The following is a 59,483-nucleotide window of genomic DNA, read 5'->3' as shown; positions in this document are numbered from 1 at the left end:
CACACACATACACACTTCAATGCAAGGCAATGTTACCATAAACGTGTGCACTGCATGGTAAGCATATGGTGCACGAAACACACACTGATAACACACACACACAGCGGGAACCCCATTGGCTATGCATACATTCTGGGAGCAAGGGCGAACACTTATTGGAGGTTGGTGATATTATGCAGAATGCCAGGCTGATAAAATATTACAGACAGCTCCAACCGTAATAACCTGTCTCTTCTTGTGAATCTGCGCGGCAAAGGGAGTGGCATTCTACACAGTAGTGGTGTGTGGTGGCTCGATTCTGCCCTGAATATAAGCTACATCTGGGCCCCTGTCCTATTCTCCTCTTCTTTTCTGTACCTCGTGTAACCATAGACATTCCATCTCACATTCGGCAGGTAGGTTTTGTTGAAACATGTTTCATATTTGTATTATACTTTATGTTTCACTTCCAAATGAAGAGATGATATGCTCTTTGTGTGTTATGACATTGAATATTTGAGGATGGAGTATTTTCATTCAGGCTGGAAATATGAGCTTTTCATAGATGTATATTTATGAATCTCTGGTCATGCAGTCTGTTGATGATATTGTGTAAAATTGTTCTTATGTGCTGTTGCATTTTTATGCCTCAACCATTAAGTGTCGCCGGAGGCATTAGTGAAGTTTATGATAGAAATGGTTTCTCCGTGTCTGCTTCTCGGATTGGTATCTAAGATGACAACAGTGTTGCCGCCATTTTACACTTCACTGTTGGTTTTATTTACTAGTAAGCAGCATTGGCTTGATGTGTCTCCCTCTTAGCCGTTTAATATCCTAGCACTTTATGTACTGTAGATGAATACAACTTCTGCGTACATAAGACACTCTTAGCTTAAAATGCTCACAGTTATAACATTAACAAAAGAATTATTGCCTGAAATATTAGTATTCCTCCCTTTGAACGCTGTAGACTAGTGGATGCACATTTTTCTTGTTTTTTTTTTTAGTCTCTTATATAATTTTTAAAGGCTATGCAACTTGGCTTTACATCTTGTAAAAGCCAAATTGCATATTCTATACTCCTACAGTGGAGTGTACAGTAGTGTCCTGTTGAATGATTCAGCCAAATGTGATGCTAACTGCGGCTGAAATGATTAGAAAGGAAAAGTGGATATGGAAGTTAGAATTCATGCCAGAAAGAGTGCTTTGTCCTGATGAGACCAAGGAGCTTATGAGACCTATGTACACTTCATACTCCACTCATCTGTTTCCTTGATATGTTGAGGAAGAATGTAATCAGTATTGGAGAGAGGCAAGAGATTTAAATGGGATGGCTAGTAACTGATCAGTGGGAATCAGTGGAAATGCTGGGAGATGATTGTTCCAATCCTTATGGGATTCATTCAAGAGTTCATTGTATATCTATTGTTGTGTGAAAATGATTTGCTTCAGAATGGTCTCATATTCAAGTAATGTGCAGTTTAATGCTTCCAGGTTAGTGTCCCTGGTCAGTGACGGAGCATTAATCTGCACATTACTTGAATATGAGACCGTTCTGAAGCAAATCATTTTCACACGACAATAGATATACAATGAACTCTTGAATGAATCCCATAAGGATTGGAACAATCATCTCCCAGCATTTCCACTGATTCCCACTGATCAGTTACTAGCCTTCCCCTTTAAGAAAGTAATATGAGTATTCAATCCCTTTGGTGATATGTGCCTAGCATTTGGTGAAATATAGTATGAGACGGTTAAAGGAGACGCTATTTTTGTACGTCCCTTTGAGAAGACCATGAACTTTACTGAGCTCATGCAGATGACTCTTGAGATAAGAAATATTTTGAGGACTGCAATGTGAATTACCTTCCTTAGTTTGTGTCCACATCCCTCCTAGAATCTACTGTCAATAGGCCTACAGGATGCTTCAGATTAGGATGTAACCCACTGCCGAGTCTACTTTCTTGCTATGTGTGCCTGTAGTGGTGTAAGCATAATTTAGGAGAATATGAATTAAGGGAATGCAACAATATTAGAAGACGGCATTGTCAGCGAAGTATGAGGTAAAATGGGCCGTCTGTCAAAAGTTATGGTATGAAGTTTTACAGCTTTAGTGCACCCTTCACTTGATGAGAAGACTACAACACTTTGTGATGTCACGCATGGAAAACAATATACAGAAAATGTAAATAAAATTCAACATATTATATTAACTTCACAATTTATTCTGCTAGTACTGCATTTATGTTTGCTTGGGTTTCATTCCCCTTTTGTAAAAGCTGCATTGAAAACTAGATTGACTTGTGTTGTATAAATGTAACATGCTGGTCTAAGTCTTTGCTACATCCGTAGCTATTAGAGCTGAAGACATGATGTTTTCTGGTAATCCATGCATTCATTTGCATTAATTTCTTGATACATTGCACCTTGAAAAATTGAGAATGACTGGAGGTATTGTACACTGTAAATAAAAACCTCAATCAAAGTGTATCTCAATGTCATACATTTGTATAGCAACCTAGACCTTCAATCTGAAACATTTACAAAGTTATTTCCTACCTTGCCCTTTCTTTCATTCTCTCCCTTTCTCCTGAAGAAATTCACTTTATATTTTATTCTCTCATTCTGCAGAATAGGCATTGGTTAAACCTGTAGCCAAGATTCCACTTCATCACAGGAAATCGTGGTATGATTATTAAATGCAAGATAGGTCATGTAGGGCAAGTGTGAACAAACACAATTGCAGAATTTTCAGAGATTTGTATTACCAAAGAGCAAAGACCAAGGGGTACAATATGTACATGAACTGAAGTGTTTTATTGCCCTTTGTAAAAGGGATAAAAGAATTTAAAGGGATCGTATAGTTTTGGTTGAGACCTAATTTCAGGTTTCTAAAATTTTTTGGTGAGATATCGAGAAACCTCATATGAAATGTGGAAGAGCATGTAATTCCATGAGGAATTTAATGTTTATTTGACAAAGATTGGTTTTGAAATGGCTGAGATATCCAAAACAGAGCAATTCTAATAAAGTGTGGGACCCATCTTTTATTATGATCACTTTGTTTTACTTTGTTTTTGGATGTTTCAGTCATTCCAAACCCGATTTTCATCAAATAAACTTTGAATTCCACTTAAAATGGTATGCTCTGTACTATTTGTATGCTCTGTACCATCTGTACCGATGTGTTGGCTCAGTGAGTAGAGCGGCTGCCCTCACAATCGGGAGGTCGTGGGTTCAAACCCCGGCCGCGTCATACCAAAAGACGTTAAAAGATGGGAGTTGCTGCTACCTTGTTTGCCGTTCAACAGTTGAAAGGTTAGAGCAACGTCGATCTGGCGCTGCTCAGTGGCTGCCGGGCCCACGATCAATTGGGCAAAAAGAATTTCCATTCTTGGACAATAACATTTGGAGTTTATATCCAAAACAATTATTATTATTATTATGATGATGATTATTATTATTATTATTATTATTATTATTGTTATTATTATTATTATTATTATTATTATTATTATTATTTTAAAAGTGTTTTCCTGGTATCTCGAAAAAAAATTTAAAAACCCAATTCTCATCTCCACCAATACTGTACTATCCCTTTAAGAGTGGTGAACCAAAGGTGTACAGCTGTACATGTACAAGTGTATATGCTAGCCTTTCAATCTGTACCAACACAACGTCAAGAATGAGTAGGTGTGACTATAGAGGTTGAATAGTGTCTTGAAAATCTGTAAAGATTCTGATTCTGTGGCTGTTTCCTATGATCATATTTTGCATTATTAATTTTTGTGGTATCAAAGAGGAATGCAAATACTATTTTTAATTTTACAGAGGCTGCATCAGCAAAATATTCCTACTCCTGTAGATGGAGTTATGTTTGTTCTTCATTCAGTGTCACAAAATGTGATATGGATGCGATAATTTGTTGACTTGATATTGTCTACCATGAGTCATTAGAGAAGACATACCCAACAGTACTTGCTAACGTGTAGGATTTCATGATTCTTGTTCTTATATGAACAGCTATATGGTTATCAATAAAGAAAGGAAAACAAACCCCAGCACTGTGTACATATGTACTAGGGAAAGATGCATAGAAGTCAAGTGATTCTCATTGAATGAACAAAAACAACAACCCTCCCCTTCAAAAAAAAAAAAAAAAACTGCAGGAAGTACATTGTATACATGTATTGTGTAAATGTGTGTTCCTTCTTTTTGAAGGCAGTTTCTGAGGATTTTGTTTATTGGGTTTTAAAAATCTCATCTAATTGTTCCTTCCTCATAGAGTTCAGAGATCCTTTGGCATCATTTGAATTGAAATCCTCTGAATAGGTCACTTCCTCTGGATAGGTCTAGAGGACAACTGGGATGTTGCTAGGCTACAATGTATTGTTTACATAGTGATATGATAGCTGTGTTCCTTTGACTTGTTCTCTGCCAGTTTGTCTTTGCCTCTGATTTAGTAACCCGTACATCAGATACAAACTATGTAGCGCAATGTAAATGCTCTATGATTCATATTAGTATTATGATTATGATATGCTGAACCCAAATCTTTCATAGCTTTTTGCAGAGTTGAAAGGATTTATAGTCATGATAAAACAAAAAGAATGTACAAACATTGTGTAGAAAAGGATGTTGAATAAGCCATACTGGCAGCTGTAATTATAATTTATTATTAATACCATGTCTCTTCTTTATTTTGCATTACCAGTAGTTAAAATGATGAGTATCCAAAGTGTATGTAAAATTGCAATTAAGTTCTTAAAATGTACAACAGAAAATACTAGGGATCCAGTATGAAAGTGCTCCTTGCAGAACTTGAACTATACTTGTATAGTGTATGTGAAAAAAAAAAAAATAATGTCAACACCACTGTACTTAGACTCTTTATCCAGTCCCTTACACTAATATTGCAAATGTATTCAAAACCAAGGCAGTTTGTACTGTATAGATTGTCTTGTGTGTTATGAATGTCTGCATCACTTTGGAGGACAGGTGGATTATCAAACATTTACTTCTAGCATGAGTCAACCTGATAGACAGGAAGTTCCATGTCTATTGTAACGTTGCACAGACATGTTTACCAGAAGCATCTGAACAATGGATCCGTGTATATGTTACTGTCACTAAATGAAGAGTGATTATTCAATTTACTTTTGCTTCAGTAATAATTGTAATGTAATTATAATAATAATTATAAAACCATTTTATATACAGTGCATGCATCACAAAAGTTAGCATCTCTATGCATGTTGAAGGAGGAAAATACAGAAATAAAGGAAAATAGACATTATATAAGAGAGTGTAGAGTTTGACTACAAGACGAAACGAGTTAATGAAAAGTACCTGCAAAGAGTTCAAATGAAAATCATTTCTTGTAAGTCTATAAACCCCAGAAATGCCCCAGAACAGTAACAAACACAGAATTACTCCTGTAATGAGTGTTTGAGGCTAAAGGGATTCCACTTCGTCCTGCAGATCCCTGCTCCCCTGATGTTGATGAGATTGAGCATTGGTTCATTACTTTCCATTGCAGTGGGGAAACTGTTATTGCCTTACACTATCGCTACCTAACTCCCGTGAGCATGGTAGCAGCTAAATGAAATGTCAATTTCACACGCCTGTCTTTCACTTGCGCCTGTACAACAAGGGTATAAACAGGTTGGTTCCCCTGCATGATTAACTACATTTTCATCGTCCGCTTTCCATTACCTGCCGTTGTTAGGCAGAATGTAATTTGTTTCACGATTGCAAGTTTGTCACTGTACTGTCAGCCATTCTTAGCGCCAGTATATGCTGAGCTCTCAGAAAAAAATCAATGCTTTATTTAAAAATTTGGCGAATTTTTTTTCTAGAAGCATCAAATTATTTTCATTTAAACCCCCCCCCCCCAAAAAAAAAAGATATTAGAAAGAATTAAATGAACGCGGTTTCAGGAAATAATATAAAGTATACTTTCAACAAATTATATAGACCCTAAAGTATACAATTTGCTATATATACTCTATGATCCACACTGCATTAATGTATCTCTTACAAATTGATAAAACAGTATGTTTTGCTTATTGTATGCTTTTTATTTTTATTTTTTTTTTATTTTTTTTTTTAACCCTGTTGTTGTTTGAAAATGAAACTTTGAATTGAATGGAATTGTAGTAGTAAATGAAATTTTTTTAAAATGCATTAGGAACCCTTAAATTACCATTTTTCCCCGAAATAAATTCAAGAAAAATGTCTGATTCAAATGAGTTAGAATGCAGGTTTCTTTTAGATATAGTGCTGTCATAAATATCAAGCCACTGTAACCTCACCACAGTTATTGCCTACACACTAGAGGCAATGCTATGCCATTAATTACAGGACATTCCAGACTTGTTCTAAATATACCGTGTAGTTCATTGCTTATCTGCAGGCCAACCTTAAATCCCATAAAAAGGATTTTGTAAATATGAAGTGGAGATGCCAAGAATGACTCCAAAATTAGGTCTGACCTATTACATTGTAAGTTTAAGTTTTTGAACAACTAGGATGTGCTCATATTTTTTTCTATTTTTCTCTTTCTGTGTGTATAGCCCTACAATGTACAAATGTCAGTGATCATGGGATATACAGTGTAGATGAAATAAAGATGAACTTCAGAAATGCATGACAAGATTTTTTTCAGATTTCATAACACTAGAATCATGCAAAATCTCCTAACATACTTATTGGATATCTACAGTAGCCTCAAAGTGATATATCAGGAACTCATCAAGACTATGGAACGCAATGCCTATTTTGTTACCTTGAGTAGGTGAAGCTGAGAAGGGTTTGTGAATTTCAATAAACTTGGCTTTCTTCATGCAAGGAGGCTTCAGCCCAAGGAGTGGAGCCCAGAATAGTTTTCCAATATCAGCCTGTAAATTCCATTTCCAATTACTTCAGGCCTCATCGATGACGATGTCGATGATGGATGAGGGCAACTTACAACAGAGACAGAGAGAGAGATAGAGAAGGGATGTGGGGTATCTTGACATCTGCCGTAGCCAAAATAGTATTAAACTGTAGTGTATGGTGGTCACTGGTGCTCTGTGCGTTGGATAGCTACAGTATCATAATTGTGAAATACTGTACATTCATACTATCTTCCAGACTTGTTGGTAAGTTAAATCATACTCCATGTTGTACATCTTGATGAGGTACATGTGCATCTACTGATTTTCAGGTTCTTTTATATATCTTTGTTGATATAACTTTGCAAAAGATTGAAAACGTTTTCAATCTTTGAATCCTTCTTTGACAGTCCTGTTGGACCTTTCATGAGAAAGAGTTATTCATTCAGAGGCACATACAATGTATATTTGTAGCTTTGTCTCAGTCAGACATCCAACCATACCTTGTAACTGGCAGGGCTGTCAAGTACTTATTACTAAACACATTTACATTTGTAGCCACACCATGACATGCTAAAAACACTTTTTTTGTTGTCTCAGTAGGACCTATGGAGTATACGAGTTTCTTAATTCAAATTTTCTCAGCATTTCCTTTGGAAAACAATTTAATAAGTGTTAAAATTATGTTCCAAAAAATATGTATGAAACTGTTCTGTTTAATTTCTGTGTATTAGCAACTGTTTTGCCAATTGCTATCTGCACTTCAAAAACTTACTAGACATTATAATATCCTTGAAATTGAAAGTCATCAAATTGATGTTTTTATCAAACTGATTCATACATTGCTAGGCATCCTACATCAGTGCACTAGTCACCACACAATTTTGCTCACGAGTAATTTGATTTTTCTTTTGTACTCTTATTTCATCATGTTAGTGAAAAAGTTGCTTGTAGGCTTAGAAGTACAATGCATTCTCTGGTGATTGTCTGCATCTATATGCGGACTTTAACCTTGTTCATAGAGTATGTATTCTACAAAGGCATACCTGTATGTTTACTGTCTATGACTCTTTGATGAGGTCAAGATAGAATAAAGATAAAAGTTAATAAGTAATTCCGTAGTGAGATGATAGGACAGATGTTTGGTTCCATGTGCATTTCACTCTTGAATTATCACATGGCAATATGAGTTCCATTTACTCCTTATATGATGAAAACCTATGGGTCGCTATAAATGAATATTCAAACCAAGTTATGACTATATTCGTAGAAACTAGTATCATTTTTTTGTGACAAAGAAAAATAAACATACAGTGTAATAGTATCAAATGTGGACTAGTTGCAAAATGCAGCTGCTTGTCCATTACAACATGAGTGTGTGCTGTGCATGTGTACATTGTATGCTCATCAATGCTCTTTAACACAATCTGTTCTCAGAACAGATACATGTATCTCATGCCAATATATACCTGTCTATACTGGCATGGGTGGGGCAGTTGAGCAGAAATTCTTATAGGTCCTATGATAAACAATTTAAAAGGCAATATTATTTACAATTTTCAACCAGTTAATATATAAGCAAAGCTGTAGGTTTGAAATAAGAATTTAAAAAAATATATTTGATAAGTCATCCTACTAGGTTATGAGTAAGATCAGTGTCATATTAGAAGGAACAGTCTTGTGGGTGTACTAAGAAGACTGTCGGTGTTCAACTGCCGACTGTATTTATAATTATCTCTGTCTTTTTTTTTTAGATCAATTGTCTGTTTTGTTTTGGGGTATTGCAATAATGCTTGTAAATACTAAGAAATGATGCAGCCAACCAGTGTCAGAAAAATATTGAATATTTATCAAACATGAATGCAGTCATACATGCAGATAGTTTACTGTGGTGCTATACAATAATAAGGCCCTATAACAAATCCATGGCCTTGATTTCAAGGATTTTGTGTGTGTGAGTTCTTTTGTAGGAAAAAAAAAAATCAATACAGAGTGGGAGTGTGCACAATTAATATCCCAGTCTGTGTGATACTCCATTGTTTCTTGTCTTGGATGCAGAAGATGATTTTTAACTCCTCCATTGCCAATGACAATCTTCTTGGCAGAATTTTTAAGTAGGGTCTGCAAAGCCAAGACTAGATCTTACTCCCCTGCATTCATGGAGTGTTGAGTCACACCCAAGCATATTTAATCAGGCGCTGAGCGCGGCATTCACTCATGGGCTAAACGTCCCTAGGTTGGCCGCTCAGATGTGTGTGTGTGTAGTGGCATCAGGGCAAGGTGTGCTGCTGCAGTGTCAGGCGATATTGGATTATTCCATCTGTGCGAAGATTACCACCATACTGTCATTTAAGTCATAATTGGGATTTACTTGCAGTTGTGAGTATAATTTCTTACACATGCAGATTCAGAAGAATTACAAGAAGATTGGCTCAAGTTTGTCAATCGTAGTCATTGCCAAGTTGGGATTTAATACACCATTATTCCTAATGCAGAGCCTGCTTATTGCATCTGAAAGTATATTTCAGTTTTTGACAACCAGGAGAATGATGTAAACGATGACTGAACATCATCAGAGTGTTGTCCGCATCATCATGTTGCAGTGATGCAAGACACTTGTGAAGCCTGTGATTGTGGATGATGTACACGTAGTCAAGAGTGGTAGGAGGTTGATGATATTCATCACTGCATTGTACATAAATGGTATGTTTCTTTTTGATCTTGCAGAGAAGTCCAAAGTAAAGCGGCAAGATGACGGAGCGGGGGGAGATCAAGATTCTGGAGACAGCCGATGACATCCAGGAGCGAAGAGAACAGGTCCTGAACCGGTACCAGACCTTCAAGGACCTAGCCCGGCAGCGCAGGCAGAAACTCGAGGAGGCACGACAGTTCCAGTTCTTCAAGCGAGATGCCGACGAACTGGAGACATGGATTTTGGAGAAGCTGCAGACCGCCTCCGACGAGAGCTACAAGGATCCTGTCAACCTGCAGGTGAAACATCATGTTTTTGTCTTCCTTTTTTTTAATCCTCGTGAAATTATAGATTTTGGGTTCTCTTTGATCATTTCATTAACTAGTAACAGATGCCATATTTTGTTTCCATAGACTGTTAACCACATAATTTGAAAAAAAAGTAGGCTAATGTTGCATCCAGTTTATGCAAATTTGATATTGGATTTGAACATTTATTGGACTTCCTGTGCCCAAGAGCTTTTATTTCAAGAAGTATAAATGATCTTTAAAAAGGATCTTAATTTATGTGAGGTTGAATGTCTATCATGTTATAGAAAAAAAAAAATGATATTCAGTGTTTAGAAATAATCTCAAATTGGACAGCTGATGTAAAATCATGTCCAACAAATTTTGCCCAAAGGAGAATGAAATGTATGACATGAAACAAACAAACTGTGTTTACTAGAGTCTAGATGATGATTTACAAGCAAATACAAAAAGACACAAGAAGAAACAAAGCAGTAGAATGACAGCATATGAGATGTCGATATGTCAGGAAGGTTTTACTATGAGTATCATTTTCTCAGCCAGTATTTGCCTTTTCCTGACAAATATTAGAGCTGACAAGCAAAATTCATTGCTACATTTCTTCCCTTTTTTAGCCTTCTGGAAGAAATTCTCTTCTTCTGTCTACCGATCATCATAAATGAATCTAATTTTCTTGTCCTATTTGCCCCTGAAAAATGCCGTCCCTTACCAGGATTATACCCAAATTAGAAATTTGAAGGTAGGAGAGTGACGGGAGGTACCCCCACCACATCCTTTCTGTTCCCCCCTTCCTCGTCTCGCTGAAAACCTCCATTTATCCAAATGTGATGCCAAGTTTGCTTGCTTGACGGTCGTTCCTTTGACATGCGACATGAGAGTTCCAGACAACATGTTACATGTCCACGTGTCTTGATTTCATGGTTTTATGTGTCATCTGTCTGTTCTGCAAATCAAGCCTGTTGTCATTGATCTCTTCTTTTTTTCTTTGTAAATGTATGATATGTTTTTTTTATGTGCATACAATAGATTTGTTTTTGAACTATGCAGGTGTATGAAGCCATTGTTTGGTTCATATGTCAGTCCCCTCAGAGGTTAAAGAGAGAGAGAGATAGAGAGTTGTTCAAGTCAATCAAAATTATACTCCGAAAAGACTCCTGATTTTTTGTTTTTAAATTCTTCTCTTTTTGAAATGATTTCCCTTCAATCTTAGTTTTGTTGCTTGCATGCTGTGACTGCATGTCTCAAAACATGAAAATCAACTTTTTTTTTTTCAATTAAGTTAGATTTGCCATGATGTGCACTTGTCAAAGCAATGCCCATATAATTTATTCAGTTTTTTTGATGAACCTACACACACACAAACTAAAATTTCATTTTTTTTTTATAGGACACGACTGCAACCACCAGCATGAATCATTGGTAATGGAAGTCATGCATGTTTATGTTGCAACTTCATTTGAAGTGTCAAAAAAGTATTCCTTCTAAAATTTGATACTCCAGGCTAAGAGTAAAAGTCATCGTATAGATTGTTGTAAAATGACAGCTTGAAAACTTGTTTTCACGTAAGCCTTAAAAAAAGAGCAAATATTTGCAATTTCCTGAATAATACAAGCTGTTTGAACTGTTTGTTTTTCACTGATGCTGTAATGATTAAACATTTGTGGAGGAATGAAATAGATGTACAACTGTACATGTGTAATGTCATTTAATGCCACATTATAGAGTTGGACCTCTCAGATGATGGTGGGCTGAACCAACTTTCCGTTACCAGGATGCTAAGGAATTTTTCCACATACACATTGTTCAAGTGGGCTTTTCATAGATTTAAAGCTGATTGTCAATGCATCATACAGTAGTAAAATATGTCCATCCTAAAAGTCTGTGAGATGGTATTTTGCGTGTTTAAGTCATAGTTAATTCTAGCCTTGCAAACTTAGTAGTAATGAAAGGTTTCACAAATGTTGCATTGCTGTGTTCACAGAGGGATTTCAATGTTCATCGAACAAGCAGTATGCATTTAGATTTGCGTAATACTTCTAGTGTTGATCAAAAATGCCAGTCACATTAAACATCAATATCATGAGCATCTACTTTAAGAAATATATTCTTTTTATGCGAAATACATGCTCATATGGGGAAAAAGCTTTCCCTAGAGGGAAATATATTCTTAATGAAAGAAATTATGGTAAACTGATGTGTCAGCTCAATATGAATTTGTGAGAAGATAAATGTATAAGAATGTTGTGACGGTGACAACAGTGACATCTACAATACAGGGACACTGTACATTATATCTCCGAATAAGTAATTCAACTTTTTATCCGTGCACAAAGATGTAGTGTTCGCACTACAGTATTAAAGCGATGAAGAGCCGATTACCAAAATATTTATTGTTTTCAATATTTTCCAAATCTATAGAGAAAGTCAATCCCTCTAAACTTTAAAAGGAAAATTGAATTTCGTTGACTGATCTAATATCAAATCAGGAATACACCTGCATGAAGATATTCTAAAGCATAGGTATGATGTGTCTTTAGCTGATTTTTAGAGTACAATGTACAAGTAGGAAGCCATCCGCATTGTTGACAAACAAGTGTACATAGACTAGTCATATTAGAACAGCGGGATTTAAATGATGTCCATAGTGGAAACAGCTCTCACATTAATGGATTAATCCATCGTAATTCAGGATCATAATATACCACAAACTAGTGGCCGCATATAACATTTCCATGCCAAGAAGCCTGTAAAACCACTTTTATTCAGAAGATAGATGAACATCGGCTCAAAGTTCTCTCAAGCACTAAGGACAATAAATATATTTGATTTTTTTTTTTTGTTTATGGATGTCATTTTTCTTATTTTGTACACGTTGAGAAAGTTGATGTACATTTAGTTTTGTGAAAATTTGTGATATGATAATGAAAAAGACTGAAGCTGGATCTCTACTGAAATAATTGGCATTGCAAAATACAGACAACTACTGTAAGTCTTTTCTTGAGAGAGTGAACAAATGAACACATGACTTCTCTCTGGTACTGTACTTGCTTATGTGCATGTACTGTAAGTTGCGGGGTCGGGTGAGTTAATCGTGGTAGCACGTGTCTTGTAAAACCTGTGATGATGAGATCACCACAGAGCTAGTGACTCCTCAGAGTTTCCAAAGTCAAACTGTTCCTCCGCAAGAAGGCCTGCTTAGATGTCATCCTGGGGACAGGAATGATTAGCCTGCCTGAAAATAGTTTCAAGTGGCATCTGCATGACCCCACACATGGACTTCCCGCTAGCCTTACTGGATGGATGATGAAGAATGTAGATGACGTTTCATACAGTGTCAAGCATTATAGTGATAGAGTAGTCTCTTTTACAAAGATCCATGTGTGTGATGTAGAGTGTGTAGTGTCTGTAGAATGCATTCAATATGTTGTGTTAATGGTAAAGTGTGTAATGTACAAGTAGTGTGGTAATTTTAGGAAGACGATTTTAGCAGTGTACGGTAGTCATCAGACCCCCGTGAGTACATACAGTTATGAAATGTGGAATGTTATTTATTATGTGCACGCATCCGTACTATTAGAGGAAACCAGAATGCTCATGTCAAGTTACCTTTTTATGAAAAGATTAGTACAGAGATCTTTGAAAATTGTTATCAGATTGGGGCAAGGAAAGTTGTGGCTCTTAAAATATAGCCATCATTAGAAGACTGTGGTCAAATGTGATTTGCTCCATGGCCCATTTACGAACTCTGCAACTGTATGTTTATATGTGGTTATAAACTGGTGCTATATGTATTTACCTTTATTTTTCAACATGTATATGACAAGTTGGGCTTGAGAAAGTTAAATTTCAAGTGGGAGAAAATACGTCTTTTCTTTTAGAAGCAGTGAGACACACAGCCCTGAAGGGAGACAATCAAATTCAAGCAGGAGAGTGGGAGGTTTTGAGAAAATGGCCTCAAAGTATTAAAAAGAGTTGGAGACTCTGCAGATGAAGCAATTTATTGTTTTTTCTTGGCTTCTCTCCATGTGGTGGTTTTCTGATATAAAATTTAAACTGGCTTTGATGGCACTCAGAGAGTGACCCTGTTCAATGCATTTTTAGTAACAATAGATCTCTGACCTTTTTTCATTCATTTTCCTGCCACAGACAAGGGTTGTTTCTGTGTGTGATAGAATTGTAATCTCTTTCAATTCATGAATTGAATATAAATCCATTACATCTTGGAGATACAGTGTAATGTTGAAAAGAGTCTAGATGATGATAAACCTGATAAAACACGAACAAACTGTAAATGGTATGCAGTACAGAGAGTGCTGAGCAGGGCCCCTTTTCATAAAAGATGTTTAAAGGATAGCAACTCTTGCTGGAATGGCAACTTCCAATAGCAACAGCCAATCAGGAAGCTCGATTCTTGTTGTTACCATAACAATTGAGATTCCAGCAAGAGTTGCTATCATATCAACTTTTTGTGAAACAGAGCCTAGATGTGTTTTGCCTTGTGTTGCTTTAATATGAAAAACCTGTGCCCACTAAGAAAACTGTGTATAATGATAATTTTTGTATCATATTAGCAGTGATGTTAGCTGTGGTTGGTGAATGGTTGTGAGTGTACAAGTTCTCTGAATATATGTTGCTGTTGAATAATGAATGTTTTCTCTTTATTTGTTGCTGAAGGGATTTTATGTGGCTAAAAGCTATTTGTGTGTGTTTTACTCTGTATGCTATGTGCGTGCTCATGACTATGCTGAATAGCAATAATGCAATTTGATTTCATAATATGTTGCTATTTTAAGCCAAAGTTTTCATAATTATCATTTTTACTGTGAAAGTTTTGTTGGTAATGGTGAATCAAAGTTTACTTTAGTTGAATTAAAAGTAATTCAGAATTAATTGCCTCAAATACAGCATGCTGTTTTTCTTGGTTGAGTTGTTTGCCATAAGTGATGCTGCACACAAATAAGATTTCTAGATGCAAAGCTCGGGGTAAAGATTGACTTTGAAGTGGCCCCATGATTTGTTAGAAACAAGAATTCTTCTTGACTTTGGTTTATGTCTTCATTTGGAGTACAGTTGTCCGTGATTTTTGTTTCCTTCAAACCTGTTTAAAGTGATAAAACATGATAGCTGAAAGGTTATAAATTTTGATATGAAATATTACTTCTCATGGCATAGATAAATTTGACAAGAAGTAAGCTATTACCAAAGTGATGCAGAGATTGAGGACTGCTTCTTGTAGTCGCAATATCTTGCTGGTGATTACAATCACTTTTAGTGACATATTAAACTGACAGTAAATGTTCTTTTCTTTTATCCCTCACCCCATCAACATGCAATTACTGATGACATGGCTTTTTCTGTTTGTAAATTGTACTGGTACTTTGTGAAATATTTAATCTCAATTGGACTTCTTCACTCCGGTGTCACATGGTATATAACTGAAATCATCCTTATGAATATTCTGTCATTCAACGGTTCATTTGGGGAATATATAATGTACATTCTGATTCATGTGATTTTCATTGTTATGGTTAATGTTATGTCCAACAACTGCTGTCTTTATTGACACATTGCGTCAAAAATGTTACGTCTGAAACATCTCATGTTATATACTACATGCTATTTCCATGTCAAATTATATCCTGCAAATTCACAGAAAACTATCCATGTGAGGGCACCTCACTTTGTATATCCATAGCTATCACCAGAACATTAAGAGATAATCCTTGCTAGATGTGTGAATTGACTTGAATCATCACAGTGTTGTAGACGTGACTGCCTGAGTTCCATGCATGAATATTTGGGATGACTACATGCATCAATGTTTCTAGAGAGTTTAATACCACATCCAGCTAGATTTCCAGCCGTGATTTTCAAAATGAGAAATTGTGGAATTCATTCTTCAGAATCGACGGTGGTGAACGACTTGGAATATTAGTAGTGTATTAACTTATCCATGCATTATGTTCTGCAGCACACTTTGTGATGGTAAAAGGGTCTTTCAATGAAGTCGCATATATTTAAGTTTGGGATTTTGTGTTGTAATAGTGTGTCTGGTATTGACATGTTGCATACATATATATATTGTGTGTATGTTTTCTCTCATTGTCCCTTGAAATATGTATGTAAGTGATGCTCAATGTATTTGTTGCTTCGCTGAGAGCATTCCAGTCCATCGTCACCCCACCATTCACACCTTCACACCCTCCATATAACAGGCCAAGCTCCAGAAGCACCAGGCCTTTGAGGCCGAGGTCATCGCCCACAGCTATGTCATCGAGCAGCTGGACGAGCAAGGTAAGGTCATGGTGGACAACCAGCACTTCGCCTCGGACGTCATCAACGCCCGACTGGAAGAGCTCCACAGGCTCTGGGAGCTGCTGCTGTCCAAGCTTAGAGAAAAGGGCATCAAACTCCTGCAGGCCCAGAAACTGGTCCACTACTTGAGGGAGTGTGAGGAGGTCATGTACTGGATCCAGGACAAGGTGAGGTCAAAGGTCAAGTCACAAAGCCTCCCGAAGTAAATGAAGTCTATATGATAGGAATGCAATTGTTTCGAAAATTGTGAAAGTTGTAACTCTTCATTGCAGAAGTTATTCAGGAGAGTGTTGTGCTGTTTAAGAACAAAGTAAATGTGCAATTACTCATGGGTCAAGTTCATAACAAAAGGGCTTGAACATGTCATGTATCTGAAACCTCTTTCTACATTATGATACATTGATGGTCACTTCTCAACCTTATTAAACCTGAGGCCCATTTTGGCTCCTATAAGTTTTTTCCAAGTCCCAATTAGATAGAATATAATCATTTTATTATTCATTTTTTGGCCAACATCTTGGCCCATCTGAGAGAGCTCCATGGCCCACCTGAGAGAGCTTCGCAGTACATCAGTGAGCCGCTGCCCATCAATTAAGAAACAGGACACTATGGCTTGTTACTCACCATTTGTGCCTGTGAGATGGTTTGAAAAGTTTTCTTGTCATTCGTTGTGTCATCCAGGAACCATTTGCTGCATCAGTGGAGACTGGTGTTGATTTGGAGCATGTGGAGGTTCTGCAGAAGAAGTTTGATGAATTCCAGAAGGTGAGATACTTGGTCAAAAAATCACATAAAGTTGATTAATGTAGTAGTAACTTGAAAGCAGCATGGAAGAATGTCTCGAAGTAAACATTGAATATGAATAAACTTTTTTTTCTCCCTGAATTAAATACAAAAAGACAAGGATTGGTTAGAAATATAAGTCATGCTTTCAGTTTTATGTCTAACAAGATGTGTTTTTATCCATATAGATGGCACTTTTATGATACAGCGAGAACAGTCTTTCCTTTCACTGCAACCTGGCAGGACTGTTCTTTCAGTCGGGAATTATCTAACCCATACCATATTCTCAGTCAAAAGGGAAATTGATCAAAAGAAGAGTTTCACATTGTAGAGGAGATGAAAGAAAAAAATACTGTAAATGTGGACATATTTGCACAAGTATTTTTTTCATACCCAGTCAGGTAAGATGAATTTCACATTTTTAATTTGATGCAATCAAAATATCATGTAGTATTACATACAAGGAAAAAAACATGCATGTTTTCATTTTCACACCAGCTTCATGTTGTGCAAAATGCGCAAAAATTTCCAAGTTTGCAAGTGATTAAAGATTGCTCTTAGAGGGTGTATGTGAGAAGTCATTCCCATTTCCCTGATGTCTCTCTCTACCAGGACCTGAATGCCCATGAGGACAGGGTGGCCGAGGTAAACTCAGAGGCCAACACCTTGGTGGAGGAGGGACACCCAGAGACTGACACCATCAAGGCCAAACAACAGGTATCATCTCATCTCATTTCATATTTGGATTCTGCAACTTTTTTATTGACAAAATTTTACAAAGAAAATACATATACAAAATATTATGAAATTAGTGTAAGAGTACATGTACATTTTGATTTCATGATACAAATTAGTATGATATAATTTTATTTTATAATCATAATTACCTGATACAAATTGTATATTCTGTTGCCGAATGTATGATGGGGTTGCACAGGTTAACATAAAGCGCAATTTACAGACCATATTGCAGCTCTGTTATAAAATGCTCTTTTTTTTTCTACTGGACGTAAAGTAAAAGATGTTTTCGTTTTTCCTCTGGCTTGTAGGATCTGAACGATGCCTGGGAAAGACTCAAGCAACTTGCCATCATCCGACAGGAGAAACTCTTTGGAGCCATGGAGATCCAGAGATTCAACAGGTTAGACAATTTTTGTTCAAATTTTGTTGTTGTTGCTGTTTATAAAATTCAAACTTCATCATTAATACCAAGCTGCATATAACAATACATATAGACAACCAGACTCTGCTTACTCTTGTTATTCCAGTTTTCCAGTTTTGTTATCTTCATTCCTGTGGTCAAAACCATGTAAGCTTTGTATGCTTTGAAGAAAAGCAGTGTGGAAGTTATGAATAGTCACAGATAAGAAAAACAGTCTTGCCCAGTGTCTACATGGTCCTTCTTGTTGTTGTTGTTGTTGTTGTTTTTGTTGTTGTTGTTGTTGTTGTTTTTACACCATTTTTTTTTTTAAACTAGAGCTGGGGTGGCATACATGTGAAAATGTGCAAGAAAACTTTATTGCCTAGTCCCATCATGATCTCAATTTCAGATTGATTGTAGGGTTTGTAGTCAATTTTTTTTTTTCTTTCTAATGTAATAATTGATGGTGGGTTTTCACTCTACATTTGTTTGTTTGTTTGTTTTCAGAGATGCTGATGAGACAATTGGATGGATCAATGAGAAGGATTCTATCCTGTCCATCGATGACTACGGCCGCGACCTGGCCAGTGTCCAGGCTCTACAGAGGAAGCATGAGGGGACGGAGCGTGACCTCCAAGCCCTGAAAGTCAAGGTCAGAGATCATCAAAATTAATGTTTTATTTCATAGTTATGCAATAGTTGGACTTGGCAGCACTGTGTGTAAGCTCAAAGAGAGTTTATGAACCACAAAGATCAAGCATTGAGGAAAAATTTTATGCATACAACTATCATATCACTCATTGGTTTTTATATTTGTTTGTATTGGAAGGCATCTGCAGTGAAAGATATGTCTTTCCGATCATTTACACATTTGTAATTAAAAAATACAGCTCTACATGACCATCTATTTGCTTAAATGTGATTTGAATGTGTTATGCAGGAAATTTGTCTTGAAGAAGTAAAAACAATTCATTTAAAAGCACTAATAACAGATGCCAAGATAGAGACCTTCTTTCATGGATGCGGTCACCATGGCAACTAACCACCACCTTTTCATCACCCCAACAGGTGGATGCTCTGTGCGAGGAGGCAGACCGCCTAGAGCAGATCCATACAGACCACGCCCCTGAGATCCAGTGCAAGAAGGAGGAGATTGCTAACAACTGGGAGAACCTCCGCACAAAGGTCAGTTTGGGTCAAGGTCTTATGCAAATCTGAATGGAGGATAACATGCAGCCATTATGCACAAATTTGCCCCTGTCATGAGAGCATTCAGTATATCGTGTTATTTATCCACAATGTCTAATGTCATCTCATCACAAAATGTATCAAAAAGTATTGATCACAAGGTATATTTAAAGTGTTGTAACTTGATGTGCGACATGAATGTGAACTGATGAATTTGTAACATGACATTAAAATGTGCACATTAATGAATTGACAGAAAAATTAACATGGTTGTTTTTGTCGTCTTGTAGGCTGAGGAACGTAAAGTGCGACTGGAGGAGTCCTACAAGATGCACAGATTCTTGGCTGACTACCGTGACACCATCGCCTGGATCAGTGACATGAAGAACCTGATCAACGCTGATGAACTTGCCAAGGATGTTCCTGGTGCTGAGGCCCTGATGGAGCGCCACCAAGAGCACAAGGTAGGAAAGGTTTTGTTTTGCTTGTTTTCTTTTGATTTGATATCATATTGTTTTGTCTGTTCCAGTTGATAGGGGTCATTTTTTCTTGCCTATATTTTATTTGTACTTATATCTTCCCTAACCTGTCAAACTCTTGGGAAGAAGATTCTGTTCATGATGCAGCCATGCTTAACCTGCAAGTGAAATATCAGAAAGTTCTATGTGTCAGTTAGTGTTAGGCAAAAGCAGCTTCATTTTTCTCTGTTGGAAAGATGCACTGAATAACTTGAGTCCCCCTTTTAAGTTTTGATGATGGAATGTCATTCTGTCTTTGATGTACAAATATATTTAAATGGAATGTGTCCTTGTGTCAGTCTGAAGATAGTGTGGAATGGTAGAATGCTGAGTTGAGGTACATGTATTAGATTTATGGACAATGAATGAAAGATGACATTATCTCATTTCCATGGCAACAGGGTGAGATTGATGCCCACCAGGACAGCTTCAAGCAGTGTGCCGAGGAAGGACAGGAATTACTGGACGAGAACCATCCACAGTCTGAGGAGGTCAAAGAAAAGGTAAGTAGAGTGGCTTTCAATGGATGAACAATGTGAGCCTTTGAAGAGTAGTGATGTACCAAACCACGACAGTATTATACAAGCAGAACTGCCTTAAGACCTCAAGGCATTCACGCCTTCCTGTGGTGTAAGAATCGTGCAATCTGTTGAACTATTGGAGAGAAGCAGATCATGATGTAACTGTACTGAAAGAAATTAGAAAAGGAGTAATGTTACGTAGCATGCTGCTTAATTTGCATGATAAAGAATTTTATGACTGACGTGATATCACCTAATGAGTGATAGACATTATGATAATGTGGATGTTGTTGTAAAAATTTGGTATCTTGATGTACAACTGTATTATATATACATGTATATGTGTTTCTGTCTACAAATTTCAGCATGCATTTCTTCAGTTGTAGGTAAAAACATGTTATGAATTCAGCTCTGTGGCTTTGCTAAATTGATGTCTGTCAGTATTCACTCTGCTGAATGACCCCAATCTGCCTTGCCTCCTGCAGCTTGTGACCCTTGCTGATGAGAAGAAGGCCCTGGAAGACCTGTGGGAGGAGCGTCGGGTCACGTATGAGCAGTGCATGGACCTCCAACTCTTCTACCGTGACACCAAGCAAGCAAACACATGGATGTCCAAACAAGAGGTAGGTTGCTCGTTTGGTATGTGCAGAGTGTCAAAAGTCATAGTCAAGTATTATTTCCATCTTTTCTTTTCTTTTTTCTTTTTTTTTTCCATCTTTGAGTGTCATAAATATTGTCAATATCAAATACACTGTTGTAGTTTATTTTTCAGGCAAATAACAATATGTATATAGTAGATTGCAAAATTTTACACGATAAGGAATAATATACATACCAGCTGATATTTCCTGTAGATGAACTTATGGCATTCATGTCTGACCAGTTGAATCCTCTGCTGATAGAAACTGTTCCTAGAAATTCATAATTTCTAAACTTTCAGAAAAAGAAGTCTTTCCTCCATGTTTGATATCAGCATTTAGACAGTGACAAAACAACTTTTGTTTGGCCTTTTTACTTTGGTCTGCGACATCACAAAATGAAATGATGCTATAGAATCTATGAGTCATGTATTTTCTCTATACCAACCATATATCTATGACTACAAAAGTCCTAGATGCAGGACTGTTGAATTCCACTGCAGTAATTACTGAATAATCTTCACTACAGTTCTGTTCATTTCAGCTGGTATTTGGAAATGTAAGCTTGAGAGTTTTCTGTATTTTGTTGAATTTGGACCTGGATATTGCCACATTTATCATTTTAAATAGTTTTAGCAATAAGTATATGTTTTAACTGCATATTATTAAAAAGATTCACTCGTGAGCTAATCTGTGTAAGCATAGCAACTTGTCCAAGGTGGAAATCAATCATGTTATTGCATTTACTGTGATATTCTTCTCATGTGTGTCTCTTCATGGCAGGCATTCCTGGCCAACGAGGACCTTGGAGACTCCATTGATGAAGTGGAAGCTTTGATCAAGAAACATGATGACTTTGAGAAGTCTCTCAATGCCCAGGAAGAGAAGATCAAGGTGAGTTATGAAACAAGGAGATGACGGTTATTTCAAGCTTGGCCTTATATGTCTTTCTCCCGCTTCATCCTACAGTCTGACCTCTGTTTAATATTCGGCCATGTCGGGACCAGCATCTGTCTGGATAAGCGAATCCAGATAAGCATTTTGGCAGATATGGGAGAAACAATGGTTATATACTATCATCTCGTAATGATAGACTGAAACATTGCGCAATTGCATCTTTTTTTTCTTTTTTTTTGACATGATGATATCTATGAAATAATGGTGAACAGCAAAATGTTGATTTGAAGTAGAGTATGAGAAAGAGATGGAAAATATGAGTATAATCAATATAAATATTGATCTGCATAAGGTTATATGCATTACACTATTTCTTGTATTCATTTTTTTGTCACAATGCAGGCTTTGGATGACTTTGCCACTAAGTTAATTGAGAGTGAACACTATGCAGCACCTGATGTAGACCAGCACAGGAATGAGGTGAGTCAATGCTATACATTGTAGTGCAACCCTGTCTATGTGATGGTCTAAAGGACCAACAAATCTGATTTGATGGTTTAAAGACTCAACAAATCTCTCAGTTGTTTGACATGTTTGATTCAATAGATTGCAAACTAGCTGATTACTTCACTCTCATGAACACAAGATTTGTAGGAAGATGATTAATATCTTATCCAGCAGTGGGTTTGCAAATTATACAGGGTGGATGTAGGGGAAAGAAATGCACATTGTAATTGACACATGAACGCCCTGTAAGTTAACTTGTAGTCATGTGCCTATTGTTTAATTTGCTAGGGGTATTCATATTGAGTACATTTTTTTCATTTCCCATGATCTGAGCACTTGTCACGATCAGTAAAATCTCTCGAGGTAAAACAATTTGTGTGAAAACTTGAAGCCCTCAGTCACCTGATTCGTTGACATCTCCCAGTTGCTTGCATTCAGCAAAACCAGGGCTGATTTGTAATTTTATGTCCATTTTATTTGATACAAGAAAATGTCAGGAAATCAGCTAGTATACTAAAAAATCTTGTATTATCTCTTTTCTCCCTGGTCTTTTCAGCTTCTGGAGCGTCGTGCTGCCCTCATTGACAAGACGAGCCGTCGTCGCCGACTGCTGGAGGACTCCTACCGCTACCAGCAGTTTGACCGGGATGCAGACGAGGTGGAGGCCTGGATCCGAGAGAAGGTCAAGGGAACCTCTGATGAGTCGTACAAGGTAAACCAACTTTGGTCTCAGTCTCCTCTATATCACAGAGGAGAGAAAGGACACAGTCTTTGTGCACTCAGGAGAGTGGTATGGTGGTATGAAATAGCTTAGAATAGACATGACCTAGATGTCAGTTTACTTTTAAATGTGCATCAAAAGAAAGCCCTGAATGGTTCGAGTAGAAGCAACAAAATTATTTGTGTGATCGTATTGCTTGTAAAAACATGATATCAATCATCGCACCATTTCTGTTCAAGAAATTTTCACACATGAGAAAAATGTATGATCTCATGGTATTGAAGACATACATGTGTGTCATTCAGATATTTTGTGATCATTTATGCAATCCTTCACAGTTTTAAGATGATGCAAATCTGGGGTTTTCACAAAGTGAAAAGTGAACTTGTTCATTCAGGCAAAGCCACCAACCAATACCGTGCATACCGTGAATTTCATATATACTCCAACATCATGTAATTATCCTTAGAGCTAGTTTGAGTTTCCTCTTGTTCAGTGCAAAGAAATTAAATTCTAAGACAAATGGCGGTGATATGGCGCTTTTATAGCACATACCACTGCCATTGATTACACGTCATTGTGCTGGTTGAAGCTCATCATCAAAGTTACTTGTGATTGCGCCAATCTCTTTTGAAGTTTCTGGGTTCTGGCGTGAGCTTGAAATAGTTCTTCTGAATCAAGCTTTAAAATGACAGCCTTTGATTGATGCTATCTCCCTCACTATCTTGTAATACTGTACTTTTGTTCACCATCTTGTGGTATAGGACCCCACCAACCTGCAGCGCAAAGCCCAGAAGCATGCTGTCTTCGAATCAGAGCTCCAGGCCAACCAGCAGCGCATCAGTAAGGTTCGGGACGAGGGTAACGCCATGATCGCCGAGGATCACTACAACTCGGACGAGATTCGGCGTCGCCTGGAGAGCCTCAATGAGCTTTGGATGACCCTCCTGAACCAGTCTGAGGAGAAGAGTGAGTTCCTTGTGCACTGATCCTGGTCTTTCCTTGTCTTCACTTATTGTTTGTTTGTTTGTTTGTTTCTGCAAGGATTTTGTATTCAGAGATTAGATAACTTTCAGACAGTTATAAATGCCATTGTGTCATTCTGGACTGATCGTGCCAAAAAGCCATTGTGAATGGATGTGTCATATGTATACCATGTTATATCACATGCTGTCAGATCCTTTCTTCCTAATGGTGGTTAGAAAGGCAATAGATTAAACATGTTAGAGTATTAAAAGATTACACATGTCATTAGAACACAATGTAACATTTTAACATCCATCTAGCAGCATCTTGTGTGTGCGTTGCTGAAGTCATGCACCTTAATTGTGATCGAGATTTTTATTACTGTGATGTATTTACATATGATAACCCTTTCAAGCAATCTCATTATGGTATCATGGAATTGATGTGTTGAAAGAAACACAGAAATGTGATTTCTGTTAGAGCTCATCAACAATAGTAGAAGCATTCAGACTAACTAATTGTCAATTATATTAACTGAAATTTATTTTTGGGCAGCAGAACTTACATGTATTGCACTTTGTATTGTTTCAAAAACTAAGAAGCAAAATGTCAACCTTCCGATATTTTTTGTGTGAAATGACCCTACAGCCCAGAAACTCTCCCAGGCCACAGAAGCTGCTGTAGTGACTCGTAACATTGATGAGATTGCCACCTCCCTGACTGACTTTGATGCCATCCTTGGCTCAGATGACATTGGAAAGGTGAGTGCTGTACTTCGATTCATGTTCCCTTGTCTGTTAGCCTTATGGATGTTACGTCGATAAGATTATGGATAGGGATTAGACAGGCCTTGACATTAGCAGTAACACGGTGGCCTAGGGCTGATAAAAATTGATGGCGGGCCAGAAAAAACTTATCTTTTGGTAGCTCAGTTGGGCACTCAAGATTCAAAATAGATTGTCATGTTTTCCTTTATGTTGGGCCACTACATTTCTTTTTGGGGCCACCAAAATTTAAGAGTTAAAAATTTAAGTGGCCTGAATGAGCCACCAGAGAAAAAAGTTGGTGTCGAGCCCTGGATTAGATGTTCGTTATAAAGTAATGATGGAACAGATTCTGAGATCCAATCATGGATGATGATTCTTTTGTGTTTGATTTTCTTATCTCTATATCGTTTGTTGGTTATCATGGCTCTGGCAATCTGTTTATGAATTCTGTTCAGAAATGGTAATTGATATGCAAACTTTAAAAGTTTATTTTAGAAATCCATGGATGTCTTGTTTTGGAGACTTCAGACTTTTGTTGTACAATATTCTGCAACAACTTTATGAAAGCGAGAAATAACGCTACAATTACCATGAGTGGAAGAAATAACTAAGCTGATCAATGGAACATTGTATTTTGGGTCGATAGGAAATGTGTCTGCTCACAATCATTCATAATGATTGATACTGTCTTTGCCCCTCCAGGATCTTGTGTCTGTGCAGAAGCTCCGGGCCAAGCTGGACCTCCTGGAGAATGACATCGGAGCCAAGGAGACGGCCATCCAGGCCACCCGGCAACAGACCACAGAGATGGCCCGCGCCTCCCACTTTGGCGCCAACGAGATCACAGAGAAAGAGCAAATTGTTGCCACCAAGGTGGAGGCACTCAAGGTAAGATGCTTGCTCCAGGCTGACCTGGCTTGGATTACTAAAGGAGACATACCTAGTTAGCACAAATAAACTGTTGGAAAGATGTCAATCCTGAAGATGGTGTCTGTCATCATGAAGATGGTGAATGTGATGATGAATGGTGATGATGATGGAGATGATGATGATGATGATGATGATGGTGATGATGAAGATGATGATGACAGTGACAATGATTGTTGTGGGATGAAAATAGATATGACAATGATCTGATAATGTGACTGCATAATGAGGTCCTTTATGTGCAGTTTAACTTATTTTTACATGATGGGGGGGGGGGGGGGGGGGGGGGAGGTAAGGAAGGGTGAGATTGGATAAAATGAAAATTGTCAGGTACTGAAATCCATTGTATACCTGCCCTGAGCGAATGATACCACCATCATAGGCAGCACTAATCAGGACTGAACTGATAGACGTTCAACCTGTGTGTGCTTGAATAACCTCAAGGAAAGAGTTATACATAAGGACTGAAACTCACTTTCTTAAAACCACCTTCTGCGCTGTGAAAGCTGTGACGATGCAACTGTTACACAGCTGCCACCAAATGTCTCTGTTGGTGGAAATCAGGAGAGATAGAGATCTGCCACCTGCTATGTAGGGAAGGAGGGATGTAAGGGGTGAGAGAATGACCCGTTTTGACCATTTTTGCTCCCCTCCACAGGCTCCTCTGCAGGCTCGCAAGCAGAAGCTGGAGGCCGCCCACCGCCTCCATGAGTTCTTGCGCGATGTCGACGACGAGGAGTCGTGGATTCGCGAGAAGGAGCCGCTGGCAGCCTCCACGAACCGCGGGCGGGATCTGATCGGAGTGCAGAACCTGATCAAGAAACACCAGGCCCTGCAGACGGAGGTCCAGGGCCACGAGCCGAGGATCAAGATCGTCTGCAAGACTGGACAGCAGATGGTGGATGAAGGTGCCGTCTGATTTCCTCTAGATGTCGTTAGATTTCTGTCTTTCATCTTTGAAGACAAGCAACATGTACAGTTATTCACAAACATGTTGAGAGTGCGAGACTTCATGATGTTAGAGATCTATTCTTGGCACTGGTATGAATGGGAACTGAGTTGACCAGAATTTTCTTTGTTGTTGTGTTTGTTGCAAGAAAGGCTCAACCCAACAATGAAGTGACAGTTATGGCATTTTAACTCAGTCATTTACTTATGATACTTCACTCGGTTAGCTGTAAGTCACTGAAAAGATGAGACTTCATGCAGACATACAGTAAACTGATATTTTTTACAAGAAAATCCCATATTTATCATGTCCAAAATACCTGTTTTAATGATTACTGTGATAGGGGAAATGAGCCAAGATCTATAATCTGTTTATAATTCTTGTATGAATTTACTTTAATTTCTTTAACAAATCCTACACTTATCTAAAACTTGCCTACATTGACCCAAGATTTATATGTTTCCTTTTAGGTCACTTTGCTTCTGATGATATTAATACCAAGGTGAAGGGACTTGAGGAGAAATGGCAGAATCTGAAGGTGAGCACAAATTCCTTGGATTTTAGATGCCATCATTATGTCATATTACACCTCCAGAAAAAGAAAAACACACACACAAAAAAAAAAACACCAGGTATTGTGAACTATGCTATATTCTAAACAGTTACTGGAGCATTTTATTTGCACTTGGTGTTTGAGTTGAGTAAAAAGTAAGATGTAAGTAAGATGTATATTTTGCTTGTAAACAATGTCAGTTAATCGTGACACAAGGCACTAAACTGGTCAGAGTTAATTGATTCTATAAGTGACTGAATATTTTGCCATTGTCCACTTTGCCTCCTTCAGGACAAGATAGCTCAACGAAAGGAGGACCTTGAGGATTCCCTTGAGGCCCAGCAGTACTTCGCTGACGCAAATGAGGCTGAGTCTTGGATGCAAGAAAAAGAGCCCATTGTCGCCAGTGAGGACTACGGCAAGGATGAAGACAGTGCTGAGGTAAGGGCTGATCAGTTCCAAATAGTCCCGTCTAGACCTTCAGGTCCAAGACCAGGACCTGGTTGCATATGAAGACTAGGAAATTATAAGAACCTACTCTCAGTGCTAGTACTGTGACATGAAAAAGGAATCCTGGAGGTGATTACCCAATTTTATAGTTTCAATTCATGGATCAGTCCTTTACATAGATTGTCCATGGCAACTACAATGCTTGATTTAGGCTTGCCTGTCCTTGCAACAGCTAATACTTGCAAGAAAACTTGCAGATAGCAGTGCCAATGCCAATGCCTGAAGAATAACATCATTACCAATAGTGAGCATTATGATAAATTGAATGAATGTTTGATACCAAAATGCACTCGTTACGTGGTATTGTGGTGTCTTCACCGAGGACTTTCTTATTGTCATTGTATACGGAGATTTACAGACAATTGCAGGCATTTTTTTTTTCATTGTATTTGACTAAAGAAGAAGCTTATTGTTAACCCTTGAATATGAACAAGAGTGGTAATTGTTCCAATCTCTCTCCTATCTCTTGCCACAGTCCCAGCTGAAGAAGCACAAGACACTGATGGCAGATCTGATCGCCTACCGCACCACCATTGACCTACTCAAGAAACAGGCAGAGAGCTGTCGGGTAAGACACAAACCCTTCTCTTTACATCCAGCATTTGCTTTATGTCACAATTCTGCTAACACTTAAGTTTTTACCTTGCCTAAATGAGGCATATCATCAAGGAAGAAGAATCTATTGAGAAAGGTGACAATTAGGATCAGGTTAATGTGTTGAATGTTAGTTGAGTTAGCAGGGAGTTTTGGTGTGTGTTCTAGCATACAGTGTATGAGATGATGTCAGGCTCTGAGACATTGTGAATTTTCTTGCAAGGCCTGACTGTTGGCATTTGAACAAAAACTTCCTAGTGGCATTTGAGATGAATGTGCAGAGCTGCTTTCCATTACTTTGTAGAAGACACCCGTTTTGTCAGTTTGGCAGCCTGCTTGGTAATCAGGCAGTAATATTATTTGTTTTCATCCTAACTCATGTTCAATTAATGCTGATAGTAATTCCTAATGTTGTGATGGAAATTGATAAATATTTGATAGATTTTAATGGTTAGTATATTTTGACTGTTTATTTCTTTTAGGTTAGACTAATAGGAAAGGTAACATCTCCCTAACGATTTCTTCTTCTATTTTCACCTGGTTGCTATCCAGCTATATATTTCCAACTGATTTTTTTCTGTCTGTTTTTTTTTTTTCTTGTTTAAACTGAACTTTCTCATCTCCATTTTTCGAGTCATCTCTTCTGTCGTCCTTTCAGTATGATCCTCTCCTCGCCAAGCGTGGAAATGTAAGTCGTTGCGAAAAGACGGAAAGAGAGTGACCAGGCGCATCTGGCTCTTTCCTTGATATTTATTGGACAGTGTTTTTTCAATTCCAAGTAGCCAGCCCCTCATTCATGCGTGCAAAACTCCTTTTAGATTTTTAGTGCATTGCTAGAGAGTAGACAGACTTTGCCTCTCACATCACTTTCTTTGACATCACAGCACTTACCCATCGTTGAGACATCTCTTCTAACACTTACCTGTCTCTGTTGCAGCAGCTAGAATTATAACGATTTGTGATGACATCACTGTTAACTTTCGACTGTAAACACAAGGTGTACCAGAGCTGTGTTTCAGAGCAGTGATCAGTCTATGCTACATGACTAGAGATGTGGTTTCCTTTGATTACTATTGTTTTGAAGCAATAGGAATGTCTGCTGACTAAGGAAACATACATCATGAGTGGTATTTGTGGAATTTGTTTTCTCCAAGCTCAAAAATCTCAAGAAAAACTTGAAAAAGGCATGAGTACATTAATATTACTGCCCACCCCCCCTCCTAAACAAAATTTGAGAAAATTCTCATTGGTCATTTTATGTCCTCATCATGCATAAAATCAATATAAATCAAAATTTGTTTTCATTTCCTTTGTAACAGTGTAAACAAGAAAGATGAGATACTAGGGGAAATGATTTTTTTTAAAAAGGCTTACAACACCAGACCAACTTTTAATATAAATTCCCTGTTTCTCATGTAGCAAAGCTCACCTAGCTTTGAGATATTATTCTCCATTCTTGGGATGTAAATGCAGTAGTACAGTGAACCTGGTGTATGGATGTATGGATGTATACAGAGTGTTGTACTGGGGTAAGTGCCAGAGTGATATGGCAGGAATAATTGGAGCCTAACCAGTTGTGTTGTGTGCAAGCCAGCCATAATACATGTAGGTGACCTCTTTACTAACATTGAATGCATCTAGACTGTTTGGAGGAGTGTTCTCACAATGTTTTTGTTTTAAGCAACAAAAAAGCACACACAAAAATGGGTTGTTTGGTGCTGAAATTGTGTAACATGGTATAATCCACTTGCCTCTCCATGAGAAAGCACTTCAGCTATTTGAAGCCAAAGCTGGGATATGTGAAGCTTGTTAACCTTTATTAAGTTAGCAGAAATTGTGAGTTCAGGTGTCACAATATACGTACAGTAATGTATGTGATATATGTCAATCAATGATATCTAGTGTGAGACAGTTGAGGTTTGATTCATGTTTGAAAATTGTTGCTGAATAATTAAGTGTTTTAGTACATGTTATTCATTCTGTGACCATGTCTTCACATCCAGGAGTGCCTCATATCGTGGGATTCATGGTCTTCAATGGATTGTATTCCTCCTGTCACAAGTAGATTAATGTTATCTAATACCACATGAATCATTCCATTGTTGTCAGTTATTTGTTAAAGAGTTGAATCGATGTTCATTATCATTATCAATTCCAAGGAATTCCTCATCAGAAAATGATCAATTATTGTGTACTGACAAGTATTTACCGCAACATATTTGACTTGATTTTTTGACGCTACAGTTGTGTCAGGGAATTTGATGCAATATCAAAAAAAAAAAAAGACTTAAGTAAAAATCGATCCAAAGTGTATTAGGGCAACTTTCATGGATAATTAAAATCTAAACAGCCATACAAAAAGACACATCCCATATCATCAGACAGAGTTGTTGTTTTTTTAAATAAGAATTCTTGTTGCAATTGTTACCAAGATGTGCGGTGGTGGGTTGTGGCAAGAATTTCTTTCTTCCTATGCTCTGTGACAAGATGCAGCAACGCTGTGGCAACTTTTCTCAATGGAAGTAAATGTTCCTTTCTACATCAAGACTCTTTTTTCCCCTCAAGTTTAGGCAGCAGCACATGTCTTGATGTTAACGTTATATACCGGTAGTCTGGGTCAGTTTTGGCAAAGCAACATGCACACCTACAAACAAAGCATAAAAACTTAGTCCAACTAACAAGATTCGCTTGTCTTCACACTTCCACATTTTCCAGTCGTGGAATATCTAAAATATCTCTCCTTTAATCTGATTCGTTGTCTGTTCTGTATATTGCCCTGTTTACCTGTTGGCTGAGTCCTCTACTACTCTATATGAAATTATGAAGAGTATAAAAGGTATCTTCTTTTTTCTAAAATCTCGTTGATTCCTGCATTGGTGCTGATTTCGTCTGGCATTGTAGGCGTAGAAAGCGCTGCTCTAATGCAATGTCTGGAAGAGACAAAAGTGAATACGTGAATTTGAATTTTATCAATTTTCCAATAGTTGTCAGCAGATATGCAGTGAGTATATCAAATAGTAAAAAGTTCGGGGTAAGTGTTACCAAGTACAGATTGGTAAGCTAAGTGATAATGTGGACAAAGTGAATTGCATTAAAGATATTTTTCTCACAGGAGAAGTTTCATCGAAGTCACATTGTTCGTGGGCATTTGTATAACAATATTTGTTATATATTTAACAACAGTGGCCTTGTTACGGATGTAGGTGTAAGAATAGTAACAGCAGTAAATGATGAACGACTGAAGATTTCTAGGCTTGTAAGTTTTTGTGTATGAACATTGCATAGACTTCTGTTAAGATGGCAATCACCTTGTTACATTGTGAACATATTATCACGTCATAGGTAAAAGGACTCATTCTGTGTTACTACTGGTATCCATGTGTCATCCAAAGTTCAAGATCAACCAACACTGGGACCCCTATATTAGTGCACTCTGTTTTGTGGAGAAGAAACAGTATCCCAATCTTCTGTGAAGTCATGTCATTATATTACTCTGTACATGCATAAATCTTTCATCATTAGATGTAAATTATAGATGTCTTCATTTTTTCCCTTTTTTCCACTGGGCAAGGATTTAACATGACCTATGTTATACTGTATTGTTTACTGTGAGTGTATGTGTAAATTGTAAGTGATTATATTCTAATCACTTATCAACAGTTTTGAGGATTGTTACTGCTAGCTCTCACCAGGTTTGCTGAGGTCATATGTTGCACCAAAAGTTTTGATTTGTGCAGAGGGCACCAGTATGTTGGTGTTACGATACTGGTTTTTTGTCAGGTGTAGGTTGCAGAGTGTATGGCCTTCTAACAGCATGCAAACATGATTTATTTATTATTTGACCAAAGCCACTTAAAGTATACACCAAATGTAATAATTTTAATACCCTGCATGACTCCCTAAATGTCTCTGTATCATGAATAGCAGTTATCAAACCATGCTTGATGCAAAAGAAATTACACACTGCAGACTTTGGCCAAAGTATCTTTTAAAAAAAAAAGCAAAGTTATCAATTCATATTCCTGCATAATTAACAGGTTTCTGTTTCATGCCAAGCAAGAATGTCTGTTTGATGATCATGCAACAAGATGCCAAGCGAACCAGTGATTGCTATTGACCAATGCATGCGTGTATTCTATTTTGCTTTTCTACCAGTGAATGATCAAAAGGACAAGTGCAGTGTAACTTGGCAACAGGAATAAGTCCTACAAACTTTATAGTGTTCAATGAAATAACAAAATATAGACAAGCCTTTGAGGGCATAGATGTGTGGCATTGTTCACTGAAAAGAAAAATGTCCTGACAGCAACAACAATTTGTCTGCTCTTTTTTTTTCCATGGTACTCCTTATCTTATCAATCTTGGTTTGGCTGTTCATGGTACTGGGAGTTGGTATGATGGGCAAGTCAACCAGACCCCACTGGGTCAGCTTGTGTTTCACTGGAAGACTTTGTCTCAGGCCTCCCTGATTCCTCCTGAGCACAAAGCTATGCCCTTTTTCTTTTGTTTTAGAGGAAATGAGTCTGCTTGATATCATTTAGGCACACAATTGTGCCCAATACAGAGTGATTTAGTTTGTTAACAAAGTAGGAATAATGTGAAAAATTGATTGTAGAATTCTTTTGAATGTAAAGGAGTGGAGCTTTATCTTACAAGTCAATTAATTTATATGTGTGTCTCACTGTTGATTTTCAGAAGCATTCAACTTTACTTTGTAGGGAAATGACAAAACTCTGCAATTTTGTCAGCTTCCATTGCTGACCTCCTTTAGCAGTCTGTTATTCTTTCCACGTGTAACTGTGATTTAAGCAATATTAGAAGTGATCAAGACTTTTTTTATCAATCAGATTAGTAGGCTTGTGATTTTCTCAAATGCAGTATTGATTTAGAGAGTTATACCAGCACATGTTTCACTTGTGTCATGGGAGATATCAGTCTGCATTAGTTTGCTGGCCTAATGCTTGCAATTGTTTGAAACTCTTCGTATCCCATAGCAACAAGACATCCCTGTGTCAGAGGATGTCGGCAAGGAATATGTAGTGGCCCTCTATGACTACATGGAAAAGAGCCCTCGTGAGGTGTCCATGAAGAAGGGAGATGTCCTTGTACTGCTCAACAGCACAAACAAGGTAAGGCAGTAATGAGGTTATACATGTAATGTGCCTTTGTGTCATTGGTATGCAGTTAAACCCCTTCAAAACTTTGTCTTATGGCTAGTCACACCAGCCAATCAGTCAGATTGACTAATGTTACATTGATGGAATTCTCTATAATACAGTAAAGATGAAAACATTATGTAATCTCTACTTATCAACATTGTAAGTGAATTAGTAACATGAGTAGATGCATTAATTAGCAAACTACAAGTAGTCAGGGTTGAAATTTGCATGTTTAGAAACTGATAGCATGCAATTTCCTGTCAACGTTTCATCATTGTAAAGTCTTGTGTAACACATGAAAATGTTATAACTGAAATATTAAAGGATACGTGACTTTGTGTGTTTGTTTTTTTCTGGGATTGAATTATGTAGAAAGAATGCTGTCAATGTGACAAGGTCCTTTTCTTCGTTATCAAAAGAGAGAGAAAGAGAGAAGAAAAGCTAAATGTGACTGTGATCCTTGTTTGCAACAAATGTTTACCATGCTGTATCGGTGTTTTTGTGATCAGGACTGGTGGAAGGTGGAGGTCAACGACCGGCAGGGATTTGTGCCAGCAGCCTACGTAAAGAAGATGGACGCCGCCCAGTCTGCCTCCCAGGCCAACCTGGTGGAGGATGCCAACATCATGAGGAGACAGGAGAACATCGAACAAGCGTGAGTACTTACTTCACTCTTGGCTCATTTTCAGTTTTGGTGTGAATGTCTTTCCCTCTTTGGAGAGCATTGACAGGAGAACATTGAGCAGGTGTGAGAAGTTGCTTCACTCAATCTTGGCGTCTTCCAGGGCTCATTTTCAGTTTTGGTGTGAATGTCTTGCCTTCTTTGAGTTTCAAGTTCTTTATTATTACTTCATATGATGTATGATATGGGAGATTAATCAATAAAAACAAACAGAAGTATATTTGTGCCAAGTGCTTTAGAGTTCTAAGGAACAGCTATGCACTCATCAGTGTATCTATTTATGTACACCTTTTCTTTAGGTAGGCATTACATAATGTAGTAAAAGGTGGTGTGTGACCCTCCTGGTTTGTCTTGTATTCTCAACTGCCAATCTCTAGGATGTTTTCATGTGCAACAATACCCAACGAGTAGTTGCATGTGTCAGAATACTACAGTAGACTGTAATTTGTTTGTTTTGTACAATTATATCAAAGCACAAGGCCTGCTGTAAGTGAATGATACCACACTACTAATATGATGAACAGTGGTTTAGTTAATTGCCAGTAGTTAGAAGAACTTGTTTGTGAAGTTAACTGGAGACAGTAAAGGCCTCATATGAACTCAAGATAGTTATAACTTAGAGCGTCACTTATTTTCACAGTTCCTTTATTTCTTTGCTTTACTTTTTTTTCAGTTACAGCAATATTTTACCAAGAAGGATAAAAAGGTAGATGTTGTATGGCATGTAAAGATTGATACAGAAAATCTTAGTTGTTAATTTGAAAAAAAAGAGAAAAAAACACCAGCCATGATATGTTATGTGTGAGGTATGATACTTATCTCTCATCTATCAGATACCAATCTTTGCTGGACAAGGCCGCTGACCGCAAGGAGGCCCTAGAGGAGTCTGTCAAGCGTCACTCTCTAGTCAGAGAGGCCAACGAACTCATCCAGTGGGTCCATGACAAGGTCAGTGAACTTTTGGCAGAAATTCTTGAAGTGATGTGTCATGAAAAAAAAAAGAAAAAAAAAACCAAAAAACTTAATGAACCGAAGTATTGAGATTGGGAATATTTGGGGAGCTTTGTGTTTAGAGTCTCAAGAGCATGGCTGTATGTAAATAATATGGCATTCTCTGGATAAATATGTCATGGATTTGCTTTGAAATGATTTACCAGCAAGAGATGATTGTTAATGTGACTACTTGAAACAAGATACATGTTGATCATCACCTTGACTTATCCCTCAAATTCTGCACATTTCCCATCATATCTTTTTCTACCTGGGACTGTTGTAGAGAAATTTGAAGAAATAAGCTCACCAAATATAGCACATGATTATTTTAGAGATATTTGTAGGTAGGGTCTTGTTTCCCGTTAACTCTGCCCTATTTTACCAGCGATGTTCACTGATTTCTCCATCCCTGTTTCTCTGGGAGTCCAGGCTGCTGCTGTGGAGAGTCAAGAGGTTGGTGATGACTTGGAACAGGTGGAAGTCCTACAGAAGAAGTTTGATGACTTCCAGAAGGTTAGTAGCTTTCTCTTAAACACATCTCTTCTTTTAGTGGGTTCCCATGGTCATGATTCTCTACCTGTGCATTTTGGTCTTAAATGCCATAAATGCAGCACTGCACTGCTTACTCTCAAATAATGCTCTCAAAGGCAGAGAGAGGAAGATTGAAAAAATGGCGATATACAAGGTAAACATTGATGGTCAGAACTCATGTTATATGTTTATGGCTGGGCTGTCTGGGTAGAGAAATGGCTGTGATGCATATGCCATGAACAATTGTATGTCGCTTCCATCTCATTCTCACAAAGTTTTCGAGGTGGCTGGTATTTGTGAAATTCAAAGTATGCCAAATATTTGCCTCCTGTATTACTAATGTACAGTAAAGCTCCATGGAAAGTTTAAGAGTTTTCACAATGAATATGTTCTAAAACATTTTTCCCCATGAATTCTTGGCTTTCAGTACTAGTTCTGGGGATTTGAGTAAATTCAAAGCATAGTTATGACAACAAAAATTCTGATATTTATATTGTAGATTTCTTCCATAGCACATATCACTATACAAGTAACCTATGCAGTGGGACACCTGTGAAGAAGCAAATAAAGTGAGCTGGAGAAGATTTAGTGTTTTTGTGGAAAAAAAATCTCCCTGAAGTTATGTAGTATGAATGAATCTGACAAATATGGAACATACAGTAAAATAACTCCCCCCCCCAAAAAAAAAAAAAAAAAAAAAAAGAAAGAAGAGGAAAGAAAGAAAAAGTTTGCCAATTAGTTCATGCAATGTTGTGTATATGTATAGTTTCAGATATTGACAGTCAAGAATAATAGGATACAACAGGTAGGTATTCAGTGTTACATGATCCTCATCACAGTCATGTAGCACCACATATTGATATCTGTGTAGTTTCTACACCTTGCCTCAGCTGTTGAAGGCTATGGCTATAGAGCCACATGACAGTCCCTCTGACCAGCATATGCAGAGCGAACCTAACTCCCATGCAGGTTTTCACTCCATCTGTTCCCTCTTGGCCTTTCATTTAAGAGATCTCCTAAATCATTGGTTCCTTGGGAGATCAGACAGAGCTCTAACCACGCAAGATAATTTAACACCTCTGCCATGGAGTGCCATGTGATTTATTTGCTAATCTTCCCCCCCCCCCCCCCAGAAGCAATATCTTTAGGGTTTAGGAATCAAATCCTTTGATTCACATTTCCTGTTTGAATCGTAGGAACCATTTGTTTAGAAAATTAATCGAAATTATTCAAAATTCACATGAACTTCCCTGCCTTCACTTCATTGTAGTCTTACCTGTTGAAGATAAGTCCCGAGTGTCTATCAGAAATGTGTGTTATAGCAAAATCAATTCATCCTCAACAAGTTAATACAGATGTAATACCAATGTCTTCATAGTAGGTGAAGTAACTACCTTTGTTTGGTTTTCATTATATTGTAGAAACTTAGTGGTGAATTGAATTCTTAACATCAAAACATCCATTTTTCATTCTTGTCTAAGGATTCACTTTGGGATACTAGTTTGAAAACTAGCTCTCAAAACATCATGTAGTCAGGGTTACGGTTAGACCATGTAACGCAGGGTGAATTTCTAAACAAATGCCTTGCTAGTCTTGTGGGGTGATGCATACTGCTATTCTATGGAGGCAAGTTTGATTTGATGCTGAATTGTTCTCAAGGGGAAACTTTGCAGCAATTTCTGTTTTTCTTCCTTGGGAACAACTTGTAGAATGCATCCTATATGTGCATCAACAACTAACATAGAATGAGAGAGACATTAAACTAATATTGTCACTGTAGGAATAAAGTCATTGTGTATAGTGAAGCCTGAAGTCATATGCATTAGGTATAATTTAGAAAGTACATCAAGAAATGATTATGTGTTGGTTGATAGAGATGCCATAGATAATAAGCATACTTGTAATGTCCTTTTCCAGTGATACACAGAAATTATGCTTTCATTAATACAACAATGTTAATGTACCGTGAGGGTTTTCTCACTTTTGCAATTACAATGCATATTGGATGAATTGCAGATTTCTTATTTATCATAACAAAGGATAACAACAAGGTTTCATCGAATACACTCCAGAAGATTTAAAGAATGTTTCAGGAGCTGTTCGTCTTTGCTGTACGAGATAACTAGCTTCTAGTGACCTCCCTGCTGTTTTTAAGGTTTAATACTTCTGTACATATACACTGTGCATCACATAGGCCTCTCAAGGGGATCTGCCTATTCAGAGCAGATGTATTCTCTTTCTGAGAGATTAGAATAATATGTGTGGAAGATCTGTACTCATTTACGCATTTCCTATCTTATTCCAGGACTTGAAGGCCAATGAGACTCGTCTCCTGGAGATTAACACCATCCTAGAGACACTGGATCTGGAGAAGGTGCCAGAAGCTGACATTGTCGTCCAGAAAGTCAATGTGAGTATGGTTCATTCATTTCAAAGGTTCTGTGCTGTTCTGTGCTGAAGTGATATATGCAGTGTAGAGATTTCATAATCTAAGCTTGATATAGCTTGAAATGTTTTCAGTATTTTGTTAGAATGTTGACACCATTTGAGTGTACCTTATGACCTATTTTTCTCGTTTTAAGATGTCCAGCTCTGAGAGAAAAAGAGAGAGAAAAAAAAGAAGTAGTTTGGAATATCATTTAGTTATGATCAAAGTTTTATCAATCCAACAGACAAATGTGTCATAATTACAACTTGCTTTCCTGTTATGGTACAGATGTACATATGCAAGCACATCTGTCTTCTCACAAACATCTTTTGCTAACTTTGGTCTGCTTTCTAATTTTGTACAACGATTGTAATTGTTGTTTACTGTTGAATTCTTGAAAGTTTTATAAAAGAATATGATGGCACTGATTACTTGATGTGCATCCATGTATCAAGATTTCTTTTCTGATTTGTTTGACAGGATCTGAACACAGAATGGCAGGGTCTGCAGAAACTCACTGATGACAGAAGCGAGAGTCTGGGTACAGCCCATGAGGTCCAGCGCTTCTTCCGGTAAGTGCCACATCTTTAGACATTTTAAGGAAGATCCAGAAACTTCAATTTTCAGTTGAGAATATTTCATATAAAGGTTCCTTCTGCCTTCTGTCTGGACATGAGCTTTGGGCAATCTCTCCATCTCTGTTTGGCATTCACTTATCCTAGATGAAGATGTCTTTTGTTTTCGATATGTCTTCTTTTTTATTGTATAAATTGTGATACATCCTCCTTGTGATTTCACAACTGTGACTTGTGCATAATTTTACTTTGAATCTTTTCAAACTCTCTCTGCTATGAAACATTCAGTGTGTTATCTTTTGTTTTCTGATGAGTTTTTCATGCCATGTGCATCCTTTGCGTCTGTGTTCCTTTTTGGTAAATAGTCAAACATTATTTTTCTCTATCTACCCTGTTGTGTACAGTGATGCTGACGAGACCAAGGATTGGATTGATGACAAGAACAAAGCTCTGAACACAGAGAACTTTGGCCATGACCTCCACAGTGTGCAGGCTTTGCAGCGCAAGCACCAGGGACTCGAGAGGGACCTCAATGCCCTCGGCAAACAGGTTTGTGCCAAGCACATATTTCCAAGTGTCACTGTAAAAGTGGAAATTTTTGCACATTTTGCAATTTGAAATGAATGCAAGCAAATATTTTTGCTTGATATACAGTATATGCATTTGTACCACTAATGATAGTCTTTTTTATTCTGTGGGAATAAAAAAAAATGTGTAATTCATTTTTCCCAGCCGAGCACAAAAAATTACTCATGCAAAAATATCCACTTCTACAGTATTGGTGGAACCAGTTGCTCATGACGTGTTTGCTTTTGTGATAGTGATAATCATGCATAAGGACTGCTATGAGGACTAAGATAGATATTCATCTTAAAATAATTCATTCCCTTCGGTGGAAATTTTCACAAAGAAAGTCAGGTTCATGTTCAACTTTGAAAAAAGCTTAGCTTTTAGAGGTGTCAGATATGATATGATTTGATTATCAGCAATGTGGAAATGAAAGTCAATGGGTTGATATACAATATACCTCATGTTTAATGCACAAACAGCTAGTATTGAGGATACTAATAGTAAAACGTATCTGGTAGCTGCTTCATGTTGTCTGTACTATCACCCTTCCCATAGGTCCAAGCTCTTGATGAGACCGCTGACCGTCTGGTCCAGACCCACCCTGACCAAGAGGAACCCATCGTGGCCAAGAGGGCTGAGATCGATGAGGCCTGGAACAACCTGCAAGACAGGGTAAGGGGACCTTAACCAGCTGAATATGGGAATACTGAGTATGTTCCTAGCTTGTGGGAAGCTAAGGAGGAAAAAGGACTAAAAACAGTCGGGGTGTTGAGTTGATAAATGCTGGTATAGAGTACATCATATGTGTAATTCTTGAGGGAAATATACTGTACTGCTGAATGAAAATGAGCCTACTATATGAATGCTCTTGTAAAAGGTAACATTTGTGTGAATTTTCTTCCAAGGCCAACGGAAAACATGGATGGTTTCATTATCAGATCTCTAAAAGAAAACTGTGTTATCATCCATACTTCACCTAAGAATAAAATGATGAGATTGTTGAAGGGAAAATTTAGCAACTGAAAGACAGACTGAGACAATGGAATTAGAACTTTAGACAAAGAGCTTATTCATTTTTTTTTCAGTGTTTACAAAGATTATGGTAAGGAGTTACCTGTAGCTCATAAAGACTATATGGTAAACATTACTCACATTGTTTGATTCACAAAAAAAGGCTAATGGCCGCAAGGACAAGCTGATGGACTCCTACGACCTGCAGCGGTTCCTCAGCGACTTCCGTGACCTCATGTCCTGGATCAACGGCATGAAAACGCTCGTGGCCAGCGATGAGCTCGCCAAGGACGTGACTGGTGCCGAGGCGCTGTTAGAGCGCCACCAGGTGAGTTCTTCTGCTCGTAGACCCTGGTTCACTGAGTTGCCCTTCCTGATCACTTCTTGCTAGATACTCAGAATGACCCTTGTTTCTGTAGTAAATGGACTGGGGTACTCAAAGAGGCATACAAACAGCATTTATTTTCAGTGGTATATTAATTTTGCTCTGTTCCAGTCCAGACATTGTAATGGCAGGATTCCAATGAAGTATCAATCTTTATGGGTTTTGGGGGGATATGAAAAAAAAAGCAAAAAAAAAAGACCCTCTGTTTGAATGGAATGCCTATGATAAGTAATATTCTCTGTCCACGCAAAGGAAATAATATTGATACCACAACCACCACCATTTTTCCAAAGATTGCTTGTGTTGTATGCTTTGCTTATGAACCCTCAACATAAAACTCTACACTCTTTAGTTTGTTGTGATGCCTATGCCCTGAAGTCAGTGCAGCAACAGATTCAAAATTTATTCTTGCACTGATAGGACAAGTTTTAGTATTCCTGCTTTAAACCATAAAGTGTATTGATGAAAATTCTCCATAGAAATGAGGTGCAGTTGGTATGCTACATTCAGACATCTAGATGGATTAATTGCAAGGAAGTTGTATTGTGTGACTGTGATGGTCAAAGTGAGTTGTCCACTGTCCACTCCCAGGAGCTGCATACAGAAATGGATGCCAAGGCAGGGACTTTCCAGGCCTTTGAAGCCTTCGGTCAGCAGCTGATCAAGAATGACCACTACGCCGCCCCAGAGATCCAGGAGAAACTGGATGTTCTGGCCAAGGAGAGAGAGGACTTAGAATCGTAAGTTTACTTACTGTTCCGTCATTTCTCAGATTCGTATAATACAGTGATCCAGATTGGCATTCACTCAGTTAAAAGACTTAGTTCGATGGGGATTCATGGGTAGTCCAATTCATTCGTTACCCACCAGGGAACATTCAGAAACCACTAGCACCAGTCAGCGAATTGTCATGTGCATCAAAGTGAATGCTTATCTCTCATCAAGATCTTTCGGCGGTGTGAGTACTTACATATACATAGAGATCAGTGATAAAGCTGTACACAGTTTGTTTCTCAAGTATGTCTGAACTTGGTCAGCCTACCTGCTCTATGAATCCCTGTGCTGCAGGGTCTTGAACACGCATTGCTGTCTTGCAGAATGGAGGCACTGAATGCAGTATGACTCAGATTTGAGGATCGTACCTAACAGTAGTAATTAAATACCTGAATCTTAAAAAAAAAAGAAAAAAAAAAGAGCCAAGTCCATTACAGAAATTTCAATGTGAAACTGATGTGAAAAGATTATATGTCTTTGCATGACTTCGTAAAGGGTCTCCAAAGACGAAAGCCAAAGTTGGACTTGGGTCGTTTTTATATTCAGGTATTCAATTACTGCCGACCACTTATCGTGATGCTCTGTGAAATGTGTCTCAGATATCAAGATTTTACCTGAAGGCAGTACCAGATGTCAGGCTATTCTTGAAATGCATCATTGATATAAATAGTTGTTGCCACAGTTACAGTGCCATCCTGATCTCTCTGCACTGAGTAGTCAGACAAGTTTGAAAAGTTTGATCTGTTTCAAGATGAGTCCACAGTGTGCAGTGATTTAGAGTAGTGTAGTGTGTCAAATTGAATTGGCGTATATATTCAACAGAATATGCCAGTATCTTCAGATGCTAGTTTCTGAAGTCACTCTGAGCTTTTTTATGATATGTCTTATGAGAAAGATAACATGGATTATAGATATTGGCCAAATTAATCACTTTTTTCTCTCTGGCTTGATCTACTCCCCCCCCCCCCCCCCCCCCCACCACCACCACCACCCCCCCCCCCCCCCCTCTCTCTCTCTCTGTCTCTTTCGGCAGGTCTTGGAACGACCGTAGGCACAAGCTTGACCAGTGCTTGGAGCTACAGGTGAATATGAATTTCAAGTCTAAATTTCTGATGAGATCTCTTTACCATATGGATGGGAACTTTCTCTCATAATGTGATGCAGCCACATGTTTTTGCCGTGCTTGCTCAATGGTAGATAGTCTCTTGATATTACTTAGGTCTTCATAGAAACATTATTCTTTGAAAATGGCTACTTTATTTTATTCGTTGTTTTAGTCCTGTGTGGCCAGTTTTAAAAATAAATAACATTTTCAATAAACATCCAAAAAAAGAAATCTAAAATGCTAGTTACAGTGTCCAGCACAGCGTGCTTCTCGAGAAATAATAATATGGTCTTCTTTATACAGGGTAGGCTCTTGATGAGTGTTGCCACTGCTCTGCCAGAGGGCCCTGCCATTATTATTACCCTAGTGTTCCCAGGTACCCATTTACACCCGGGTCGAGAGGGACAAAACGGGTAAAAACACCTTGTCCAAGGACGTAAGCACTGACGGGATTCAAACTTGGTCCTCATATTGAAAGTCAGGAGTCTTATCCACTTTGCCACAGTGGTCCCATAGAACTATTTCCTTCTTCAAGTTGCTTTCCATGTATGATTCTTTGCAATGTTAAAATTGGCCTTCATTATCCTGCTTCCTTGTTACATCCACACCTGTCTCCAGTTGTTCCTTCGCGACTGTGAGCAAGCCGAGGCCTGGATGGCTGCCCGTGAGGCGTTCCTGGCCAGCGAGGGACTGACCGACTCCCTGGACAGTGTGGAGGCCCTGATCAAGAAGCACGAGGACTTCGATAAGGCCATCACCCTCCAGGAGCAGAAGATCAATGCCATCGAATCCTTTGCTCAGCAGCTTATCAACAATGACCACTACGACTCTCCAGCCATCGGCGATAAGAGGGACCAGATCCTTGCTCGGTGAGGACCATGATCTCCTGACACTCCTCTGAAAATTCACTCCCATTATCATTGATTCTCAACACAAAAATTACTGTTAAAAGTGGAAATGTTTATGGCATAGAAATTCTTGTGCACAAAAACTTGCACGAAAATAAAAGCATGCACACTTTTTTGCTTGTTATGTGCAACACTACCTAATGTTTTGCTTGTACAGAATTTCATCTCATCTGGTTGTGATTTGGAGATAACTTTCAATTTAGGAAATAAACACAAATATCAAGCAATCACTTTCTCATTTAGATGCAGAGTATATTTGCTTTGGCTTCCATGAAGGGGGCAGGGGTGAAAATGTCACTTGATCTTAATCAATATTTTACAATGTTATGAAAGATTATATGGTATAAACTCTGTGAATGTAAAGAAATGGAAGCTCAAAGAGAGTATGCATCTTTGTAAGAATGATAATTTTGTCATAGACTTACTGGTATAACAATTTTCTTTCAGAGGACATGGAGGCTTTCATTATATGTAACTCATAATGTCCATTCTTCTTTGCTTGTATCAAGTGAACAAAGCTACATGTACCATGCATTTGGATTACATAGATTTGACTTCAGTAAATGTGAAATCACTGCTTCTTATCATTCGATGTGAATTTGTAATGTCATAACCCCGTAACAAAAGTCTTAATTTTTTTAATGATTAAGAAAAATATCATGCATCTTGACTTTACAACCCGTTATATTGTGATTATGCTATATGTTGACATATGTATATTGCTGTTTTCAATTAGCATTTGCTTTGTACATTAGATATGTATATTATGTAATTTTTTAAATATTTTTTTGAAAATGAAAATGAATATGTGGAAAGATTAAAACTGACATAGCACTTCTGACTGTGTTTTGTGTGCATCATATACAGCTGGCAATCCCTGAAGGCTGCCCTCATTGAGAAACGATCCAAGCTGGGTGAATCCCACACCCTGCAACAGTTCAGCCGTGATGCCGATGAGGTGGAGGCTTGGATCACGGAGAAGATCCAGGTGGCTACGGATGAGTCCTACCTGGACCCCAGCAACATCCAGAGCAAGCACCAGAAGCACCAGGCCTTTGAGGCTGAGGTGGCTGCCAACGCTGAACGCATCCAGGCCATTATGGCTGTTGGACAGAGTGAGTTCTGGGGGGCATTTCATCAGGTGTTTTGTCAGTGAGTTTTCACTGGCGAATTTACCCTCCGCAAATCAGATGCAAGGATTGCAGGAGCTTCAAACATTTATCAGTGACTGACAAGTTTTATAAATCGCTGCCCTACTGTTTGTCATTTTTGTCTTTTCTTCTCTCTTTTTATGTGAATACATGACATGTCAGTGCTCAAAGTATATCTCGGTTAACATATTTTGAATAGGATTTGGGCAACAGTCCTTCACAAACTGAGCTGTACAGTAAGTTTAAGACAAACCGACCAATGTTGAAAGTATTGCAGTTCCACATGAAGGCTGATTTTAGAGGGTAACAGTTAGTTATTGACAGTTAGATATATGACATTTCAGTAGAGTGGTAACTTTCAAAAGCCTTTCAGCAAATTATTGATCAGGGTATAGTAGAGGTTAAAGTTCAGGCTCCAAGTAAGTTCACTATCAACATCAGAATAAGTGATAAATGTCTGAGATCAAAGTATGATTAGAAAAGATGTTCAAGGTGCATTCAAGAGAGCCCTCTGTTGTCCAATAATGGCACAATTGAGTCACTAATTACGAGCTAGGAAGTTGTGTCACTAAGTCACGTCTCCCAGTCTCAAATCAGGAACATCCTGTTTAGGCTATGATGCCAACGCCTGTCTAAGGCAAAGGGTTTGTGACGGCTCTCAGTATAACGCGATGGGTGTACCGTCTCTGTGAGGTCATACTCTGCCTCTATTAGCTCAGGATTGTTGTGGTTTATTCTTATGACGTAGTGTAGCACCTTGTGGGGAATCCATTGATACACAATACTCTACACTTTACTATTTTTGTGAGTATGTCCATATTTGTAGAGCAACTTTACCTACTTCATTGGATGAGTGCATGATTTAAAAATGATTTTTTAAGAGGTTGTGTTATTACTTATTTTAAATTCAGGAATCTCACTATAGTGTCCATGATTCCTTTCAGTTTCGTTTTCAATGTATTTATGCTGCGTACATTAGATAGGGTATTTGTTGCAGTCTGGTATGTATGATATGAGTTGTCATGGCAATGTGATAGTATTGATGTGGAAATGTTATGTTGATCTCCCCAGGATTGATTGACAACAACCAGTGTGCTGGTACCGAGGAGGCTGTACAGGCCCGCATTGTTGGCATCGGCGATCAGTGGGAGTACCTCGTCCAACGATCCGCTGAGAAGGCCCTCAAGCTGAAGGAAGCCAACAAGCAGCAGACATTCCACATCAGCATCAAGGACATCAACTTCTGGCTGGGTGAGATGGAGAACGCCCTAGCCTCAGAGGATGTCGGCCGTGACCTCACCTCCGTGACCAACCTGATCAAGAAACACCAGCTCCTGGAGGATGACATCACAGCCCACGAAGACCGAATCCAAGTCCTGAACAACCAGGCCGATGCCTTCATAGAGGCGGGTCACTTTGATCCCGAGAGCATGCGCCAGACCAAGGATAGCATCAATGAGAGGTATGACCGCATCAAGACGCTGGCAGTTGAACGCCGCGGGAAGCTGAACGAATCCCACCGCGTCTATCAGTTCTTCCGCGATATCGATGATGAAGAGTCATGGATCAAGGAAAAGAAGCTCCTGACTAGCTCGGACGACTACGGACGTGAACTGACAGGCGTGCAGAACCTGCGCAAGAAGCACAAGCGTTTGGAAGCAGAGATTGTCAGCCATGAGCCCGCCATCCAGGCAGTCCAAGATGCAGGAAGGTCTCTCATGCAGGACGTTGGACTGAACAGGGAGGAAGTCCAACAGCGCCTGGATCAGCTCGCCACCAACTGGGATGAGCTCAAGCAGCTGGCTGACAACCGTGGTCGCAAGCTGGATGACTCCCTCGCCTACCAAGAGTTCCTGGCTGGCATTGAGGAGGAGGAAGCATGGTTCAATGAGAAGATGAACCTGTTGTCCAGTGAAGACTACGGTGACACCCTGGCTGCTGTCCAAGGTCTCCTCAAGAAGCACAAGGCCTTCGAGTCGGACTTCGCCGTCCATCGCGACAGAGTTGCTGACATCAAGGCACAGGGTGACAAGCTGATCGATGCTCTCAACCACAATGCTGAGGCTATCTCACAGCGCAATGATGCACTCCAGCGCAAACTGGAGGAGCTCGAAGAGGCTGCCAAGCGCCGCAAGGCTAACCTTGATGACAACTCCGCCTTCCTCCAGTTCATCTGGAAGGCAGATGTTGTCGAATCCTGGATTGGTGAGAAGGAGAGCTTTGCCCGCTCTGATGACTACGGCCGTGACCTGTCATCAGTCCAGACCCTTCTGACCAAGCAGGAAACCTTTGATGCTGGTCTCCAGGCCTTTGAGAAGGAAGGAATCATGCAAATCACCTCCCTTAAGGACCAGCTTGTGGCTGCCAACCACGCCCAGACCCCAGCCATCCAGCAACGCCATGCCAACCTCATGAACCGCTGGGAGAAGCTGCTGTCGGATTCAAACAATCGTCGCCAGCGTCTCCTGCGAGCCCAGGAGCAGTACCGCGAGGTGGAGGACCTCTTCCTCCTCTTTGCCAAGAAGGCGTCGGCCTTCAACTCTTGGTTTGAGAATGCAGAGGAGGACCTGACAGACCCGGTGAGATGTAACTCAGTGGAGGAGATCCAGGCCCTGAAGGAAGCCCATGATGCCTTCACTGCCTCCCTGAGCAGTGCCCAGAATGACCTGAAGCAGCTAGCTGCTCTCGACAAGCAGATCAAGAGCTACAACGTCACATCTAACCCGTAAGTGAAGCTAGTCCTTCCTGCTACATTGATGACCTTTTTGATCACATATATGGCAAAGATCATGAAATGTATCCCTGTGAAAAACCACCTCTTAAAACAGTCTATTTAGAATGATACTATAGCTGGTTTTCAATGTCTGGATTGGTCCGCATTTACGTAATATTTGATGCAAGGGAAACATTTGATCAGATGCACTGTGTATTTTTGAATAAACATGATCATGAAGTTGCATAAGAGCTGAACTTGAAAACAAAGTCAGTAATTTCAGTGTAGGCAATGATGTTTGCATAATTAGATTAATATTAGCTACCAGGAGAGCAGTATACCGCCTCTATGTTCTTTTTGCACAGTCTGACCTGTCAATGGAAGATTTAACTCTCTTTCTGTCTCTCCATGAACTCCTTTTTGCAGGTATACCTGGTTCACCATGGAAGCTCTTGAAGAGACCTGGCGCAACCTGCAGAAGATCATCAAGGAGCGTGAGGTGGAGCTGAACCGAGAGATGGAGAGACAGGAGGAGAACGACAAGCTGAGGAAGCGCTTTGCCCAGCAGGCTAATGCCTTCCACCAATGGATCACAGAGACCAGGTGGGTTTAGAAATCTTGGCCATCCTATCTTCTTTCTTTTCTTGGGGGAGGAGGTAGTTGGAGTAGGATTGAGGAAAAGAATATTTTTCTTGTAGTGGACTGGGTGTACATCATTTAGCCATGACTGTGTGTGTGTGTGTGTCCAGAAATAGTACCTCTCTATCTGGGGATGGGACCATACTTTTTTCTCCAACTTATTATTATTTATTTATCTTTTGTGGAATTCATAAGTAGCATCAAACAAGTGGGGTTAGGTAAAGATTTGCCTTGTGGGCTGGCATACATGTATTTTAGTTGATGTAATAGAGATTCCAAAAACCCAGTGCACTCCAGTATTGTGGGATGGTAATTATCTGCATGTTTGTAGAGTGAAAGGGATAAAGTCAAATGGCTATAACAATCTTTGTTTGTATAGGAATGTGTTCAGTGCTTTACATCGGAGGGAATCCCTGAAATAGAAATTGCAAGGAATATTTTCCTCTTGTTTGTAAATTGAGATTTCAGCCTGTTGTATGCTATGAAGTGACTGGGAGCCTGGTTTATTATGGTCACGTAATGACACATGTCTTCTTTTTAGGTTGAATGATGATGCAAGGCTGCTATCTATTTTTTTCTGGGAACTTGTTGTGTTCTGCCTGTTTAGCTTATAAAAAAATTCCCTGTAATTTTTAAATATGGAAATATTGATGTAAAGGAAGTGAATGCCAACTGTTGAGTGTGTCAGCATATGTTCCAAGTGACATCTTCCTTCAGTCACAAGTTACACGAGAGTGACACCAATGTACATTTACTTAACTCTATGCATATTGTGTGGTATTAATGGCTACAGTATATTCATTCAAAGTCTTATCTATATAATATGCTGTAAATATATGGTTTGTGGTGTGCTCATCACTAATGTTCTCTTGCTCTGTTCTTCCAACATCTGTCGTCTCCACGACGCGGTTTCCTCCTCCTTCACTTGGGCCTGTCGGTCACATCTTTCTCCTGGATAAATCTTGTCAAACCCCCTAAAATGCCATCAACAGCAAGGAGATCATCTTTGGGCGGTTAATAGAGCCTTGCTTTCTTCTGCACCCTTCTTGCATCTTGCAGTGCACTCTTGTTTCTTTTCAATTAATGCATTCCAACTAGAGTTCTCTGTTCCCTCCCCTGAGCTCTGAATGCTATGAGAAGTAATTCTTCCATAGATATAGTAACTGCTTACAGAATAGATCATATTTCTGCTTGAAACATAAGCATGCCCTTAGAAAAAACCTTGGACAATATGCTTGTGATAGCTCTCATGATTTATGCTAGTGTTAGGTGTAGCAACCACTTACCTTGTCAATATAGAGGAATTTAAGACTACACAGTTCAAATTTCTACACCCAGTGGATCTCTTTTCAAACCATCAAAATCTGTGTTTGCTTTTCCCCCCAATCTTCCATTAAAATACAAATTCATACTAAGACAATTCCTTCTGTAGTCACCTTGTGAAGATAGATATCGTATTCATCGCAAGTTTATGTAACTGATTATACTAGTGCAGATTATCAAACTTACACTGCCTTTCTGCATGGCTTGGATATTAGATAGCAAAAATTTCTTTCAAGTCCTGTCAAAATTGCTGCTTGTGACATGATCACTTCCATTTGTTTTTCCCTCTCTCTGATTGGCTGAACGTGTTTGCATCTTGATTTCTAGCATTGTTTTTGGTCTACCCATCCTTTTTACTTCCCTACAGTTTGCCTGTCTCTCCCCTGAATATTTCCTCAGTTCATCTGGCATTGTTCCTTCCCTCCCTCCCCCAGCCTTCCTGTCACTCCCTCCATACCTGCCTGGTAAAAGACTCTATCACTGATCCTCCCTCTCTACCTGCTGGTAAAAGACTCTATCACTGATCCTCCCTCTCTACCTGCTGGTAAAAGACTCTATCACTGATCCTGCCCTGTATTCTTCCCCTGTTCTTCCTCTGTTTCTTCCCTCCAGCCTATTCGCTCCCTCTGTACCTGCATGGTAAAAAAGACTATATCACTAACCCTCCCCTGTATTCTTCCTCCTTTTATCTGGCATTTTTTTTTCCGGATTTCTCTCCATTCTACTAAATTTCACAGAGATCTGCTTCTAAAGCATGGACAATGACTTTGGTTTGCTTGCTTTGTCAGTTTTACTTTGAAGGCAGACCAACAATTTATCACTAATCATATGTCATTAACTCGACAACTTTGTTAACAGGAGACTGCCACAATCACCACATGCCTGCAAGTCTTAACACTACTAACTTTGTCTTCAGTTTTGATTTTGACAGTGTCAGCAGATGCCTTGGATTACACCATTATGCCCCTTTAGAATTCAATCATGTTACAAATAAATTGATTGCTATGGATGTACATGTATATAGGTGTTTGTTTTTACACTGAGTACAGCTGGACGTCAAACAACTACTTAATTTGTCATGCTAGTCACATTCTTGTAGCTGATTATACTAACTACTGATAATGTTAGATCATAGTATCTGGATATTCAGCTATGTCTGACTTGATGTCGCTTTGTGAGATTGTATAAGTAGATACTGGATACACTTCAGAATGAATACCTTACTGATTACATAAGTTATGTTTGTCAAAACATGCTTACAAGACAATGTACACAGAATTTTGTATTTTTTTGTGTGTTTTCACGGGTTGCAATAGAATTATGTATATTCAATTCACATGAAATTTGATACTGACTGATAGGATCATAAATTAAAGGACAGCTATATCACAAATTTTCAATAGCAAAGTTTTTATTTGCCATCTGACTAACATAGTACTAACTGTTGAAATAGTCTTTGGTTTTCAGTTCTCACTTTCAGTCAGACAAACACGTGTCATGATCTTCCGATTAATCCTGAATGCCTGTAGTTTGAGTGTTGATGTAACTTCACTGACTCAAACAGTGTTAAAGGGTGGTCCTACATCTGCACCATGGACTGAGATTAAACTGCAAACTACACATGGATGTTGTACCACTGACAAGCATGCATTGTGGATAATGAATGTAACACAGGAGCATGTGGTCCTTGGAATGAGCACTGTGAGGTGAGAGTGGTGCATGATCCCATTTTCATTGTTTCCTCTTCTCTTGTTGTACAGGGTGGCTATGGTGGAGGAGTCTGGAAACTTGGAGTCCCAGCTGGAAGCTCTCAAAGTGAGAACCTCACTTGTTACCGAGTATGCATAGTGAGCTTCAGTGACAGTGTCCTAGAGTGCATAATGAATCTATTATTAAAATTTGCATGTAGTGAGGTCACTTTCACAGGCCTTTTGTAAAACCAGTACAGTTGAGCCTTATAATGAGGTTGGATATACCAAGATACCTGATATATTGAGGTTATTTGGCATGTCCCTTTCCTTTGATATTCTTTTGTTTTTATCCCTAACACAATGAGTTACTTGGTATAATGAGGAATTTTAAATTGTACCAAGCACCTTGTTATAATGAGTTTCCCCTGTACTGGAAGAAGAAAAGAGGATCCAAATAGTGGTCGTACATCAATGATCATTGGGCTTGTATACCACCTCAATGTTTGTTTGTTTGTGTGTGTATGTGTGTTTATATAATCAGCATTTCAATTTTCAACATTATAAATAGCATACGATACTTAGTAGTGTAAGGTATTTGTTTGTTTCTCATATGTTTGTATCAGTGAACATATGAGTAAATCATGAGAATTGTTTTTTACTTCACTCTCAGGCTAAGATCAATGAAGTGAGAGCACAAAAGAGCACCCTGAAGAAGATTGAAGACCTGGGAGCCAAGATGGAGGAACGCCTCATTCTAGACAACCGGTTAGTAGCCTGGCAAAACAAAGAAATTTAACTTGTGGAGTGCAAGCCCTGTTACAAGACCAGTGAACATATTGCAAAATGTTTTTTCTGTAAGTGTCTGGGTTTTCTGTTAGCAAAGCTCTTATTGATTTAAAGAGTGATATTTAAAAAGGAGGGAATGCAGAAATTATTAAAAGGAGCTCTTCATATTATTGTGCACTAAATCACATGCCAACTAATGAGGCTATTTTGTTTTTTTCAAGGAGCAAGTATATTTATGTTGCGTCAGCATAGACTTTAGAGACATTCCAGCCCCAAACCTTCCCACTTTGTGACAAATTTCAATACTTGATATAGTTTAAAGAAGTGTCAAGATCATAGAACTCCCTCTATTGACTGAAACAGCCCCCAGTACAAGTACGCAGGTAGTAGTTTGTTATGTAAGTGTATAACATAGTACTCATGCATGGCACTTACCTGTATTCATTCTAAGTGATTCTGGGTAATGTAAAGAGCATGCCATAAATAGTCATCATTTGAATGGCCATTCTTTCTTTACCCCCATTTGATTATTTATGTGTAGTATCAGATTTTTCAGTCAAGTGGGATGAAATCACAAAATGATGTTATTTATGTCGTAACATGGTAATAATGTTGTGTGTTTATGATGTCCACAGGTACACGGAGCACTCGACAGTGGGACTGGCCCAACAGTGGGACCAGCTAGACCAGCTTGGTATGCGTATGACTCACAACTTGGAACAACAAATCCAGGCCAGGTAAGAGAGAAATGGACCAGCATAGTTAGTCTTTCTTCTTCTTTTTTTTATTATGAATATAAATATATTCATATAATATGCCTTGTATATTTTTCAATTGACCTGTATATTTCTATGTTTGCTACCATACACAATTCATATGACCAATGTTTTTTTTTTTCTTTCTTGAGACAAGGTCAGTAATGGGATGATTCTGCATAGATATCTCACTGCGAAGGATTTCTGTGTCCTATTAACTAGCATCATCAGTTGTATCACCCTCGGTGCAATATTATTGAGTAACCAAACTGGATGGTAGGGAATGAATAACATCGTACTGTAACAAGCAACGAGTAACAACAAGTGGTAACACTGCCGACCTTGTTGTCTCTTCCTTGTAGGAACACCACAGGAGTCAGTGAGGAGTCCCTCAAGGAGTTCAGCATGATGTTCAAGTAAGATTCCTCTACCAGGCTTTCAACCTGCTCTTTAAATTTCATGGATGACTGTAAATGTAGTGGATGTTGAAGTAGACAGTCAGGATTCTGTAAATGATTTCAATGTTGAAATGTCAACTTAATGCAATCTTATTAATGAATGTTTAAAACCATGTCCCTCTTTCATTTGTGTTCTCTGTAGTTTGTCAAAAACATTCAGTGGTCCATGGTGTGCCGATCTGTTATGAATTGATTATAACACATGTTTCATTTCTGTATCTGTATCTGAATTGAATACGCTGAAAAACTCTGGATATCTAGAGTATCACTCGGCACTGTGGTGTGATGTGCAGCTAATCACAATGGAGGTGACGCTAGAGCGTGTGTGTATCAGAATTTTGAATCTGTTTAATATTACTTGGCAGAGCGTTCCATTTTTTTGCTGTTCTATGAGAGAAAGAAAGAAATATGTCAGATTCATTGTTGTCAGATTAGGAAACTTTCAAACCGTATTAGCTTCGAGAATTGGAACACAGTTCATAAGTAACTTTAAATGTTTGAACCTCCTTGTCAGAACAAAATCCTGTAAACCAATTAGAATGCAACCCTGGTTGGGACAATTTAAGCAAGTATGTATGAGGCTGTTTTACTTATGTCTTGTTTCTAGATATCTTCTGTGCCCACCCAGCCCATTTACCCCAATATCTATCCAATTCTCTTGACCCCCCTAGGCATTTTGACAAGGACAAGTCTGGCAAGCTTGACCACACAGAGTTCAAGTCCTGCCTGCGGTCACTGGGCTATGACCTGCCCATGGTGGAAGAGGGTCAAGAGGAACCCGTCTTCCTCTCCATCCTCGACATCGTCGATCCCAACAGGTGAGGGCGCCCTCTCTAACTATTTATGTCTTATTTGCATCAATAAGGACTTTTTGATTGTTAGTAGTCCCAAAGCCGTATTCAAATCACATTGTGTGTCATATCAAAATGAAAAGCAAGCCAAAACTATGTTTAGGATATGAGCCGTGTGTGTGTGTGTGACCTCACCACACAATACAGTGGAAACTCGATATAACGAGATGGTCGGGACCGAGTCGTTTTCCTCGTTATAGCCGATATCTCGTTATATCAGTAGGCATAAAAGAAAGCATAACATAAAGACATGAATTTGCACACGTGGGACTACCCATCATCTTTCAATCAATACTGATCACTTGGTAATGTGTGTGAGGTAATTTCTCACCTTTCTGGGTAAGAAGATGTTTTTTCGCCAATGAAATCCGATATCAAGAATGTTTTTCTTATTAATTGTAGATGTTTGAATTTGTAAATCTATATAGCTTGCGATTGTGTGAAGATCGTCTGTGGATTGGTATGTGGTTATGGTATGGGTGTGTGTTGTGTGTGGAAAGCTTGAATATGGTCTGCACAATGCTGTGTGTGTGTGTGTGACACATTCTGTATGTACATTATGACTGCGTGTGTGTGTGAAGATGGGGAATTCCCTACGTAGAATGCCAATCACAGCATCAGATTGCCTCACAGTCACACTTGCTAAACGTCGTGATGATGTCATGTATACGGCCGTCCCACCACATTTTCTACATGTATCAGTGCGCGCACACACACACATACGTATACAACATGCGGTGCTAGCTGTAGAGTGAAGTGAAGAAAATATGTGTGTACAAGACAGTTTTTGGCGCATCGAGCTTTACAATCTCGGAACGTGATAGCACAGGCGAAGTAAAGCTTTACCCGAAGACATTTTGCTTCACCTCGCTATAAACAGGTTTGATTGGCTATGTTTTTCTTTGTTTGGAAATCACAAGATTTATCTCGTTATAGCAGTTATTTCGTTATAGCCGATCTCGCTATAAGAGTAGCATTTTACATAGTCTTGTGTGAAAGAACTTTGGGACCGGGAAAATTTCCTCGTAATAACCGATATCTCGTTATAGCAGTGTTCGTTATACCGAGTTTCCCCTGTATTAGCTATTTCTTTGCCAAGAAATGCATGTATGTAGTGGTTCAAATTGTATTGATTTTGTCTCAGATGTTGATTATAACAGGTGTATAGTACCGTAAAGTATACTGCCATGTATTATAGCCATATGAAGGGTCATGAAACTTTAAATTTTCAAGGAATGAATCTGTCTTGTCCTCTTTCAGGGATGGCTTTGTGAGTCTCCAGGAGTACATGTCATTCATGATCAGCCGAGAGACGGAGAACGTCCAATCCAAGGATGAGATTGAGAATGCTTTCAGGGCTCTCAGTGCCGAGGGCAAGCCCTATGTCACCAAGCAAGAGCTCTATGCTGTGAGTCTGTTAACCCTTTGTTTGCCAATCAGTTGTGAATGTGCACATGTATCACACATATTATTAATGGGTATAATAGAAGGTAATTATCAATGTGGCTCGCAGAGGGTTAACTCAACTTTTTCATCTTGTAACATTCCATATCATCACTGGGTGACAGAATCTTATGTCTCAGATTTTTGATGAAAATCACTCTTGGGGGGAATTGATTGTGAGATAATCGGGTGATTCAAGCCCCAGCTGTCTTACCACAAACATGTAGCCACCAAGACATGTCAAAGGAAAGGCAACCTCATTTGTTACAGTGCTGTGGCTGCCACATTTTATCGCTCTCCTGAGCATTAAGAAGTGTTGTTTTTTTTTTTAATGCCACTAATTGACAAATTGCCCTACATCAATGCGAAGTATGTCGATGTCAGTACGTCGATGTCAGTACATACGCCCATGATTTCTTTTATCATGGCTACTACTGAAACACTGATCAATTCAGTGCTTATTTACATCAATGTAGGGCAATTTGTCAATCAGTTGCATAAAAACAATCTCGCGATGGAAGAATTTCATGAATTTGAATTAAGAAGTGTGTTCTGTTTATTTCCCCAATTAAGATGCTTACTGGACCATGTCCGTTTGTCAAATCACCTCTATTTAGCTTCATTTGTCTGCACTATAATTCATTGTTGTATTTCTTTACGTTGCATAAATTCATCTTGTTTGTGTATATATTCACCTGTTTTCGTAGAACAAGTTGATAATGTCACAACTTTAGGGGCAATTAACTAACTTGAAATATGTATATACAATATATATCCCCCTTCATGCAGATTAAAGACTTGTTATTTGCACAGACCATTTTTTTTTTTTCAGTTGACCTTAAAACAGAAACCCTACCTCATAGTCAAACTTAAAATTAACAAATACCAGTTAGAGTAAAATCACACAAAAGTCACGGTTTATGAAGGATCCCCCATAGACAGGCGAGAAAAGTCGTAGAATATCACAGTCACAAATGTTATCACTGAACAGAGATGTTGGTCACAGCTGTATTTGTCAACCCCAGGTGAACTCATAGTAAGGAAAGAATAGTCAGTATCATAATTTCTTCTGTTACTCATGTAGACTGTCACATTTGTGTATGTTACTGTTAATATCAATACTTATGATAAATTACAGATATAAAATTATATGTTAGTGATGATTGTCATGAGTTGAAAGTGTTGTCGTCTTCCTGCAAATTACACTTTTGCAAGAAAAAACTTTTACAACCATTGTAGGCTTGTATTTGTCACATGTCTTTGAGATCAAAATGACTGATGTCAAGTTTCCATTTCTGATAATTGCTTGCTTGCGTTCGCAGTGTTCCAACCAATTCAGTGCAGGCTGGTTATATGGCATTGTTTTTATGGTTTGTTTATACATCACAGAATCTTCAAACCGACTTGGCAGAGTACTGCATCTTACGAATGGAACCATACAAGGACAGCAAGGGGAGAGAGGTCCCAGGGGCGTTGGACTACGTCAAATTCACCAACAACATGTTCCAGAACTAGTACCCCACCCTCCCAATCCCTGCGCCTTCCCGAGGGTAGCAGTGATGGCCAGGGTGGGGTTGTTTCATCTTTTCCAAGATCATGGTGTAGTTGTGTATTAAAGAGACAATAAGTTCAGACCAGCACACCAGTTGTGGCCAAACACTCGTGATTGGTCTGTTGGTGTGGAAGCATTTCCAGCACTGCCGTTTTCATCTTCAAGGAACTGACTAAAAATATTGTGAATTGCGTTCATAAGTTTAGTGTAGGGAAACTGGGATTATACTGGCCTCCAATCTTGGGCTGATATATATAGATTAAAAATCATCCTTGCATCATATCTATCCAGTCTACTCATTCACCTACTGAATTGTAAACAATTGCAAAAGATGTATAACACAAAACACTAACTTTGTCAAATTAGCTAAACATTTGTCTACATGATGTTTAAGAACTTTCACAAACTTCATTTCAATGGAATTACCTTCAAAGGCCAAAAATAATCATGAAATCATCCTTATGTGAAAGCATTAAAAAATCTCAGAAATCCCAAAATATGTATTGAAGATGTAAATGGCAGCATACAACACTGAACATTTTGTCGTCTATCTTCCTTTCTGTGCTTCAGTAGTTTCCTGGAATGTCTTGCTTTGTTTTGTTTTTTTCCTGTCAGAATTCCACCTTTTCTATGTAGACCACACTGGCTATGCCTAGGTAGATTTCCAGATTACCACAACTCTTCTGAAGTGTTCTGTGAAAACCAGTAAATCAAAATCTCTGTGTCTTAGGTTTTGCTGAATATATAAGAGCCTCATGTTATAGTGTCTTTTGTGATACTGTTTATACAGCTAAAAATGATACCAGGCAGTGGATGTGGTTGCTGTGGTGATGAGACTATGTGGGTGTGGTTTGTAATGATGTAATAAAAACTGGAGTGGGACCCTAGATTCAAGCACTCTGGCCTGATACCAACTATGTCAATAATGTCTAGTTGTGATATTGATAGCTTCTATGATATGCTGTGTTGCAGAATTTCAAGCAAAATGATACAAGCTGTCAATGCTTTTTGATATAAAAATGTTATCAATTGAAAGTAAACTGAGCAAAATATCAGAGCGAAGGGAAATTCATGCAAATCAAGATTCACTGAAAGAAGTCATTAGCAGTTATCAAATGTATTCATTAAGTTCATTCAGACCATGTTTATGTATTCCTTGTTTTGTGCTGCTCTATGTATGTCAGCCATGCACTTCAGGAAAATTATCCGTGTAATATGCTTAAGAGCCATTGTGTGTATTCTGGTTGATGTGTATTCTTCATATGTATTCACGCACTGTATTTTAGGTCTAGTTTTCTTTGGCAGGGATGTACACACCTGACCAGAGAAGAATTTTCATGGAATTTGAGCCGTGTATGGCCCTCTAATTTTATCCGATTTTACAGTCTGTGGGAAGTTATTTCCATGAAATCTGTTGCATAGTGGACTCATTGGCGTGCCCATGTATGTTATTTGTAGAGATCTCAGAGTGAAATGGGATCAGGTTGTGGTGGAACATTGTGTATTCTTGATATGAGTACTAATAGTAAACTTACCCTTGTGGAATGAGATAAGAACAGCATAAGCTAGTCTAGGAGAGAGTGCTGTAGTTGTCTTGTGAAAGTTAGCATAGATGGCAGTATGTATAATGTGCATACATTAATAAGACAAAAAAAAAAGAAGAAGAAGAAAAAACCTTCCTTGAGCACCTTGTATAATAACCAAAAGTAGCAAGAAAAACTTAACCCTGATTTTCATGGTTCAGTTGTACGTAATTTATTTACATAGTGTGTGCACTCTGGATATCGCTTGGGGCTCAAGAAGTTGTACTGCGTAGCCCTATTCCTTGTTATCTAAAAGTTTAAAAATGCTGAAATAGTGTTTTCTTATTATTGAATACTATTCACAGTATAATGGTCACCACAAAAGTAACTTGTTCTTGTGCTGAATATTATAAATCACTTACACGCATGGTTAACACGCAATTTGGTACTGCAGCATTTCAGCGCATTTTACATTGACTCGTACTATTGACACAAATTTGTACTTAAATCCCAGATTTATGAACTGTAATTTTTCTGTTTGTGTGTGTGTGTGTGTGTGATGGTGTATACATGGCTGGTGTACGCTGTGAAGGCTTTTTTTTTTCCATTTGTTGGAAAGATACAATGACTCTTAGCTAATCAAGGTCACAGGTTTGCTGGTAATTGCTTGGCTCTGTGTATCAGCCAGTTTTCAATCACTCAATCCATAGGCTCTTTCTGTTTAATCTCTGTGTCTCCATAGTTGCCAGTGTGAGTTAAGGTGGAATAGGCTCTCAATAAAACAAAGTCTTGCATCATTATAGCAAAAGATGGTTGTAGAGAGTCATGACATGGTGGTTATTGTCAGTGACAATGTTGTGTAACATATTATTTGGCTGTGGTGAGAGATTTCATTTCTACATGACACACACACACTCACACATAGCACCCTACCACACACGCATAAAACCCTTCATATGCCACATGTCACACACAGTTACTGTTTCGTTCAAATTGTGTGTAAGAACATTTCATTTCATTTCATTTCATTTATTGTTTCTGCATGGTACATTCTTTAAGCTTACAATAAAGGGATGGTAGAGTATTGGTTGAGGTGAGGATTCAGCTTGTAACTTTTTGTGAGAT

General features: G+C 38.5%; 1 protein-coding gene across 1 annotated transcript; it reads left to right on the top strand.

Annotated features, from left to right (window-relative positions):
• Nucleotides 1–255: 255 nt before the first annotated feature.
• Nucleotides 256–59,179, top strand: LOC139733250 (spectrin alpha chain, non-erythrocytic 1-like). The gene is made up of 46 exons (XM_071644093.1): nucleotides 256–395; nucleotides 9,585–9,848; nucleotides 10,570–10,596; nucleotides 16,073–16,339; nucleotides 16,854–16,937; nucleotides 17,568–17,672; nucleotides 18,005–18,096; nucleotides 18,604–18,748; nucleotides 19,165–19,281; nucleotides 19,575–19,748; nucleotides 20,204–20,305; nucleotides 20,809–20,946; nucleotides 21,745–21,855; nucleotides 22,261–22,338; nucleotides 22,922–23,077; nucleotides 23,851–24,055; nucleotides 24,701–24,813; nucleotides 25,522–25,707; nucleotides 26,405–26,654; nucleotides 27,166–27,233; nucleotides 27,540–27,689; nucleotides 28,234–28,326; nucleotides 29,011–29,040; nucleotides 33,347–33,481; nucleotides 34,021–34,166; nucleotides 35,027–35,141; nucleotides 35,616–35,699; nucleotides 38,023–38,127; nucleotides 38,626–38,717; nucleotides 39,125–39,269; nucleotides 39,846–39,962; nucleotides 40,465–40,629; nucleotides 41,278–41,426; nucleotides 42,494–42,542; nucleotides 43,184–43,434; nucleotides 44,341–44,588; nucleotides 45,696–47,349; nucleotides 47,764–47,940; nucleotides 48,969–48,989; nucleotides 51,060–51,114; nucleotides 51,661–51,755; nucleotides 52,412–52,513; nucleotides 52,894–52,947; nucleotides 53,661–53,807; nucleotides 55,101–55,248; nucleotides 56,673–59,179. The coding sequence occupies exons 2-46, from the start codon at nucleotides 9,609–9,611 to the stop codon at nucleotides 56,796–56,798; spliced, it is 7,311 nt and encodes a 2,436-aa protein (XP_071500194.1). The 5' UTR covers nucleotides 256–395; nucleotides 9,585–9,608; the 3' UTR covers nucleotides 56,799–59,179.
• Nucleotides 59,180–59,483: the final 304 nt, after the last annotated feature.

This window comes from Diadema antillarum, unplaced genomic scaffold (genome assembly GCF_040938485.1).
Source record: "Diadema antillarum isolate AM-2024a unplaced genomic scaffold, OU_Dant_1.0 scf00000024, whole genome shotgun sequence".
NCBI lineage: Eukaryota > Metazoa > Echinodermata > Echinoidea > Diadematoida > Diadematidae > Diadema > Diadema antillarum.
The sequence above is the reverse complement of the archived record's forward strand: the minus strand, read 5'-3'. Positions and strand labels throughout refer to the sequence as shown.

Bases quoted from the DNA above. Each gene is read 5' to 3' on its own strand.
- LOC139733250 (XM_071644093.1), top strand. From the start codon at position 9,609: ATGACGGAGCGGGGGGAGATCAAGATTCTGGAGACAGCCGATGACATC. The intron at 39,963-40,464 runs GTAAGGGGACCT...TCACAAAAAAAG, and splicing joins GGAACAACCTGCAAGACAGG to GCTAATGGCCGCAAGGACAA. The intron at 42,543-43,183 runs GTGAATATGAAT...ACCTGTCTCCAG, and splicing joins ACCAGTGCTTGGAGCTACAG to TTGTTCCTTCGCGACTGTGA.